General features: G+C 44.2%; 1 protein-coding gene and 1 pseudogene across 1 annotated transcript; one reads left to right on the forward strand and one right to left on the reverse strand.

Annotated features, from left to right (window-relative positions):
• The first annotated feature begins 11,438 nt into the window (after window positions 1–11,438).
• Window positions 11,439–13,916, forward strand: LOC102874471 (annotated as a pseudogene).
• Window positions 13,917–26,982: 13,066 nt separating this feature from the next.
• FAM73B (family with sequence similarity 73, member B) lies at window positions 26,983–60,740 on the reverse strand. The gene is made up of 15 exons (XM_006892472.1): window positions 60,501–60,740; window positions 59,495–59,705; window positions 57,599–57,711; window positions 56,573–56,690; window positions 56,099–56,235; window positions 49,968–50,085; window positions 48,685–48,785; window positions 48,001–48,116; window positions 37,750–37,822; window positions 37,361–37,447; window positions 29,878–29,976; window positions 29,482–29,616; window positions 28,536–28,589; window positions 27,536–27,652; window positions 26,983–27,211 (listed from the first exon to the last, which is right to left on the reverse strand). Exons 1-15 carry the CDS (start codon window positions 60,594–60,596, stop codon window positions 27,005–27,007), a joined length of 1,782 nt encoding a protein of 593 aa, XP_006892534.1. The 5' UTR covers window positions 60,597–60,740; the 3' UTR covers window positions 26,983–27,004.
• Window positions 60,741–67,729: the final 6,989 nt, after the last annotated feature.

Raw genomic sequence — 67,729 nt, forward strand, 5'->3', positions numbered from 1 at the left:
TATGTTATGCTTGGTAAAATTCTGGATTAGTGAAAGAGAGGAAAACCGCCTATAAGATGGATTGACATAGTGGTTGCAACAGTGAACTCAAACACAGCAACAATTGTGATGATAAGGCAGGACATGACATGAAGTGTTCTGTTGTTCTGAGGTACCATCGAGTCATGTACAACTCATAGTGAACTATGAACAACAGCTCTGAAACCTGCGCTATCCTGTGCCATCCTCACCATCTCTGATAACCTGAGCCCATTGCTGCAGTTACCATGTCAAGCCATCTTGATGGGGGTCATCTCACTGATCTTCCACCCTTCCAAGCATGCAACTGACTCAACTTCACTTACCAAGACACTATGCCAGAGATGGTTTGTTAGGTCTAGGTCAGTCTCAGAGTCTGTATTTTCTAGGTGCTCTGTAGGTTCTGATATAGGTGGTTTCATCCAGGTACACCTGAAGAGGCCATGGGCTCCAAGAGAACAGAGCCTGTTATAACCCTGAGTCTAGGCCAGCCCAAGTTTAAGACTAGTTAAATGGCTTTCCTAGTCATCATCTTTGACTTTGACACAAGTGGGAATAGGCTGTATATGAAGTAATCATTATGAAAATCATCACTTCTTCCCATACCACCAAGTTAAACTGAGCAGATTTAGCAGCAATGGTGGGACTCTCACTACCAGCAGTCCCACTAGAAGAGGAAGCAGAGAGTGCAGCCTGTGTCCTTTGGGGCCAGAGGTTCCTGCGTCAGCCAGACCAGAATCTATTCGAGAGCAGCAGCAACCCAAGCAGGGAATCAGAGACTGATGTGAGAGGGACATTTACCCAAGCTTTCTGGAGGACTGAGGGGAAACACCATAACTGGCAAACCTAAGGAAACTAACATTGACTTAAGACATGAGGGTGAAGGTCAAAGAGCCTGTGAGCACACTTGAGGAGCTGTCTGGATTGAGGAATGGTATCCTGCTGCCAACTTGAATTGTAACCTGATAACTTTAATAAACCTCATAATTGTTAATACGGTTCTGTGAAATCTGTGTGGTCATAGCAATGAATTCTGGACCCAGTATAGCAACAAAATTGATGTAGACATAGGAACAGGAGCATGGGAAACCATGTCTGACCATACAGGAATTGGATTTCTAATGTGAATGTTGTTGATGGAGGTAGTTCCCCTTTGTGGACTTAGTACAGGTTATTTACAGCCATCTCCATGTTGCCTACACTCTTTTTACAAAAAAACAACCAACCAGCCAAACCCACTGCAGCCAAGCTGATTCCAACTCCTAGCTACCCTGTAGGACAGAGTGGAACTGCCCCATGGAGTGCCCAAGGCGATAACTCTTTCCAGAGTGCCACATATTTCCCCCACAGAACAACTGGTGAGTTCAAACCACTGACCTTTCAGTTAACATCTGAGTGATATAATCACTGAGCCACCAAAGTAAGGGCTTGGAAAAGACAGTGATTATAAAGTAACGAATAAACCAAGGAATTCCACTTACCAGAGTATTCTGCTCTGTGAGTCTGCTGGGCAGCTGGAGCCACAGCTGTAGGGGGAACTGTGAGAATAATGAAGATTCAAAACCTACCACTGAGCTCACCTGTGCTCAGGCCCCCACTTGGCCTAGACTGGACTTGCCTGAGTCGCCTGGTCTCACATCCCTGTCACCTGCCTTCAGCTACCTCAGGCATTGCCATTATTAGCCTTTGAGAAACAGGGTGTGAGGATCAGGCTGTGAACTTCCCAGAATAGTCCCACGGGAGAGGGCAGCCTTCCTAAATCTGGGCTGCATCTTCTCTGATTAGCAGCTGCTTCTCTAATGACCAAATGACCCTAGAAAGACAGAGTTGCACAATAAGGGGTTGCTTAGACATTATCATTGATTATATTAATCATTGGTAATTGATGTTAGGAAACAAAGTGCCTATGATTTTTTTTAAGTATAATTGCCATTTTATTTTCAGATGAGTTTTTTCTTGAGCCTTTAAGGAATCACATCCTTCCATGGGCTTTGGTGGCGGTCATGGGGCAGCACCTGTAGATCTAAATCTGGGTGGAGGTGTTCTGTCCTTCTTACTTCACGAGCACCTTGCCATGAGCAGCCCAGCTCACACAATAGTGCAGTTTCACATAGAGCTTTTTTTTAATTTTTATTTTATTATTTTTGTGTGAGTGTACCGTCAAATCAGATCTGACTGGTACAGGAGGAGATTGTACCTCCTTCCCCGGCAGAGCATCTGGTGGATTCAAACCGTGAGCCTCTGGGATTGTAGCTGCAGCTCCTTGCCACTAGGCCACCAGAGCTCCCCTCACATAGAGCTTTGGGAGCACATATGCATCGAAGACACTTGCTTCAGAAATGCCCATGATGGCAGCTGCCTCTACTATATTTTGAATTACTATCTTCTTAATTGCCTTGTCTTTAGGCATGCAGTGGGCACAGTTCATGCAGCAAATAAGCTGCATGTGGCCATGGTCCTTTTTAGCATGACTGTTGTTTCTCCTTTTCTTCAGCATCTTGGAAACAAGGACTTGAGAAAGGAATGAATGTATTGCTTAAAAAAAGAAAAATTCTGCTTTGTGAGGAAATTTTTCCAAACATATATCAAGCTCATTATTATGGTGAAAAAAAGAAAAAATTCCTAAAACTCAGGTCTGCCCAACTCCAGAGTGTTCTGTGTCCATGGAGGATATTCCTCAGGAAATTATAAGGACAATGAACTATAAAATTAGTGTCTTAGTTTTTGTATTGTTGTTAGGTACCATTGAGTCACATGTGACTTATAGTACAATGTAAGTAGGTGTGTTGGAGTCACACAGGCTCAGGACAGGGCAGGCTTCAGAGGTGTTGTATAGAGGGTCGCTATGACTTGCTATGTGTCTTAGTTATACAGTTATTATAACAGAAATAATAGAAAACATCATGATAGATGAAGAAGAGATTGAAATTACCAATGATTTTACTTGACTTGGATCCATGATAGATGAAGAAGAGATTGAAATTGCCAATGATTTTACTTGACTTGGATCCACAATCAACACCTTTGGTGGCACAAGTCAGAAGATCAGATGTATAGATGTTTAGCATTGGGAAAGTCTGCTGTTAGGGACCTCTCCAAAGGCCTATAGAACAATGCTGTCAGTTTAAAGACTAAGATTCAGTCATGGTCTTTCCAGTCACTTACTGTGCTTCTGAAAGTTGGACAATGAATAAGGATGACAGAGAAGAAGCAATGCCTTTGAGCTGTGGTATTGGACAGGAGCATCCACTTCCCAAACAACATGCCTCCGGAAACTCTATGAACTTTGATAAATGTCAATAGTTGTAAAGGGGTTCAGGCCTTTTGTTCACAGGGTTGCTATAAGTTGTGCTCAACTCAAAGACAATCAACAACAACAGCACTGGACAGGAGGACTGAAGATCCCATGGGCTGCCAAAAGAACGAACGGACATGTCTTGGAGAGGGTACAGTCAGAATGCTCCTTGGAAGCAAATCTGATGAAGCTTTGCTTCACACACAACCTTTGGATATGTTTCTAGGAGAGGGTTGGAGAAGAACATCATTCTTGGAAAGATGGAGGCAGAGCGAAGAAGAGATTCTCAACCAGGGGGACTGACGTAGTGTATCGAGGATGATAAAGATGGCCAGGGTTGGACAGGGTGCATATCTGTTGTTCATAGGGTCACTATGAATCAAACTCAACTTGATGGCACCTAACATACAAAACATATTGGTTATTCATACACATTCTGTTTTAGAACACTAATACAAATGGATGATTTTGAATGAACAGTAATGTATTCTCTCACAGTTTAGGCGGCTGGAAATCGAAATTCAGGGTTTGGTTCTAGGGTAAGGCTCTCTCTGTGTCTCTAAGTTCTAGGAATTTCTAAGTACAGGAACCTAGTTCCAACAGAAATGCTCCACTCCTGCCTGTCTTCCTATGTAGTATGGTGGTCCCGCTTCATTCTCCTTTTCTCTCTTGTAAGACAAAAGGTGATGTAAACCTGTGGGACAATGAGTGATTGTCAAAATGGCTTTCCTAGCCCATTGCTTTGACAGGTAGCTGGGTGGTATGCTAATGTTGTGAATGAGGGGAACAGTACCTTTCTTTTGCATGGAAACATGCAAAGAAGGAGGGTAGACCCTAATCGTGGGAATGGTCATCTTGCCATCCTTCCAACCGTAAACTGAGCAAGTTTGGAGACTTGCTAATATGGAAATCTCACTGGTCCCAGCCTGACAACACACCCAAAGTATGTAAGACAAAGTTTCACCATACTTGCTTCTAAAGAGCACCCTAGTTGCCCTTCGTATTCTTCTCCAACATCACAATTCAAAGGCGTCAATTCTTCTTCTTTTTAAGGCATCAATTCTTCTTCTGTCATCCTTTTTTCATGGTCAACTTTCAGATGCATAGGAAGCAACTGGAAAGACCATGCCTTGGATCAGTTGCACCTGACTCTTTAAACTGACATCCTTGCCCTTTAGAACTCTGGTGAGGTCCTTGACACCAGACTTTGCCAATGCAACATATCTTTCGAGTTGGCACTGTTACCATGGGTGCTCATGGTGGATCCAAGTAAAATGAAATCATTCATTAAGAACTTCAACCTTTTCTCTATCTATTATGATAGTGCTTAAACCCTGTAACCATGACTATGGTTCTGTATGTTCTGTATGGCCATTGCAAAAGATTAGCAGACCCAGCCACAGAACAGCAGGAGCTCTAGGAGAGACAGCTGATGTTGGAATTGGTAGAGGTAGGGTCAAGGAGTACATGTGGCATGTCTAGTCAGGATTGGTTTTGTACACTGAATATATTGTGCATGGGACTCTTTCCTCTTATGGAGTTAATGGAAGATGTGGTCACCTCCACATCACCTGCACTCTTTTCACTATATCATACAGCAGGATCACTCCCTTTATATCAGATTGAGTGACCTGTATAAGAATGCTGTTTCTCACCCTAAACTCACTACAACTGAGTGGCTAATCACTTCTCAAAATACTCTCTGGGGAATTATTACTACACTGCTTCTAATCTTGCTTCATGGGCATTAAAGAGGTTAGGATTTACAAAATAGGATAATGACATGATACTGACACTCATGACCTGGCTAAGTTGAAATAGTTTTTTCATATTAAAAAATATTTTATATGAGTTTGCATACAGAATTTGTATACATTATGTTTAATTCATGTACATTGTGTTTCACACATTTCTTCATTTACATTGTGCTCAGTATGATCATTCATATACTTTGTGTTTTAAAAAATTAATCACCTGGGAGCTCTGATGACCTGGTGGTAAGAAGTTGCACTGCAATCCCAGAGGTACACGGTTCGAATCCACCAGATGCTCTGTTGAAGAAGGAGAGGCAATCTCTTCCTATACCAGTCAGTTCTGGTTTGACGGTACACGCACAAAAAATAATAAAAAAAATTAATCACCGTTGATCTATGCCTATTATTACTCCATCTTTTCAGGTCCCCATTGAATCTTTCCTAATTCCTTTGCCCCTTCCCTTCAACCACCAAAGTCTGTCTATCTTAGTGATTTCTCCCCTCCTCACACTCCTTTCCCCTGTTCCCCTCCCTTTCCGTTTTGGGACTTTTAACTGCATCTTACTAGTAACTCTTCTACCAATAATGGTCTTATGCAGTATTTGTCCTTAAGAGACCAAGTTAGTTCACTCACCATAATTCTCTCTAGCATCTCCCATATTGTATAGTAATTTACAAAATAATTGCTCCTTAGTGCTACATAATATTCCATTGTGTGAATGTATCAAATCTCTCAACCCATTCATTTGTTAATGAACATCTAGGCTGTTTCTGTTTTCTCTCTATTGTGAATAACACTGCTATGAGCATAGGTTAGGTGTCCAAATCTTTATTTGTGTCTGAGTTTATTCCCAGCCATTTAATACATGGGTCATATAGAATCTCTATGTTCAGCTTTTTCAACATATCATACCAACAGTGTATGAGAGTTCCAATTTCTCCACATACTAGTCAACATTTATTGTTTGTTGTCCTGTTTAACTTTGCCTCTGCAATTGAGGTGAGATGGTATGTCATTGTGGTTTTGAATTGCGTCTCTCTCATTGCCAGTAATTTTGAGCATTTCTTCATGTGTCTGTTGGCCATCTGAATGCCTTTCTTTGTGAAAGGTCTTTCCATATCTTTTGCCCGTTTTGTGATTGGATTATCAGTCTTTTCCTTGTGGAGGCCCTGTAGTATTCTGCAAACTTTCATTATGAGACCCTTGTGTGAGCTGTCATTACCAAATGACATATGTTTTCCCCAGTCTGTAGGTTTTCTTTTCCCCTTACTGGAAAAGGTTTTGATATACACAAGGACTTGGCCCCATTTGTTGATGTTATTGAAATACATTTTTTTAAATTTTATTTTATTATTTTTTTGTGCATGTACCGTCAAATCAGATCTGACTGGTACAGGAGGAAATTATCCCTCCTTCTCCGGCAGAGCATCTGGTGGATTTAAACTGTGTACCTTTGGGATTGCAGTACAGCTTCTTGCCACTAGGCCACCAGAGCTTCCCTGAAATACATTTTTTAACAATACAATTCAAGGAGCTTTCCAGGTAGAGGGAACAATATAAGCAAATGCCCCACAAGAAAGTGTAACTGACGAAACATGTGAGGAGAAGAGAGGAAGGATGAGGTGCTAGGTGGAGGGTAAGGTTGACAGGAGGCCTGGGTATGCAAAACATTCTGAGCCACTGTTGGTGGTAAGGACCAAGGAAAGAGCTGAAGAATGGGTTGTTTATTTGCTTTTGCTTTGTTTTTAATAAAACAGAAAATTCTGGAAATCACACACGTGCAGGTTGATTAATTTTCACAAATACCACACACTCGTATAAGCAGCTCCCAGGTCAAGAAGCAAATCATTGCATCCCAGGACCCTCTCACATCCCATCATTACCCCAGGGTACCTGCCACCTTGATTTTTAACTCCATAGATTGAAATTGTCTAATTTTGTACTTGCAAGTTTTTTAAAAGCAAAGATGGCATTTTGATGACTGAAGCACACGTGACACAAGCCTTAGTTTTCTCACATGCATCACATATCTGTGAAAGTGGGACAATGAAGAAGGAAAAGCTGCATCAGTGCATTCAAATTGTGATATTGGCAAAGAATGCCAAATATACTGAGGACTGCCAGAACCAGCAAATCAATCTCAGAAGAAGAAATACAACCCAAATGCTTTTTAGAAGCACAGATGGCAGACTTCAGCTCCTTACTGTTGAGCCATTATTAAGATCAATTACTTGAAAGAACATGTTTGGCAAAGTAGAGGGTTAGAAAAAAAAATATCCTCAACAAGATGAATTGACCCAACAGCCACAACAGTGGGCTCAAAACATACCAGTAGTCATGAAGATGGTGCAGACCGGGCAACGTTTTGCTTTGTGGTTAAATGTAAGGTTGCCATGCTAGTCAGAGCTGACACAGGAGCAATTAACAGCAGAAATGGAATCCACGGGCTTTCGTGCGCATGCTTTCTTTCCCTCAGCATTGCCTTTATCAGTAAGATTTGTCAGCACTGTGACCTCTGGCTATAGTTTGTTCACTCTCACTGCTGTGTGGTAACCCATGATGTGAACACACACCACTTTATTTTCCATCCTGCTGCTTGTGGACATTGGGTTGTTTCCAGGTTTGAAGTTGTGTTAAGCTTGGTTCTCTAAAAAAAACTAACTTAAAGGAGTGTGAGTGTGTGTGTTATTGTGTGTGTGCTATCTATCTATCTATCTATCTATCTATCTATCTATCTATCTATCTATCCAACTATCTACATAGAGAAAAAGATTTCTCACACCATCCTGATTTCTTTCTCCAGAGAGGAAACCTCCAGCAAGCGTTCTGAGGCTATAGATCACACAGGAGGAGGTTGCCCATCTTTCACCTGCAGAGCCACAGGTGGATTTGAACTGCCAGAGAGCCTTTGGGCTAGCGGCACAACTCTCTGTGGACTACACCATCAGAGTTCCGTGTGTGTGTGTGTATGCTGTTTTTGTCATTGCTATTGTATGACATCAAGTCAGAAACAACTCATAGCTGACCCTCCCACAGATTTTCAGGGGCAGTAAATCACATGCAAGGAGGTGGTCCATCTTTCTCCCATGGAGCTGCTGGTGGATTTGAACTGCATGCCTTTGGAATTGCCCCACAGCCTCTTAACCATTAGGCTACCACAGTTATGGCTCATAGCAACCCTGTGAATGACGGATCTGAACTTAGCTCATGTTCATTTTGGTAGTCCCTGGGTCAATCCATCTCACTCTGAGGGTTTTTCTCCCTTTCCTTGGGCCTCTACCTTTCTAACTATTTCTCTAAAGATTGATTTCTCATGAAAATATTCCCAAAGTAAATGAGGTGAAGTCGCACCGTTCTTCCGCCTAAGGAGCACCCTGGTTGCATTACTACAAGACAGCTTTGTTTGTTCTTTTGGACGTCTGGAATTTATTCTGTACTCTTCACCAAGACAATTCAAAGGCATCTACTCATCTTCTGTCATCTTTATTCATTATCCAATTTCAGTTGCAGCTTAAAAGTCCATGGCCAGATAAGTGCGCCTTGACTCTTTAGTACTTCGGAGGGGTCCTTGATAGCAGATTTTCCCAGTGCGACACATCTTCTGATTTCTTGACTGCTGCTACTATGTGTGATGATTGTGGATCCAACTAAGATAAAGTCGTTGACAATTTCAATCTTTTCTCCATCTATCATGATGTTGCCTCTTGGTTCAGTGGTGAGAATTTTTGTTTTCTTGATGTTGTAACTTATATGAAGATTGTAGTATTTGATCTTCTGCAGCAAATGTTTCAAGCCTTCTCCACTTTCATCCAGTAAGGTTGTGTCATCTGCATAACACACACTGTTGATGTATCTTCCTCCAATCCTGATGGGGCATTCTTCTGCATATAGTCCAGCTTCTGGAATGATTTGCTCAAGCTACAGACTGTATAACTGACTGAATAGCAACAGAGAAAGGATACATTTTCTGACTTTAAACCATGCAGTGTTCGATCTAAGGGAGCTCTGGTGGCTTAGTGGTAAGGAGTTGTGATGCTAACCGGAAGGTTGTGGTGTTGTTGTTTAGTGCTGTCCAGTCATAGTCAACTCGTAGTGACCCTGTGAACAAAAGACGTGAACACTTGTATAACTTTCACTGTTTTCTCCATGTTCATAGAGTTTCTAGAGGCAAGCTATTTCAGAAGTGGATGCCTCTCCTGCTTTCCAGCTTATTTAATCGGGAAGTTCCACCAAACACTGTCGACCATGGGTGATCAATATCACATTTGATACATCAGTGTCACAGTGTTTAGCATCACAGCAATCAAGAGGTACCTCTGTACAGAAAATGGGCAGACCGGTGCTATACCACTTGGAAGAATGACCAACCAAAAACAAGTAAAACCAGGCAGGCCTGAGGGCTGCAGATTAAAATCACCCACCTTTGGCTTGGTAGCATAACTTTCTATCCACTAGGCCAAAAGAGCTCTCTCTATGTTGTTGTTAAATGCTGTCAAGTTGTAGGCAACTCATAGTGACCCTATGAATGAAAGACTTGAAATACACAGTTTAAATCCACTAGCTACTCCATGGGAAAAAAATAGGCAGTCTCCTCTGTGAAAAGCCACTGGAGGATTAACATATCTATTTACATCTGTCTATATATATTATTGTCAATTTGTATCATATCAATTCCTGGGGCCTTATTTTTTGTCAATGCCTTCAATGAAGCTTCTACTTCCTCCTTCATTACCATTGGCTCCTGTTCATATGGTACTTCCTGAAATGTTTCAGTGTCAATCAGTTTTCTTTCTGGTATAGTGATTCCACCTTCTTTTGATACTTTCTGGGTCATTCAATATATTTCCCTTAGCACCTTTGAATTTTGTAACATGAGGCTTAAATTTGTTTTTCAGTTCTCTCAGCTTGAGAAATGCAGAGCGAGTTCTTCCCTTTTTATTCTCCCATTCCAGCTCTCTGCACACTCCATTATAATACTTTCCTTTGTCCTCCAGAGCTGCCCTTTGAAATCTGTTCTTCTCTTTTACTTTGGCATGTTTTCCTTTTGTTTTGGTTTCTCGATGCTCCAGTGCAATATTTTTTTCCTTTTTTTTTTTTTACTTTAAAAAATATGGGACACTTCACAAATTAGCTTGTCATCCTTGCTCAGGAGGCCAACCTAATCTTTTCTCTGTTGTTCCAATGTTATATGTGCTACCAAAGCAAGTACGCCAGTGCAATTTTTAGTCTCTTCTGATATTCATTTCAATGTTTTCTTTCTCCTCTGTTTTTGCAGTGACCTTTTGCTCTCTTCATGGATATCTTTGAAACCAACCCACATCCCACAACTCATCTGGTTTTCGATCATTGGTGTTCAATGCCTCAAACCTATTCCTAAGATGATCTTGAAATTCAGACGGAATTGATTCAATATCATGTCTTGGTTCCTGTGGGCTTATTTTAATTTTCTTTGGCTTCAATTTGAACTTGCATATAAGTAATGAGTAATTGATGGTCTGACCCACAATCTGCCCTAGTTTTGACTGCCAATACTTGAGCTTCTCCAGTGATTTCTTGCACAAACGTAGACAATCTTATTCCTGTTAAAGAAGTGCACTGAACATTCCATAGAAGGCCAAAAGAACAGATATGTCTTGGAGAGGGTTCAGTCGGAGTGTTCTTTGGAGGCAGAAATGATGAGGCTTCACCTCACATACTTTGGGCATGTTGCTAGGAGGGGCTATTCCGTGGAAAAGTACATGATGTTGGGAAGTGTGGAGGGTCCATGAAGGAGAGGAAGACCTTCAACCATATGGATTGACACAATGGCTGCCTCAACAGGCTCTTGTGTGACAGAAGTGTGAGGATGGCACAGGCTATAACAGGGTTCAGATCTTTTGTTCACAGGGTTGCTATGAGCTGTGCTTGACTCAACAACATCTTGTGTGCCATCATGTCAGGATCGACAGCTGACCCTCCAGTAGGTTTTCAGAGGCAATTTAATTGCACGAGAGGAGACTGTCCACCCTTTTCCCTTGAACAACTGGTGGATTTGAACCACAAGCCTTTGGGATTGCAGCATAGCATCTGTCCACTAGGCCACAAAGCTTCTAGGCCACCAAAGCTTACACATATGCCTATATATACATATACGTATACCTATACATATACGGAGCACTGATGGCCTAGTGGAGAGAGAGAGAGAGAGAAGTTGCGGAGAGAAGGAGAGAGAGTGAGCATAACTGAAAACACGTGTTATGTTTATCTCATTAGGCTTTAGAGGCTAACCAAATCCATTGGGCTAGATGCTTCCATTGTCTTATGTAGCCTCAGAGGGTTTATACAGCCAGGATTGATGGGTCAAGCAGCAGGCTGCCGGCTTCAAAGGCTGATGGATCTAAAACTGGAGGGCAATGCAGTGGGCTACTGGCTCAAGTCCAAAGAACTGGGGGTTGGACGGTGATGATGAGCCAGACGTAGGATCCTATCAGGCATAATGCAAAGATGTGTCACCTGTTCACACCACCAAGGAAACTGCCCGTCCACTGATGGACTGCTCATAGCTGCTTACATCATGGAGAGCACCTTTATAGTGGATTTTATCAAGGACTCATCTACATCATAACTGCTCAATTGGAGAAAAGGCATTTGACCCATAACCTTAACCATCACCCAAGTGTTATGATTAGCGGTGCTGTGAACATTCATGTCGACATTTTTGAGCATCCATATGGACATTTGTGAGGACTGAGTGCCTAGGAGGGTCTCATGAAGTAGGAGATATGATGTGACCAGGCCCCCTGTATAGGTGAGGGGCTGCGCAGTGCAGATTTAGTCCAAGAAGGCCACCTATCTTCTCCCTTCCGGCTCAAAGTTAGCCGAGTGACATTCCTGATAGACCAGTAACATCCTGAGAGGTACTTCACTTCAGTCTGTTATCTTCACTGATTTTACAGCCTCAAACAGTATGACTGAAGCTTAGAGGGCTGTTGGTGTGGTCACCTGGCTAGTATGTAATGGGGTGAAGATTTCAACCTGGATCTGCCTGATAGGCAGGCTCAAAGTCTGAACTCTGCACATCCCATAGACCCAACTGTGGCTGCCTCCACCCACTGCCCAGGACTGGGAAACCTTCACTTCTGGCCTCTTTGATGGGAAGTTAATAGCTATGCTACTGTGGCTCTCAGATTAGAGGCACAAAGTCCAATTCCATGGACCACACCCTGCCACACTGGTTCATGCTCAAAGTCCTACCAAACTGTTAGGAAACTCTCCCTCTCTGCAACTGTTTCCCTGAAATGTTGCTCTTGTGTTCCATCCAGTTGGAACGGACCCATAGCTGACCCTGCAGCGGGTTTTCAGAGGCAGTAAATTACATGGGAGTTTATTGCCCATCTTTCTCTTAAGAAGCAGTTGGTGGGGGGAGGGGTGGACAGGGAGAAAAATGCAACAATGAATGAATGGAAATCCAAAGTTTCTGTAAATGTTCATTAAAATTAATAATTTTTTTTAAAAAAAACCAAACAATTGGTGGATTTGAACCACGTACTTTTGCATTGGCAGTGCAATGTCTTACCTCTAAGCCACCACCAGCTCATTAATTCATTTCAGGAAATAATTGAGATCCTAAAAGTTCCATCCCCTGGAGAGGATGAAAGACACCCAAGTGTTGAGGACTCTCCTTCATAGGGTCGCTATGAGTCACCTGTGACTCGACGGCATTTAACAACAATAACATCAACAGAGAGAGCAAGAGATCAGCTGGCCCAGTGGACAGAAAGCGATGCTACCAAGCCAAAGGTGGGTGACTTTTAATCTGCGGCCCTTGGGCCTGTCTTTCATTGTTTTTGTTCAGACATTCCTCTAGGTTGTATAGCCCTGGTGTACAAGTTGCCGTACAGCTGTAACTTGTGGTTGCTGTGAAGCTGAACACTGTGACACTGATGTGTCAAATGTGTTAATGGTTGGTTACCCAATGCGGACAGAGAGTGGGGTGGAGGCCCCGATTAAAACAAGCGTGGAAGGAGGTGTGGCATCCACTTCCATAAAGCTTGCCTGTGGACTCACCTGCGACTCAACGGCACTTAACAACAACAACAAAGTTTCCATCCAGGCCATGCACAAGTACCAAAGATAGAGAAGTTGGTCACGTCCGCCTACTGCACCTGGACAGTCAAACTGGAAGCACCTTGCTGTGGCAGACACTCAGTAGTCCAAGCCTGGTGCCACCAAAATGCCGCCACCACTCTTCCCTCATGGATCCCAACACCAAGCTCATTAGGCGCTTCCACCTATCAGAAGTCAGTTCAAAGGCTCTGTGCTGAGAGACAAAAGATACATCAGGGAGTTCTGCTGGTCCAGGGGCAAGAAGCTATATTGCAATCCCAAAGGCACACAGCTCAAATCCACCAGCTGCTTAGTGGGAGAAAGATGGGTAGTTTCTACCCATACAAAAGATACAGACATTGCGGATGAGGTCATCTATTATTTAAAGGTCTGTGTCTTCTTCAAGAACTATGAAATTAAGAATGAAGCAGATAGGACCTTGATATTCTGTATCACTCTCTACATTTCTGAATGCCTAAAGAAACTCCAGAAGTGCAATTGCAAAAGCCAAGGGGAGATAGAAACACCATAGGGATCACTAATTTCTCCATTCCTGGAGAATCCAGCTTCCCACTGAACGCCATGCCCAGGCTGCAAACAGGAAGATGAAGTGATGTGTGCCTACTTACATCACCTAAGACAAGAGACAGGGCTGAGGCTTTGTGACAGTTTGACCCTCAGAATGACAAGCTGAGTAAATGGTAGGCTTGCCTTTGTGAACAGACAGTTCATGAACAAGAGTCCTTCAGGACCTGGCCAGTGAAGAAGACCTGGTTCCCACAGCCACGGTCCTTCACAGCAAGATGTCCACAGTTCACTGCCTTCATCTCATAAAGTTTTATATGAGGGGCAAAGCGAGCATGCCTTTACTGTAAAAATTCCTTATCAGGAATACAGGGAGGTTATGAAAGGGAGATTTGAATTTTTTTTTTAAATTATTGAGCTGGTACTTAATAAGATGTGGTAATACCTGTACCAGCTAGATATGATTTGCCAGTACACACAAAAAAAATAATTTAAAAAAGAAGTGGTAATAAAGACACTTCTAACGTTCTATGTGTCTGGGCAGGGGGGAAGAACGAACTTGACTAGCAGCCACATCAACTCTTATGTTTTGTGGAATGACTAGAACCCAAAAGACAGAATCTCGAGCTAAAAGGTGAATCTTTGTGTAACCCTCTGAGAGGAGTCCTTTGTCAGTGTTCTAAATAGTAGCTTCTGGAAGGCTGGCCTGGTGTTCCACAAAATATGAGGCCAAGTCTTTGGTCAGGCTCATCCCCTGGGCTAAGAGGTCATGGAGGGCTGGAATTGTGTAAACTGGTAAACTGCATTGGTGACTAGCATAGGCCTTGATTTGTAGCATTTGTTGGTTCCTGTGGTATTAACACACTCCTCTTTTGTGGCTCACTGCATAACATTACTAGAGAGGCACTAGAAAGAGATGCACAAAGTCAGCTGACATGAGCCAGTGTGATGTGAGCCGGCCCTGCACATTCCCCTCACTGCCTGAGGAGGCTGAGAGCAGTAGCTGGCACAGAGTAGGTGCATAGGGTGTAGTGAGTGAATGAATGACCTTTCGTTATTGTTATCATCCAGTTATAGTTTCTGCAAACCATCTCTATTCTAATTCAAATCATTGTTTACTGAGTTCTTGGTGTGAGCTGCTTCATACACCAGACTTCACACTGCAGTGTTATCCGAGGCCTCTCTCAGATCTGCATTTAAATCAGTCCACCAGGCATGAACAGAAGCCCCTGTTGCCTGTTATTACAACTCCATAGAAACAACTCCCAGACCAGGAGCACAGGGCAGTGGATGGATGGTGGGTGAAGTCTTGGGAGCCCTGGTGACCAGCCCAACCCACTGGCTTAGTTAACCCTGTTCCTCTTGATTTCTATTTAATCAAAAGAGGTCTGGTAAAAAAAAAAAAAAGAGGTCTGGTATCTGTTGCTGTAGAATGAGCCACCCTGAGAAGGGGAGATATTTGCATATGATAAAAAACCCAAAAAGAGGGAATATTAGACACAATAAACCTATTGTTTTTGTTAGATGCCATCAAATTGACTCCAACTCTGAGAGACCCTAGGAACACCAGGTCTGAACCCTGCGCTCCCAAGCATTATGCCCATGAGCCAGGCCCTGTGTCAGTCTATCTTTCATTGACCCTCTACCTTTCTCAGCATGATGTGTTCCCTCAGGAACTGGTTCCTCCTGAAAATAAACTCAAGGTGAGATGAAGTGTCACCATCTTTGCCTGTAAAAACTCTTCAAGACAGATTTGTTCTTCTGGCAGTCCATGGGATGTTGTTGTTATGTGCTGTCAAGTCGCCAGCCACTCATAGCAACCCTATGTACAACATCCCTAAACCCTACTCTATCCTGTGCCAATCTGTCTCCGACACACCTACTCTCATTACCCCAGTCACTGAAATCAATCCACCTCGTTGAGGGTCTTCCTCTTCTGCACTGTCCCTCTCCAAGGACTGGTCCCTCCTTGCAAGTTGTCCAAAGTATGTCAGGCGAAGCTTCAGAATCCTTGCCTTCAAGGAGCAGTCTGGCTTCACCCTCTCTAGGATGAATCTATTTGTTCTCTTAGCACCACAGCTCAAAGGCATCAATTCTCTCTTGTCATTGTCCAGCTCTCTGATGCATAGCAAGTGATTGCAAAGATGATGGTACACCTTAGTCTCCAGAGTGACATCATTGCTGTCCAGATTTTGGAGAGTTCTCTAACAGCAGACTTTACCATCGCAATACATATTTTCATCTCCTGGCTGCTGGTGCCAAGAGTGTTGATTATGGAGCCAAGCAAACTAAAGCTGTTAACAATCTCAACCTCTTCACCATCTATCATGATGCTTCCAAGTGGTCAGTGGTGAGAATCTTTAATATTGAGCCTCAATCCACACGGGAGGCTGCAGTGCTTGACCTTCTGCAGCAAGTGCTTCAGGATATTCAGCATTTTTCAAAGGCATAGATTTTTCTTCAGCCTTCCTTATTCACTGAATCTACTGTTGCCACGCACCAAGTCAAAATGGACTCATAGCTGATCCTCCAGGATTTTTGCAGGCAGTAAATTGCAAAGGAGATTACCCATATTTTGGCCACAGAGTTGCTGTTATGCGCCATTGAGTCAACCCCTACCCATAGTGAACCTATGTACAACAGCTCTGAGCCCTTCCCTGAGCCAGTCTCACTGACTCTGACACATCAAATCCCATTGCCCCAGTTATTGTGTTAATCCATCTTATCCAGGTTCTTCCTCTCTTGTGCTGTCCCTTGACCCTTTCAAACTTGATATCCTTTACCAAGGACTGGTCCCTCCTGGTCATGTCCCCAAAGTATGTGAGACGGAGCTTCAAAATCTTAGCCTCCAGGGAGCAGTGGCAAGAAGCTGTGCTGCAATCCCGAAGGCATGTGAGTCAAATCCACCACTTTGCTGGAGAAGGAGGGGCAATTTTCTCCTGTAACAGTCGGACATAATTTGACAGTACACACACACACACACACACACACACACACACACAATTTAAAAAAAAATCTTAGCCTCCAAGGAGAAACTTGGTTTAACCCTCTTTAAGACAGACTTATTTGTTCTCCTGGTGATCGATGGTATGTTCAAGACTCTTCTCCAGCATCTCTGATCATTGTTCAGCTCTCTGATGCATAGCACGTAATTGCGAAGACCATGGCCTGGATCAGGTACTCTTTAGTCTCTAGACTGACATTGCTCCTCAGCACTCTGGAGAGGTCCCTGACAGAAGACCTCCCCAATGCAATTAGTCTTTTGATTTCCTGACTGCTGGTGCCAAGAGTGTAGAATGTGGAGTTAAGCAAGCTGAAATTGTCAACAACCTCAATCTCTTCTCTATCATGTTGCTGCCAATTGGCCTACTGGTGAAAACTTTTTTCTTTTTTAAAAAAAAATATTTTTTTTTCATGTACCGTCAAATTAGCTTTGACTGGTACAGGAAGAGATTGCCCCTCCTTCTCAAGCAGAGCATCTGGTGGTTTCGAACCACTCACCTATGGGACTGCAGTGTAGCTTCTTGCCACTAGGCCACCAGAGCTCCTGAAAACCTTTGTCTTCTTGATGTTAAACTTCAATCCATATTGAAGACTCTCACAGTCCTTGACTTTCTGCAGAAATGCTTTAGGTCCTCCTCAGTTTTGGCAAGCAAGATTGTTATTATTTATATAATGTAGGTTGATGAGTCTTTCTCCAATCCTGATGCCATATTCCTCCCCATATTGAATGATCTGTTCTGCATATAGATTGAAAAGGTATGGAAAGAGGTTGCATCCCTGATATACTCATTTCCTGATTTTGAACCATGTAGTGTTTCCTTGCTCTGTTCTGACAACTGCCCCCTGGCCCAAGTATAGGTTTCACATGAGCACAATCAAGTGTTCTAAGATCCCCAAGTATTCTGGGATTTCCACAATTTCACAATTTGTTGTGATCCACAAAGTCAAAGGCGTTTGCATAGCCACAGAGTAGCTGGAGGATTCAAATCATAAGTCTTTCAGTTTGCAGCACAACTTCTTACTTTTTACAAGCCACCAGAACTCTCCAAATGAACTAATTAGTGTACATATAATAAAAAAAAGGTTGAAATAACATTTTTGTTAGATTTATATAGACTCACAATTAAAAAACAAAAAAGGAGGAAATAAGAAGCAATAAAAGAAGTAAGATAAAACAGGGAAATATTATTTTAAATTATTATTCAGCAAAATGGGGGGCTCTGGTATCTTAGCGGTAAGGAGTATTTTATGAAAACTGCAACTGGACCAAAAAGCAGTCAGCTGGACAGAATTAAGTTATACTGCTTGGTTTAAAATTAGGAAAGGTGTATATCAGGGTTGTATCCTTTCAACATACCAACTCAATATGCATGATGAGCAAATAATTAAAAAACTGGACTATGTGAAAAAAGGAATGTGGCATCAGGACTGGAGTCTCTCCAACAGCCTACTTTATGCAGATGACACAATCATCCTTGCTGAAAGTGAAGAACTGAAACACGTGCTACAGAAAATCAAAGACTAATCTTCAACAGGTGTTACACCTCAACATCAAGATTACAAAAATCCTCACCAGTACCTTGTAAGTACTATCATGATGGAGAAAAGACCAAAGTTGTGAATGACTTCATTTTACTTGGATCAACAATCAACACCCATTGTAGCAGTAGTCAAAAACTAAAAAGACCCCTGAAACCTACAGCGTCCCTTTTAAGCAGGAAGTAGCTAAGAGAATATGCCGTCCCCTTTTCCTTATGAACCAGGGTTAAATCTCTCTCAGAGAGGAGTGATAGGGAATGGCAAAGGACACACTGAAAATGGAGATTAATCAGAACTGGTTTTGACAAGCATTGTGGCAATGGGACAATTAAAACAGACTTTCAAGAGGAAAAAAAAAGAGGAACGAAATGGGTGGGTAGAGAAAATAGTGCAACAATGAATGAATGGAAATCCAAAATCTCTGTAAATGTTCATTAAAATTTAATAAAAAAAAGTTGGAAATAGAAAAAAAGAAAAACAATGTATATGAACTTTGTAAATAAACCAATTAAAAAAAAGATGGGGGGAAAAAAAAACCCCAACAAAACTAAAAAGACATGCTTGTACTGGAAAAATCTGCTGTCAATGACCTCTATACAGGGCAAGAATATTAAAGACTCATGTGCCTGACCCAAGTTATGGTCTTTTCAAATGTTTCAAAGAGTAAGATCAAACAGTTAATGCCTTTGAATCATGGTGTTGACAGAAACTCCAAATCAGTGCTGTTGAGTTCAACACTCTGGTGACTTTTCATAGGTTCTAAGTTACACAGGAGGAGACTGCCTATCTTTCTCCCAAGGAGTAGCTGGTAGATTCAAACTGCCTGCCTTTCGGTTGAAAGCACAATTCCTTACCCACTAGGCCTCAGGAGCTCACTTTCTGAATTTACCGTGGACTGCCAAAAGAACAAATTTGTCTTGAAAGAAGGTGCTCCTTCAAGGCAGGGAGTGTGAAACTTCTTCTGAATATTTTGAGCATGTTGTCAGGAGGAAAAAGACATCATGCTGGGAAAAGTGGAGGGTGGGTGAAAAAACAACAGTGACTACTACCACATTGGCCCGGCAGAGATTGTGAGGACAGGGCCAGAGAGGCCAAGATTACAATCTGTCCTTAACAGGTTCCTATGAAATACAGTCAACTCAACAGCACCTAACAACATTCAGCAAAAAAGAAAATACTGACACACCCATATTTTAAGGTTCAACATGGATAAAATGGAAGGGATGGATATTTGTTCCCATTCCAAAGAAAGGTGACCTAATAAGAGTGTGGAAATTATCGAACAATACATTGATACCACATGCAAGCAAGATTCTGCTGAAAATTATCCAAAATCGTTTGGAACAATATGTCAACAGAGCACTGCCAGATGGGCAGGCTGGATTTAGAAGAGATCGTGGTACTAGAGACGTTGTTGTTATGTGCCATCGAGTCGCTTGTGACTCATAGCGACCCTATGTACAACAGCCCTAAACTCCGCTCTGTCCTGTGCCAATTGCACTGTCTCTGACACTCCCATCCCGATTACCCCAGTCACCGAATCAATGCACCTCATAGAAGACCTTCCCCTCCTGTGCTGTCCCTCCACCTCCCAATCATGATGTCCCTCTCCAAGGACCAGTCTCTCCTTACAACATGTCCAAAGTATGTTAGACAGAGCCTCAGAATCCTTGCTTCCAAGGAGCCACCTGGTTAAACCCTCTCCAGGACAAATATGTTCATTTTCCTAGCAGTACACGGTACTCTCAATACTCTTCTCCAGCACCACAGCTCAAAGGCATCAATTTTCCTTCTATCCTCCTCGGTCACTGTCCAACTCTCTATGCATAACAAGTGACTGCAAAGACCATGGCCTGTATCAGACGCACCTTAGTCTCCGGAGAGACACCACTGCTCTTCAATACTTTGGAGAGGTCCCTAAGAGCAGACTTTCCCATGGCAATATGCCTTTTAATTTCCTGGCTACTGGTGCCAAGAGTGTTGACTGTGGAGCCAAGCAAACTAAAGCTATGAACGATCTCAATCTCTTCACCATCCCTTCTGATGCTGCCAATTGGTCCAGTGGTGAGAATCTTTGTCTTCTTGACATTGAGCCTCAATCCATATTAGAGGCTGTACTCCTTGACCCTCTGCAGCAAGTGCTTCAGGTCCTTCTCAGTTTCAGCAAGCAGGGTTGTGTCATCTGCATAACGCAGATTGTTGATAGATCATCTACCAATATTGACCCCACATTTCTCCTCATAGAGCCCAGCCTCCTGGATAATCTGTTCTGCATATAGGTTGAAAAGGTTTGGAGATAGAACGCATCCCTGGCATACCAAATCCCAGGGACCAAAATATGACTTTGAGTCTATCCCACCTGAATTTGAGAACCATCTCAGGAACAGGTTTGAGGCCTTGAACAATAATGAGCGAAGACCAGATGAGTTGTGGGAGGGTATCAAGGGTATCATCCAGGAAGAGTGAAAACGGTCACTGTAAAGACAGAAGAGGAAGAAAAGACCAAAATGGATGTCAGAAGAGACTCTGAAAATTGCAGTGGAGCGCAGAAAATCCAAAGCAGAAGAAAGAATTCAAGATATTAAAGAGCTGAGCAGAAGATTTCAAAAGGCAACATGGGATTACAAAGTAAAATATTACAATGAAATGTGAAAGGAGTTGGAGTCAGAAAATCAAAAGGCCAAACTCGCTCAGCATTTCTTAAGCTCTAGGAACTGAAGAACAAATTCAAACCTCGAGTTGCTATAAGCAAGGATGCTTTCAGCAGAATATTAAATGATCCAGGAAGTATTAAAAGAAGATGGAAAGAATATACCGAGTCACTGTATCTAAAGGAATTGGCAGACACAGAAGAATTTCATGAAACAACATATGAGCAAGAGCCTATGGTGATGAAAGTAGTTCAGGCTGCTTTGAAGGAAATGGCACAAAGTAAGGCCCCAGGAATAGATGGTATCCCAATTGACATATTTCAGTTAACAGATGCTGCCCTGGATGTGCTCACCAAGTTGTGTCAAGAAATCTTGAGACCAACCACTTGGCCAACTGACTGGAAGAGATCTATATTTGTTCCCATCCCAAAGAAAGGTGACCCAACAGAGTGTGGAAACTATAGAACAATCTCATTGATTTCACATGAAAGCAAGATTCTACTGAAGATTATCCAAAAACGAACAGCACATCAGAAGAGAACTGCCAGAAGTCCAGGCTGGATTTAGAAGGGTTTGTGGTATTAGGGATATTGTAGCTAATGTTAGATGGATGTTAACTGAAAGCAGGGAATACCAGAGGAATGTGTATCTGTGTTTCATTGACTATGCAAAGGCATTTGACTGTGTGGATCATAACAAACTGTGGCTGACTCTGAGAAGAATGGGAATCCCAGAACACTTGATCGTTCTAATGTGAAACCTATACTTGGACCAGGAGGCAGTCGTCAGAACAGAGCAAGGGAACACTGCACGATTCAAAGTTGGGAAGTGTACTAGGGATAGTATAGCTAATGTTAGATGGATCTTGGCAGAAAGCAGAGAATACCAGAAGAATGTCTATCTGTGCTTCATTGACTATGCAAAGGCTTTTGACTGTGAGGATCACAACAAGCTATGGCTGACTCTGGGAAGAATGGGAATTCCAGAACATTTGATTGTGCTAATGTGAAACCTATACTTGGACCAAGAGGAAGTCTTAGAACAGAGCAGGGAGATGCTGGATGGTTCAAAATCAATAAAGGGGTCTGTCAGGGATGTATTTTGTCTCCATAGTTTTTCAATCTGTATACAGAATAGAACATCTGAGATGCTGGGTTGTACAAGGAGGAATGTGGCATCAAGATTGGTGGAAGAATCATCAACAAACTGCATTATGTGGATGACACAACCCTGCTTGCTGAAACTGAGGAGGACCTGAAGCACTTGCTCCAGAAAGTCAAGGACTGCAGTCACCACTGGGCCAACTGGCAGCATCAGTATGGATGGTGAAGAGATTGAGATAGTAAACAGTTTTAACTTACTTGGTTCCACAGTCAACACTCTCGGTAACAGCAGCCAGGAAATCAGGAGACGAATTGCATTGGGAAAGTCAGCTGTGAGGGACCTCTCAAGAGTACTGAAGAGCAATGATGTCAGGCTGGAGACTAAAGTGCACCTGATCCAGGCTATAGACTTTGCAATTAATTATATGCTATGCATTGGAGAGTTGGACAATGAATAGGGATGGTAGAGAGAGAATTGATGCCTTTGAGCTGTGGTGCTGGAGAAGAGTATTAATTTAGGTTTTCCCTAGAGTGTTGAATATACCATGGACTGCTAGGAGAACAAACAGGTTTGTCCTGGAGAGGGTGAAGTCAGAATGTTCCCTGGAGTCAAGGATTCTGAAGCTTCATCCGACATACTTTGGGCATGTTGCAAGGAGGGACTGGTCCTTGGAGAGAGACATCATGTTTGGGAGAGTGGAGGGACAGTGCAGGAGAGAAGACCCTCAATGACATGGATAGTTTCTGTGAGTGGAGTGGTGGGAATGCGTGTGTTTGAGAGGGTGAGGCTGGCACAGGATAGAATGATGCTTAGGGCTCTTGCACACAGGGTCACTAAGAGTTGCAAGCAACTCGATGGCACATAACAACAACATGGATAAAATGGAAAACCATTATTCCAAATGAGAAAAGTCAAACACACAAACTTACATGTTCTGGATTGAACTGGATCCCCCATAACATCAAGTTGGTTGTTTCATAGCTTTAGCCGTTAAGTAATGATCCCCAATGAAATGATAAACTGATCAACTGTAAGAGGATTAGGGGTGAGATGCAGCATCTTTTCTCTTAAAAGAGAAAAGGACATGTTGTACAACCAGGAGCAGACAAAATCAATGAATGGGACTTTCTAAATATTAAGTCCCTGTGTGCATCAAAAACTTCTCCTAATAGAGTGAAAAGAAAACCAGCAGACTGAGCAAAAACTTTTAGTAATGACAGCTCAGACAAGGGTCTTATAACTAAAGTTTATAGACTGTTAAAGGGCCTCAAGACTGATAACCCAATCACAAAATGGGAAAAAGACATGAAAAAACTTTCTTCACAAAGGAAGACATTCAGGTGGCCAACAGAAGCACGAAGAAATGCTCAAAGCAACTGACATCAGATAAATGCATGTTAAAATAATGAGATACCATCTCACTCTAGTAGCAGTAGTAAAGTGTAACAAGAGAGCAACCAATACATATTGGCAAGGATGTGGAGAAACTGGAACACACTCCTGGTGGAATTATGACATAACCACTGCTCAGCCTGGCGTACCATTCATGGAAGGCAGTTTGATGTTTCCTCAAAAAGCTGAACACAGAAATCCCAAACGATCCAGCTATCCCACTGTTAGGAATATACTCCAAGGAAATTAGAACTGAGACACAAAGGGAGATATGTACACCTTTGTTCACAGCAGTGTTATTTACAAAAGAAAAATGGAAACAGCTCAGATGGCCATCAATAAATTAATGGATTGAGAAATTGTGGTACTTCCATATAATGGACTATTATGTAGCACTATGGAATAAGCATTTTGTAAAGTACTATATAACATGGGAGAATCTAGAGAGCATTATACTGAATGATCTCAGTCTCATAAGTACTGCTTAAGGCCATTATTGTAAAAACAGCAGGATAATTTAATGTGTAGAAATGTCCAAAAGGGGAAGGAGAGATGGGGAAGAGGATGGAAAAATGGGAAGGGTGGAAATCAGTAAGATAGCAGAGTTTAATAGGCAGACTGGGGTATGTGTATGAAGAAATAGTAAAGAGTCAATGGGGACCTATGTGGGGTAATAACCATATATAAAATAACACTGCATACAAATGATTGTATGAAATAAAACGTAATTACTGCACAAAACCCAATTTTTAAAAAAATTACATAACCAATTTTCTTACTGGTTTGCTTACAAAGTTTGCATATATTTTATTTCATACACTCATTCTCATGCAAAAAATATTTTTTTTAAACAAAGGAGTTAAAAGGACAGAAGCTAACAGGTGGTAATGGGCAGAGAGTACAGAAAAAAGAGTCGGGAGTGGAGTGAGTCCACCCAACACAGGCCCCTTGCTGAATGAAGCCCCCAAACTCATGAAGATGTCCATGAAAAGCCAGGCCCCAATGATTGAAGGAGACAAGGAGCTTCCTTCAGGGACAACAGAGAAAGCCCAGTGGAATCACCACTATATCCTATTGATGCTCATGTCTCTGAAAATGGAACTTTGCATGCAGAACTGAAGTTCACTTCCAGTTAACTGGAAAAGCTTTTCTTGTCCAACCCTAGTAGATATTAGAGAATTGCTGATAATCCCTTAAATGTGATTATGTTTTGTTGTTAGGTGCCATTGAGTTGGAACTGAGTCATAGGTGACCTTCCTGTAGGTTTTCAGAGGCAGTAAATGGCACAGGAGGAGACTGCCCATTTTCTCCTGCAGAGCAGCTGGTGGATTAGAACCATGTGCCTGTGAGTTGGGAGCGCAGCTCCTTACCACTAGACCACCCGAACTCCCCTTAAATAAATACAGCAAGTGTTAATTTCTGAATTTAGGTGTTATTTTTCTCAGTGTTGTTTATATTGCTTTCTCAACATTCTCTGTGCATGGGAGACTTTTCAAGTTTTCATTAAAAAACAAAACAAAACAAACAAACAAACAAAAAAACCACACAACTGCAACTTCCAATGCCCGTGAAAGAAAAATCTGAAAATCTGCTAAGTTTGGAACTGCTGCATCCCCACATTCCAGCTGGGATTCTGCAACACCTGGCTTGGTCAGTCCTACACCTGTGTCTTAAAGCTGCGGAAACTGAGGCCCACAGACAGACCACCCTGGACTGCTGCCTGGGCTGGATCTAAGCACCGCTGCCCACTCTGCTCTCCCCATGAACCTGTGGCTCTCCCTGATAAGAAAGTGACGGAGCCTGTTCAGATACTAAGTGGTCCAAGTGGGATCCCAGCCTCCAAGAAGCTTCCCAGACTTTTATCCTCACAGAACCGCTGTTGACAGCACCACAAAGGGTGTGTCTCCAATTCTTGTCCAAGACGCAAATGGCCACACACATGTGCCCAGCCATACGGCCACGTGGAAGGAAATCATTTATTTGACTCACATTCGGTGCACACTACCGTACAAAAGTTGGAAGCTGCAACAAATCGAGTGCTAGAGGCAGTGCGTGGACGTGTAAACAAAGACAAAACAAAAATGTCACTTCTGTGTGATTAGGGAGCAAATCAGAGTGGGCTGGAGCTTGGGCCCAAGAATACATTCACAACGCAGGGTAAGTGCAAATGAGTGGAATGTAGGGAATGGAGGAGGGGCGCTGCGGTCCAGGGGAGGCTGTTCCTCCAGGGCACCAGCTGCAAGGGGTGGGGGTTTGGGGCCAAAACCTCACAAGTGCTGTCAGTTGGGGAGCATGGGGGATGTGGTCTGAGAGATATGGGCTGTATCCACTCCCTCTCCTTGCTCCCCTCTTCCTCGCAAAGATCACCTGACTCCTGGGACACCTTTGACATCCAGGGGAGAGGGACCCAGGTTTGAGGGGCCTCAGTCCAGAATACTGGAATTCCAGAGTATGAAAAAAGCAACAGTTCATTTGTTTCCTACAAGTCTCTCGACCTTCAAAGGGCCAAGTCTCAAAATAAAGTGTTAAGGCAATAAATAAAACATCCCACCTCAGGTGAAAAGACTGTAGAGAAGTGAGTCTGCAGTGAGGGGACAAAGCTGTGGGATAAATGCTAACAGGGCCAGCGGGTGGCGCCATGCCCCAGGAGGGCTCTGGGCTGGTTAAGAGTTCTGAGAGCAAGTTAATGGCAAGTGCCAGGACATCCACACCTTCAAAGCTTCTTGTCTGAGTGAGGGCAAGGATCTGACCTCCAGGGCGTGATCCCAGGGCCCTTCACTCCTGGATGCTAAGCAGTCCAAACAGGTAGTTCCAAGGCTCTGACATCTAAGGACCAACTCACAGGAACCCCATCCAGAGCCAGGCATCCCCCAGGGGTCCCAGCCTCAGAGAGAGATAGGGAGACTCGGGGCACCCAGCCTCACCACCTCCTGTCTTTGGTGGTGGAGGAAAAGACAATCTTTGGCAGGGTAAGGGAATGTCTGAGTGGATGCTTTGGTGCTTGGGGTTGCCAAGGGTCCAGCCCCTGCCCAGACTCGAGGACAAGAGGGATGCCGGCTCTCCTTGTACCTCTCCAGATGGTCCATGCTTGTCCCTCACCAATATACCTTTGTCCTGCTGCTCCTCCCTCTATGGCCGCCCCCATCATCACCACAACCACCTTGCAAGCTGCAAACTCGCCAGGAAGCAGGTGGTGGTGCCGTCCTCATTGCCAGCAGAGGCTTGGCTTTGGGCCATCTGCGTTCAGGATGCTAACACAGCGCCCCATGCCTATGATCTCTGTCAGAGCCTCAATTCAAGCCTGCACCAAAACACTTTCCCATCTTTTCTCTTTCCCATTCTCTCTCTCCACCCTCCTTTCTCTCTCAGGGTCCACCAGCCCCTTGTCCCAGCCTTTGCATCCTCTCAGGCCTTGAGCAGGTGAAACCCCACTCCAGCCCTCGCATTCATTTGCCCCTGGGCCTTGAAGTTGCCCAATGATGAACCGGGCCCCCGGTCAGCCAGGGACAGCCATGAAGGCCGCCTCTGAGGGATTCAGACTTTTAACAGTGCCAACCCAGATGGGAGGAGGAAAACTCTCTCTGTCAATCAACTATGGCGAGGAGGCCCAGGCAGCCCCCCTCCCCATCAGCCTGCTCTACTGCAGCCCCTCCAGGGGCCCATTCTCTTGGGGCAGTGCCCCGTTCAGGCCAAGGGTGCTGGCCACTGGCGCCCCTAGGTAGCCAAGTAGGATCTCGCTTCGGCGCCTCGACAGCTGAAGGATGTCTTCTGCCAGCGCGGGCACCGACGTGTAGCGCATGTTGTCCAGGTCGAACATGTCCCTCAGGTACTGCACAATCTGGTGCTATTACACAAGGACGGCATGGGGATGACGTTAAGGTCCCCACCCCCCACAATATCCTCCAGACCAGCCAGAGCCAATGCCACCTCCACCAGCACCCAGCCCTAGGTCTCGCACTCAGGGGCTCCACCCTCATGGTGCTTCCACGAGGTGCACCTGGACCAGGCTCTCAGAGGAGGGCACCACATCCCCTCCCTGGGCACCCATCAGCCACCCTCTGGGGTGCAGGTCCAGGCCCTCACTTCATTCTTGATATCTCCCAGGGTCCTGTCTCAGGGCCTGGGTGCCAGGTGGGAAGCAGCAGACACCAACACACCCTCAGTTTACCTTGAAGAAAGCACAGACTTCAGAAAGCTGGAGCTTGGGTCCGAGGAAGCCAAAGGCTAGGACAGGGCTAACATGCTCCGATACGGAGTAGAAGTGGGAGATGAAGCCGTCGGGCACCTGTTGTGGGGTGTGCGAGGCCGAGGGATGAGTAAGGGCCCAGGGATGTGGCAGGTGGCCAGCTCCTGCCTGGGTCATAGAGACCCTGCCTGGGTGTCACCTCATGCATGTGCTCACAGAACAGATGCAGCCAGGGGTGGAACAGGGGTCACAGGACTGTCGTGGGAAGTGCCTGAGGTGGGCCCCAGGGAGGTGAGCACATGAAAGGCTCAGAGCACAGGGCAATGGAGGCAGCTGGCATGTGGGACAGTGGTCCCCACTGACAGAGCCCAGGGCTGTGGCTCAGACAGTGTGGCCAGCTGACACCTGGGAGCACAGATAAGCGGCAGTGCAGTTGGTGGAGGGAGGCGGTTCGCCTATTCCTCTGTGACATCTGCCCCATGTCCACCTGCCACCCCAAGAGAGCTTTTTCTACCTCTTCTCGACCTCTCTGTAACTGCTGGAGTCTGTGCTGACGGAGCGCTGGCTGCGTTGCTAACACAAAGGTGGTGCCTCTCTCTCTAGCAGTTCAAACCCGCCAGCCGCTCCTGGGGAGAAAGACGGACAATCTCCTCCTGTGGGATTAACAGCTTCTAAAAACCCTCTGGAGGGTCAGCTATGAGTCAGTTCTGACTCAGTGCCAATGAGCAAGGGTTTTTTTTTAATTCTGTGTTGAGTTAGAGGTAAATAAAATCTCCATGTGCCTTTGGGGAGCTGTTGGTCAAGGGAGAGGTAACAAGAAGGTGGGGTGACTTGTGCTGGACTGGGCAGCTCAGCATCCTTCCACCCATCCCATCCTGCCCCCATCCCATCCAGCCCAATGGAGCAGCTGCTGGGCTGGAGGCCTGGCTAAGGACGCTCTGGACATGCCCAGGGACCCCAGTGGCCTGTCAGGGTCACTCACCATCAGCAGCCTCCTCTTGGCTTTCAGGACCGACCAGCAGGCGGTGGCCAGGGCCTAAATCAGAGACGGCCACACCCTAAGTGTCAAAGCATGGGCCCCCCAACTTGCTCACCTCCCAGGCAGGGTACTAGCCTTGTTCCCACCTATCCCAACCCAGCAGGAAGGTGGCTCATGCCTGTCACAGACAGGGCTGTTTCCTTCCTTCCAATCTGGAATCAGAAACACTTTAATTTGAACCCAGACTCCAACCTCATTACTGCAGGTTCCTAGACTTGCCAATGAATTTCCTTGTATTTTGGCTTCCTCCTCTGTGAAATGGCTATGACACAGCACCCCTACCTCCTTCAGTGGTTGTGGATATCAGTGGTTTCCACCTTCAAGCCTCCTAACACCTAGTACAACAGCACCCAGCCCTTCTCCAAGGTGACACCTACACAGTGAGGGCATGGCAGCTGGGATGTCCCCTCCTGTCCTGACAGAGGACCCCCACACTAGCCTCTTGCTCTCTTTGTTCCTTGTTTGTATGTTTTTCAGTTTTGTTTTGTAGTTTCTTTCATATTTTACTTTAATAAGACAAGTGAAATATGAATTGATTACTTCCTCCCATGAACGAACTGTCTCTGAAAACCCACAGGATCGAATGCAACTTGACGGTACAGAACAACAACAATTTTATGTGCCGAATGAGGAGAATTAACCACATGAATCCACAGCACAGACAGAAATGGCAGCCATGACAACTCCAAATGGGTGCAGAAGGACAACAGTGGCATCCTGTGAAGCCGTTCCAGGGCATATGCCAAGTCAGCCCAGCCTGGGTGGCTCTAAATTTCAGGGGCAGGGAGCCCAGGCTGTGACCAACTGTGCGGAGAGCTCCATTTTTGTATCCAGAAGGAAAGGACAAACATGTGGGGATGTGGGAGTGTAGGTGTGGCTGGTGACGCACCGTCTCCTTGAAGCTGTCGGACAGCCAGCGGTTCCTCAGGATGGCGAGCACCGAGGATGGGGGGTTCTCCAGGTCCTCGAAGGCGTCCATGAGGATGAAGTCGAGCACAATGTCAAAGAAGCTCATGCACACCACCTGCGGGAGGGCAGGCTGCACTACCTCCTGGGTGCCCAAGTTGCAGGGCCACTGTCCAAGGGAGGCCCCTGAGGGTGGAGGGTGCAGGTGCTACCACAGGGTGCAGGGTGAATCAGGGTAAAGAGGGCTGGGTATGTGGGTATCCCGTACTGCAGGGCAGGAGGAGGGGCACTTTCAACATTTATGGAGCACAGGCACCCTTCTGCTCAAACACTTCAGGTACATGGGGCCTCGGGCTCAGGTCCAGCAAGGCCAACTTACCCCTCGGCCCTCCAGCTCCAGCCGTGTGGTGGTCCAGGTCTCTGGCCGCAGGGCATAGCTCAGCATCTCTTCATAACTCTCCAGAAAGCCTTTAGGACTCTGTGGGAAAAGGCATAGCCTATCCTGGTGTGGCAGAGACCTCCAGACCCAGAGGGACTACATATACGAGGGCTAGGCTGGCTGGTGATGGAGGCTGTTCAAGGCAGCGGTCACAGTGAAACTGAGGCCAGAAGAGCTTCCCACATACATCAACGTGCTTCTCCAGAAAGTCAGGGCGGGTATCCACACCAGTGGAGTCTCCCCCAGCAACCTGTCCATCTGACTCACTTACTGAATACCTACTGCTCAGGAGATAGGCACTGCCAGGCAGCGTGACCTCACTTAGAGGGATGGGTGAGGATGTAAGGACTGCAGCCAGGTGGCCAAAGATTCAAATCTCCTTGACCTTGGCCCTCAATGGTTTTCCTAGCTGGTGAAATGGGAAGAACTGTAGCCCTTCACTGGGGACTTAGTATCAAGAAATGGGCCCCGTGCCTGGTCTGGTCTCCAGTGGCCGCTTCATAAGGATGGTGCAGCTAAGTGCTAGGGCAAGAAGCAACCAGGTGCGCTAGTATAGTCTCTACTCCCTGGGGCTCTGCAGTTCAGCTGGAGCTGAAGACACAATTTGCAGATGTAAATCTACGTTTATGGATATGGAACCATTATGTGCCTACCGGGCTCTATTCTGAGCAAGAATTAGCTCATTTCATTTTTACAGTCCTATGAGGTAGGGTATTATTATGTCCATTCTACAGAAAGAAAACTGAGGCATCAGTTCACTGATGTGCTAGGTCTCAGGCAGGGTGGAGCTGGTGCTCAAGAGCATGCGATGCCATTTATAAAGACGACGGGTGAAGAAGAAAGCAAACAAATATGGATCAAATGTCAATAAGGCAATCTAGGAACAATTCTTCCTTTTGGTTTTGCTGCTTTATATTAATTTTTTTACAAGACATATCTATCATCTGTAAAATCCTTTTAAAAAGTAAAAATGATTTCCATTAAATTTTAAAGAGAATTTGCTAGCATGGTCTTAGGCCATCTAGTCTAACTTTCCCCGTTTCAATTCTTGTATCTGTAAAATGATGTTGAGACAAGGGTTAAGGACTGTCCTTTGTTGAGTACGACTGGTATCATCCCACAACATCCCGGGGCACATTGGTTTACACACACGGGGACAAGGAGGAGTCCAATCTTTGGAGAGGTTTCCTGAGTAGCCCAGAGACATAGGGAGATGGTGGCCTGATGCTACAGAGCATGGTTGTGGCATTTCCCGAGATCAGAGGCCTGGTTCCTGCCCCAGCCAACTAATAAGACCCAACAGAGACACTACAGTCACTGTTATAGGCCCCGGGTCCAATGTAGAGGCTCCGGTGCTGCTTCACAGCCTTTGAGCCTCTTCTGTTTATATAAAAATAAAATCCAAGTCTTGTGCTCAGGTGGAGGCTGGGGAGATGACAGCAGCATCTTCAGGCCTCTCTGGGAGAACTCACAGACAGCAACGCCCACGTCAGTATCTCGTGTTCACACAAGTCCTACTTACCCTCCCTTCAATGATTCAAGAAACAGACTAAGGGCACAGGCTGGTGTCAGGGAGACCTTGGTTCAAAACCAGGTTCCACGTGTCTAACATGGACACATCTAGAGGACATCATGCTTTGCACCTCAAAGCCTGGCTTCTTCATCTACCAGTTGAGTACTATGTGGAGGGTTTTAATGGGCTGCTGAAAGTAAAGAAACACAGTCAAAGCACCAACCTCACCAGCTGGTAAATGACCGCTGCTAGCAGAGTTGACAACCCTTGTTGAGTACCTGCCTTGTGCCAAGTTCTGGGGCGGGCACCCCTTGGTCATAGCGACTGCAATGTGGCACGGACAGAGGAACCCATGAACAAGATGCAGAAGTGATGAGGCGATACTGGTAAACCCATGACGCTCTGGGGCCTCAGGAACAGTGTCGGAATAACTTGCAGGGGAAGACTTCCAGGAAGTCTTCTGAGTCAGCTGTGACTCAGAAGGCAAATGACCAAGGAAATTAAGTCACGAGGGAGACTCACTGAATGGGCTTCCAGATTCTAACTGGTCTACTCCTTAGCCTGAGTGCCAGGTACAAAAGAGTCCATCTTTTCTTTTCTTAAACTCTATTGGAACATTTCTACACTCCCTAGTATGTGTATTTCATGATAGAATTGGGGTTTTTTTTAAAGAAATTAAAGAACAGTGTTAAAGGTAGTTGGATCAGTATATGCAAAAGCCCGGGTCAGAATTATGAGCCCATCAGACCAGATGAAGTCATCTATTCAAAGCTGTGCGCCATGTAACCAAGGCAGCATGAGCCATTAAAGTGTGTAAAGCATGATCCTTTTCTGTTTTATAGGCATGATGATTGGGACTTCAGACATGTGCACCCTTTAAACCTTGTTAGGCCATAGGCACACCACCCATCTGACATTAAAAAAAAAAGAGTTAAGCAGACCTGTTAAGCAGACAGATCGTGAACTCAGTTGTGTATCTGAGAACCTTACTGCACATGTGAAGAGAACAGATGCAGAAGGATAAGGCATGTTCCACAGCTTTGGTCAGCCCCTCAAGGAAAAGAAACACAGTAGCCAATAAACATGAAAAATTATGCAACCTCACTAACAACAAAAGAAATAAAAGAATGACTCAAGAGTAAAAGACAGATTATTAATATTCACTAGTGGCCAAAATGTGAAGAAACAGACACTTGAATACCGCCAGTGGAGACGCAGACAGCCTTAGGAGGGCACAATGGGAAGCTCTATCAGCCTTCCATATGTTCTTATTTCCACCCCCAGAGCTTCATCCCAGCGAAAACCACAGTGGAACCTAAGAAGAGCTGTAAGAGAATGAGTAAGCAGTCGTGTCTGTAAACAACTCAAATGTTTATCCACAGAGGCCTGGGGTAAACTACAGCCTGACCACAAACCGAAATGCTGTGCAGTCACTGAAGGGACAATGTGCTGACTTGAGAAGATGAACAAGATATAATGTAAAAGAACAAAACACAGGTGTGGAACAGTCCACACAGCACTAAACAGGGTTTCAAAAATGAACCCAGAGTGTTCAAGGGTCACAGGGCTTGGGTCTGGCCTTCTCCCACAGTCCCGGTTCCCCCTTGGCAACTACAAGGCCCCGCCTAGCTCCACACTCAGAGCTCATTAGAACTAGGGCCACACCTCACTGCTCTTCCCACCCCCTTGACTGCTCTGGAGGAGTGGTAATTGTTAGCCTTGGTGGTACAGTGATTAAGCACTCAGCTGCCAAAGGTCTTTCATTGGCCACCTATGGAAGCTTGGAGTCACGTGGCTCCAATAACAACCGCAACAGGGCCCCTGCCCCAGCAGTGACTCTCCAGGCCCGAGGTACTTGGTCTAGATACCCACTCTGCACGCAAACCCTGCAACCTGCTGCCAGTAAAGTAGAAGGCAAAAGACACCTTTAAACCACACACAAGCCATTCTGTTGGAAAAGAACTCTCAAAGCACACAGACACGTATGCAGACATTCATCATCTGTACAAAGACTTGATAACCATGAGGTTGGCTTGGTCCATGGGAGAAATCTTGCTTTGGGTTCACTGTCACTTATCAATACAAGTGGCCTTAACCAAGCATTGAAGTTCTGGGCCATGTTTGACAAAAGTTTCAGACATTATTGACTTTGGTCTTAACCATGGGAGGTGAACACACATTTCTTTCTGTGCAGAAATTGAGGAACAGGACGAGCTGACCAGTCACAGAGCATTGCTGTTGTTGTTATGTGCCATCGAGTCACTTGCACCTCATAGTGACTCTTATGTACAAGAGCCCTAAACCCTGCTCTATCCTGTGCCAACCAACCTCGCTGTCTTGACACACTCCCTCCACCCCAAACACCGAATCAATCCATCGCATCGAGGGTCTTCCTCTCCTGCGCTGTCCCTCCACTCTCCCAAACATGATGTCCCTCTCCAAGAACTGGTCCCTCCTTGCAACATGACCAAAGTATGTCAGACGAAGCTTCAGAATCCTTGCCTCCAAGGAGCAGCCTGGCTTCACCCTCTGCAGGACAAACCTGTTTGTTCTCCTAGCAATTCATGGTATATTCAACACTCTTCTCCAGCACCACAGCTCAAAGGCATCAATTCTCTATCATCCCTAGTCACTGTTCAACTCTCCGATGCATATCACACAATTGCAAAGACTATAGTCTGGATCAGGTGCATCTTAGTCTCCAGCCTGATGTTGTTGCTCTTCAGCACTACGGAGAGATCCCTGACAGCTGACTTTCCCAATGGAATTAGTCTCTTGATTTCCTGGCTGCTTGTACCAAGAAGTGTTGACTGTGGAGCCAAGCAAACAAAAACTGTTAACTATCTTAATCTGTTCATCATTCATACTGATGCCACCAACTGGCCCAGTGGTGAGAATCTTTGTTTCCTTAATGTTGAGCTTCAATCCATATTGAAGGCTGCAGTCCTTGACCCTCTGCAACAGCGCTTCAATCCTCCTCAGTTTCAGCAAGCAGAGTTGTAACTCTAGTTGCTGATGAATCTTCCATTAATCTGATGCCACATACATGAGTGAAATCCAATCTGGCTCTACATAGCTTCAACCTGTCTCTGCAACACCACTTCTAATGCCATTCTAACACTGTGTTTCTTTCTTTTTTTTTTATTTTACTGTGTTTCTTTTTAAAAGCACCATTTCTATATAATAAGCATGTATTAATTATATAAGACTAGTGTTGGCTAGTACTTAGCAAGTGTGTGATCCCATGAAATCCTCATAATGGCTTAAAACTCACTGCCAGAGTCAGAGCAATCCTCATCGGGTTTTCAAGCCTATAAATCCCAATGGAAAGAAACTTCCCATCTTTTTCCCTCCAAACAGCCAGTGGATTCAAACCACCAGAGATGCGGCATCATGACACCCTCCAGACTAGGGTACCTAGTGGGGACAATTATAATCCCCAGGATTCAAATATCTAAATATTTGTGCTGTAAGGAGAGGATAAGGGAGCAATTACCCATCTTTCACCAATGGAGCAGCTGGTGGATTTGAATGGTGAGCCTTTGGGTTGGCAGCACAAGTCTTTATCACTAAGCCACCAGCTGTTAAAATATTTTTATATATCAGCTATACTTAAGAAAGCTTTGGGCAGAATATTCAATGATCCAGCAAGCACGAAAAGAAGATGGAAAGACTATACAGAGTCATTGTACCAAAAGGAATTGGTGGACACAGAAGAATTTCATGAAACAACATATGAGCAAAAGCTTGTGGTGGTGAAGGAAGAAGTTCAAGCAGCTCTGAAAGAATTATCAAAGAACAAGGCCCAAGGATTTGATGACACACCAATTGACTTATTTCAACAAACAGATGCTGCCCCTGGATATTCTCATCAAGTTGTGCCATGAAATCTGGAGGACAACCACTTGGCCAACTGACTGGAAAAGATCTCTATTTGTTCCCATTCCAAAGAAAGGTGATCCAACAGAGTGTGGAAATTATCAAACAGTATCATTGATATCCATGCAAGCAAGATTCTGCTGAAGATTATCTAAAAACAACTGGAACAGCACATCAACAGAGAACTGCCTGAAGTGTAGGCTGGGTTTAGAAGAGGCCGTGGCACTACAGATATTATAGCTAGATGGATCTTGGCTGAAAGCAGAGTGTACCAGAGGAATATCTATCTGTGTTTCATTGACTACGTACAAAGGCATTTGACTGTGTGGATCATAACAAACTGTGGCTGACTCTGAAAAGAATGAGAATTCCAGAACACTTGATTGTGCTTATGTAAAAACTATACTTGGACCAGGAGGCAGTGGTCAGAACAGAGCAAGGAAACACTGCATGGTTCAAAACTGGGAAGACTGTGCGTCAAGGATGTGTCCTAGCTCTGTATCTTCTCAACCTGTATGCGGAACAGATTATACAGGAGGCTAGGCTCAATGAGAAGTGTGGCATCAGGATTGGAGATAGACTCATCAACAATCTGCGTTATGCAGATGATACAACCCTGCTTGCTAAAACTGAGGAGGACCTGAAGTAGTTGCTGCAGAACATTAAGGACTACAATATGAACTGAAGCTCAACATTAAGAAAACAAAGATTTTCACCACTGAACCGATTGGCAGCATCATGATGAAGAGACTGAGATTGTTGACAGCTTCAGTTTGCTTGGCTCTACAATCAACACTCAAAAGATGAATTGCATTGGGAAAGTCTGCTGTCAGACACCTCTTTAAAGTACTGAAAAGCAACGATGTCAGTCTGGAGACTAAGGTGCGCCTGATACAGGCCATGGTCTTTGCTATTACTTGCTATGCATCAGAGAGCTGGACAATGACTAGGGATGATAGAGGGTTGAAACCTTTGAGCTGTGGTGCTGGAGAAGAGTACTGAATATACCATGGACTGCTAGGAGAACAAATTCATCCTGGAGAGGGTGAAGCCAGGCTGCTCTTTGGAGGCAAGGGTTCTGAAGCTTCATCTGACATACTTTAGACATGCTGCAAGGCAAGATCAGTCTCTGGAGAGGGATGTCATGCTTAGGAGGGTGGAGGGGCAGTGCAGGAGAGGAAGACTTGGATTGATTCAGTCACTAAGGTAGTGGGAATGGATTTGTCAGAGACAATAAGGTTGGCAAGAGATAGAGCAAGGTTTAGGGTAGCTGTACATAGGGTTGCTATGAGTCGCAGGCAACTAGACGGTACATAGCAATAATAACAATCAGCTATACAGTGATTACACATTGAACTGATAATGTGGGAAATACGGGTTAAAATGTTCTATTAAAATTAATTTCACCTGTTTCTTTTCACTTTTTCACAGCTACTGTTGTTATTGCTAACCTTAGTGGCACTGTGATTAAGCACTAAGCTGCTAACCCAGACATCAGGCATAGTACAAACCTATTAGCTCTCCTGGAGAGAAAGATGGCAGCCTGCTTCTGTAAAGTTACAACCTAGGAAAGCCTACAGAGCAAATTACACGATCCTTTTCAAAGCTGCTCTGAGTTGCAATTAACTCGACAGCAAGTGGGTTTGGTTTTCTGTTTTACTATTATTTTCAATTGAGTCAATTTCAACTGATAGCTACCCCTTGTATGCAGAGAAGTACACAGGGTTTAAGGCTGTGTATGATCTTTCAGAAAAAAAGACTACCTGATCAATCTTCAGAGGCATCTCAGGTGGGTTCAAACCACCAATCTCGTGTAGCAATCAAGAACTTAATCATGCATGGCACCCAGGGACTCCACGTGGCTACTCGCACATTGAAAATTTCATATGTGGCTCACACTGTCCTTCAATTGGACATCTTCTCCACAACAGTCAGCTACTTATTTTCAGACTGGGTTTTGTTAAATAAAATCAAAGGAAAGGTGAACAAAACAAGCAAGAGAAAGAACTGAACAAAGACACATCCCACTACCTTCTCAGCCTTGGTCATAAGGCCAGTCACCATCTGCCGGCCAACCTCCCCGAAGAAAAGCTGGTTACTGCTATCTTCTAGGAGACCCTAAGGAGTGAGGGAGGAGAGAAAGAGGGTGAGCCATTTCTAGTCCCAACTAAGGAAGCACCAAAATGCTTTTAACAGCAGTTGCATCATTTTACATTCCCACCAGCAGTGAGCCATTGGCAGGGCAATCTTCTAGAGTCTGTGGACAGAGCAGCATGTGGGACTAGATAGGGGCCCGATCCCAAAGGAGCCTGGCATGGGTAAAAATGAAGGCAGCAAAAACCACATGAACAGTGTCTGGCATGAACCCCAACCCTGGCTCTATCCCCCCAATGCATACCCTATACCCAGCCCACACTCACCTCAAAGGCCTGTCGGACACAATGTAACTTGGCCAGAAAGTCCTGATCATTGTAGCAGCCTAGTAACTCTGTCCTGAAGGGAAGAACAGACAGTGTCACACAACCTCCCTTGGGGTCAGACTGGGAGGTGGGAGTGATGCTGGGCCTACTTTTCTCTGGGTACTGGTGTCCCCAAACCACAGGAAGAGGATGTCTGATGCCCTCTGAGGACACATCTGCCTCACGTCACCAGGACTGGGCATGGGTGGCAGACATGGGCTAACCTTGGCCTTCTTCAGGTCAAAGCCAGTTCCTAACCCAAGCAAAAGACCAAGACTGCTACAAAACAAAAGGTCAAGGCACGGAGCTAGCCATCCTGGTCTAGCCACCCACTATCCAAAACCCCAATGTGCCAATCAGGGTTTTCAGTTGTTCCAAGTCGGTAAACTTTAAAATAAGTATCAGCTCAACTCATTGCTGTCCTGTCTGAACCACCTCATAGCTGACCCTCCATCAGGTTTTTGGGAAGCTGTAAATCACACAGGAAGGGACTGCCCACCTTTCTCCCTCAAGAGCTACTGATGGATTTGAACCACCAGAGGCACCATTTTTGGGTTAGAAGCACAACTTCCTATGCATTACGCCACCAGAGCTCCCTTTAAAAATAAAAAAAGTGAGGCTTACACTAAAAAAAAAAAATACACACACACACACACACACACTCTTTAGGTTAGACTCCACCAGATGCTTTGCTGGAGAAGGAGGGGCAATCTTCTCCTGTGCCAGTAGGGTCTAATTCGACAGTACACAACAACATCAAAGATATACTTTAAAAACCCAAGTAGCATTACGCAAGTGAAATATCTCAGTCACAAAAGGACAAATACTGCATAGTGCCACTGTTGTAAAACAGGACTGACATCGGGGTTGGGGGAAGATTGAGAAAGATGGGATAAATTATGTATATTGTATTGAAACAGATGAGGGAGAGAACTGTTTAAAAGGGATATGTGATTAGGTATTATAAAGGGATATCTGATTAGGTATTATTGTCATGACAGGAGTCCAGAACGAAGGCTGCATAGTGGAGTGGACTTGAGGGGAGGGATTGTGTAACAATGAAAGAATTTTTCTTTTACTTTTCAAAGAGAAGAGTGAACTGGGGGGGGGGGCAGGCAGGGAGAAAAGTACAACAATGAATGAACAGAAATTAAAAGTCTGTAAATTTTCATTTAAAATAATAAGAAGAAGAAAGAAAAACAAACAAACAAAAAAGCCAAGTTGTGAGTTTCTGCCTAAGGCAGATGGTTTGCTTTTAGGTGTCAACCAAAAGTGTGCCAAGCCATAAGCCTATTACTGCTGGTGAATTAACAAAGAATGTGCTATAGAAATGAGAACTGAGTTCTACTGGTTAAACAGGACAGAGATTATTTACACAGGGATAATTTTACAAGTTATCTTCAATTTCTCTCCAGCTACAGAATGCCCATGCAGGAGCTGAAGATGTAAGACTTCCCCGTGCTCACTTCAGCAGCACAGATAGTAAAACTAGAATGATACAGAGAAGATTAGCATGGCCCCTGTGTAAGGATGACATGCAAGTTCATGAAGTGTTCTATATTTTTTACAACCGTCCAGAATAAAAGGTATATAAGCAAAGTGGACTGGGGGGCAGTGGGGAGGGAGGAAATTGTGCAACAATGAAAGAATCTTCTTAAAGAGAAAAGCAAAGTAGGAGGTAGGGAGGAAAATGTGCAATAATGAATAAATGGAAATCCAAGTTTTCTGTAAACTTTGTTAAAATATCAACCAAAAAATATAATTAAAAAATATAAAAATAATAATTTAAAAAAAGACTTCCCCAAGACTAAAGACGAGAAAGGGGAGACTGTCCAGTTCATGATCCTCTGTTCCTCCTCCTCCACGAAGCCACCATTTCAGCCCACATGCCCCTCTGTCATCGGTGAGGTATACAAGATCTCAATTACCTATCAGATCTATGAAGATGCACAACCCTGTAATGGCAATGCAGGCAGGAGCGTGCAAACAGGGCCTCGCACACACCAATCCAGGAATGTAAACCACCACCTTTGTGGAGTGCAAGCTGGCGATAGGGTACTGCTTATCAACATTTTATGGTTTTCATTCTAAATATACCTCTGATTGAAAATATTACAGATATGTGAGTTAAGATGTCACCGCATCTATTACTGAACTGTATGTGCAGAAAGAACTGAGGTAATGCTATCAATTGAATTTCCCCCCAAAATGGGTGTCAACCTGACCAGGCCAAAATTCCCAGTACTATGTAATTATCCTCCCCTTTGCACCTAATGTAACCCTGTGTTGGAGGCCAGATGCAATTCTACAAAGATTAGCTTGTATCTTCACTCATTCTTGTTTCTTTTTTGTAACATTATAATTTCATGAGAACATTCATATACATTTTATAATGTTATAAATATTAAGTTCAAAGATTTGTTGTTGCTGTTGCTATGTGCTGTCAGGTCACTTGCGACTCATAGTGACTCTATCTATGTACAACAGCCCTAAACCCTGCTCTATTCCTTGCCAATCTTATTGTCTCTGACACACCTGCCCCATTACCCCAGTGACGGAATCAATCCATCTCATCGAAGGTCTTCCTCTCCTGTGCTGTCCCTCCACCCTCCCAAGCATGACATTCCTCTTCAAGGACTGATCCCACCTTGCAACATGTCCAAAGTATGTCAGACGAAGCTTCAGAATCCTTGCCTAGCTTCACCCTCTCCAGGACGAACTTGTTTGTTCTTGTAGTCCATGGGATATTCAACACTCTTCTCCAACACCACAGCTCAAAGGCATCAACTCTCCTTCTATCATCCCTAGTCATTGTCCAGCAATCTGATGCATGGCAAGTAATGGCAAAGACTATGGCCTGTATCAAAGATTTTTGTTGTTGTTAAGTGCCGTTGAGTTGCAGGTGACTCATTAGATATATATTGATTTAAAAAAACCTGATATTTTAAATTTTAATTATAATTTGGTAATGTAATTACTATCATGTCTGATCAACCCTTTATTGTACATTGTTTTTCACTTCACTCAATTTACTCATTTTTACTTCTCTTTCCCCATATCTAGTAAACTGTCCAAGAATAAGTCTATCTCTGTGTAAATCTTCTCTTCACTTTTTATAACAGTATACTACAATAATACTTTTGTGTTGCATAATGTTCTCTAGGTGTATCAATGATATGCAGTATTTTGTGAATTCTTTAGTATTTTTCAGTGTTGCACAGTACTCCACTGTGTGAATGTACCAGTTTCTCTACCCATTCCTCTGTTGATAAGGACTTGGTTTATTTCCATACCTTCGCCATTATAAACAATGCTGGGGTGCATATTGGTGTACATCTGTCTGTCTGACAGATCTTATTTCTTTAGGATATAAACCTACACGTGGAATTGTTGGATCAAATAGCGTTTCTAGTCCCAACTAAGGAAGCACCAAAATGCTTTTAACAGTGGTTGCATCATTTTACATTCCCATCAGCATTGTTTAAGGGGTCCCATCATTTAACACATTCATCAGCATCTGGTGTTTGCTATCTTATTGAACTTTGCTGGATTTGATTTGAATCTCTAATGACATCAGGATCAGAGGAAGACTCAACAACTTGTGTTATGCAAATGGTATAACTTTACCAAGAGTGAGGAGGATTTGAAGGACTTGTTTCAGGAGATTAAAGACTACAACCTTCAATACAGATTACATCTCAACATCAAGAAAACAAATCTGCCCTAATGGACTAAAAGGCAACATCCTGATAGAGAAAAGATTGAAATTGTCAATGATTTTCTCTTACTTGGATTCACCATCAACATCCTTGGTATTGCAGTCACATCAGGAAATGTACTGCACTGGGAAAATGTCAGTTTGAAAACTAACATGAAAAATCCAAGCCATGGTCTTGTCAATCACTTGTTATGCATCTGAGAGCTAGACAATGAATAAGGATGACAGGAGAATTGATGCCTTTGAGTTTTGGTGTAGGAGACGAGCAATGAATATCCCATGGACTGACAAAAGAACAGATATCTCTTGCACAAAGTACAGCCAGAATGCTCCTTCAAGGGCAAAGAGTACAAGGATTCATTTCACGTAATTTGGGCATACTGCTAAGAGGCACTATTCCTTGGAGAAGGACACCATGCTTGCAAAGGTGAAGGGGCAGGTGGAAGAGAGAAAAATCCTTAATGAGATTGACAGAAAGTGGCTTCAGCCATGGCTCAGGTATGTCATAGATGATAAGGGTGGCACAGGATATGACAGGCTAGGGTTCAGATCTATTGTTCATAGGGTTGCTATGAGTCATACTTGACTCAATGTACCTAACAACAATAGTTAATAATCTTGAGCATTTCTTCATGTGTTTTCTGTTCATCTGAATGTCTTCTTTGGTGAAATGTCTATTCATGTCCTCTGCCTATTTTGTAATTGGATTATCTTTTTCTTGTTGAGGCACTGGAGTTTTCTAAATTTGGGGTGAGTCCTTGTCATACATGTCATTTCCAAATAATTTTTCCCAATCTATAAGTTATCTTTGGGAGAAATTTTTTTTATACACAAAAGGACTGTGTTTTGGTTTTTTGTTTTTAATTTTTTTTTTACTTTATTTTTATTATTTGTGTGTGTGTACCGTCAAATCAGATTTGACTGGTACAGGAGGAGATTGTTCCTCCTTCTCCAGCAAAGCATCTGGTGGATTTGAACCGCTCACCTCTGGGATTGCAGTGCAGCTTCTTGCCATTAGGCCACAAGAGCTCGCTAGAACTGTGTTTTTAAAGGGAGCTCTGGTGGCCTAGTGGCTAGAAACTGCACTGCAATCCCCCAGGTGAATGGTTCAAATCCATCAGATGCTCTGCTGGAGAAGGAGGGACAATCTCCTCAGATTTGATGGTACACACACACACAATAATAATAAAATAAAAATTAAAAAATTTTAAAAAAAAGAGAGAGCCTAACTGTCTAGTTTATCCTCTGCTGTGTCTGTTTTTCATCTGTTTATAGTTTAAAGGATAGGGCCCCAGGCCTCCTCCACCACTTCCTTTCCTTGGAGGATGATCCATTCCTTCTTCAGGATGTTATCTATTAGAATAAATCTTTCTTCACATTTTATCATTAAAAAAAAAGAAAGAATAGGACTCCTCCTAAGTTAGTCAATTTTTTTTTTCTGATGATCTTCAAAAGCTTTAGGTTTAAGGCCTAGGTCCTTGATCCATTTTAAATTATGTTTTTGTATATATTATATGGACCTTGTTCCAATTTTCTACAGACATCTAGCACTATTTGTTAAAGTGACTTTTTTCCATTTAATGGATTTCATCTCTGTGTCAATGATCAGCTATGCACAGGTTGGATGGACTTATTCCTGGATTCTCAATTCTATTGCGCTGGTCTATGTATCTGTTGCTATAGTAGTAGCAAGGTGATTATTGTGGCTGTGTTGAGACCACCTCTTTTACACTATACAAGAGAGAGTAGAGATTGGATCAACACTAGCAACATCAAGAAAGAAGAGCTAGGACTTTTTCACATCCTTGGATTTAAGCTCCTGTACGCAGAAAACTCTTTGGACCAGGAGACGAAGAGAGAAACCATTCCCCTACACCAGCACCCAAGTTTGGACCTGTAGACTCCTAGACTGTAGGAAAATACAATACTGTTTGGTAAAACCACCCCCTTGTGGTATTTCTGTTATAGCAGCACGAGATGACTATGACAGGTGTGGTACATTGACATACTTGTTCCACCTCAAAATAATTTTTGTTGTTGTTATTGTTGTGGTGGTGTACCGTCGAATCAGATCCGACTGGCACAGGAGGAAGTTGCCCTTCCTCCTCCAGCAGAGCATCTGGTGGATTCTAACAGCGTGCCTTTGGTACTGCAGTGCAGCTTCTTGCCACTAGGCCATGAGAGCACCCAAAAATAATTTTTTAAAATGTGTCCATTTTACATTATGATAACCACAACTAATGTTACTAACCTGTATAATGTTTAGTATGCTGAATGTTAAAAAATACAAATAAGGAGCTCTGGTGGCCTAGTGGCAAGAAGCTGCACTGCAATCCCAAAAGGACGCAGTTCGAATCCACCAGAGGCTCTGCTGGAGAAGGAGGGGTAATCTTCTCCTGTACCAGTCAGATCTGATTTGACAGTACACACCAAAAAAATAATAAAATAAAAAAAAATACAAATAAGGTTACATATATATATTTTTAAAAAAATTTTAAAGGGATCATTTTCACAGGGTTTTTTTAATGGAAAAAAATGAAAATACCACTTAGTGGAGCCTGCTAAGTAAATAATGTTCAATGAAATTAATAAATGTAGAAGTGGAAGAGAAACAGCAAGGAGGGACAAGTAATAGAAACACAGCCAGCCAGCGTGTTACATGAAAACAAATGATAGAAAACGGTATGTGGAAAAAAAAATAAATAAAAAGAAAAAAAAAAACCACAACAAAATAAATAAATTCAACTAGTATGTGGTGTGCATAGATTTCAAGTTTGTAAAAACAGAATTTCTATTTTAAATCTGGAAAAAATAGATAATTATAAACAGTAGATAGCATCATGTTGTTGTTAAGTGCCATCGATTCACAGACAACTCAGACCAACACTATGAACAAAAGACCTGAACCTTGTATAACTTTCATAATTTCTCCAAGTTCATAGAGTTTCTGGAGGCAAGCTATTTTGGAAGTGGATGTCACTCCTACTTCTAAGCTTGTTTTAATCGGGGAGATCCACCGAACATTGTCCACCATGGGTAACATTATTGGATTTGACACATCAGTGTCACAGTGTTTAGCATCACAGCAACCACAAGTTACCTCTGTACAGCAAATGGACAGACCAGTGCTATACCTCTTAGAAGAATGTTTGAACAAAAACAATTAAAAATAGCATTATAACATAAGATAGCATTATGGAGGAATGAAATTCTTTTCCCCCAATATTCTTATAATGTTCCAACTTTTTTTCTAATGTGCAGATAGGTTTTTATGATCAGAGGAGAAAAACACAAAGAAAACAATAGTATATATTGACCAAAACTCTTTACTGAAGAGCTGTCACTCATCTTCCAGTTTGCTGTGACTGTGGTGGATTTTGTGCCGCTAGAGGCTAAGCCGCTTCCATTTCAGACACCAGCGTGGTCACCCACGATGGCCAGGTGTCAGCAGAGCTTCTAAGACTAAGACAGACTGAGCAGGAAGCAGGCCTGGCCATCCACTTCTGAAACAGGCCCTTGAGAACTCTATCAATAGCAGTAGAACATTATCTTAGAAGAGCTGGAAGGTAATCAAAACACTACTGGAGCAAACTGCTGCCTCCTCAAACTGGAGTCTACCTTAATGGCATGGATAAAGAGCCTTCATTTCCCGGCATGGCATCACTCAAAATGAAGAGGAAAAGCTGAAAGCATCTGTTAACAACTAGAATGTGGAGGAGCTCTGGTGGCCTAGTGGCAAGAAGCTGCACTGCAATCCCAGAGGTACCATGGTTCGAATCCACCAGATGCTCTGCCGGAGAAGGAGGAGCAATATCCTCCTGTACCTGTCAGATCTGATTTGACGGTACACGCACACAAAATAATAAAAATAAAAATAAAAAATAAAAAACCAAAAAAAAACAACTAGAATGTGGAATGTACAAAGTATGAAATCTAGGAAAACTGAAGCTATAAAACATGGATTGGTATTGACTATTTTGAATCAGACAATACAGGTGGTCCACTACGTTGGCAATTTGAGATAGAATTTTAAAGGCATATTGAAGGCTATATTTTTTGATCTTCTGCAGCAAGTTCTTCAAGGTCAAGAAAAAAAAATTCTCACCATTATACCAATAGGTAACATCAAGAGAGATGGAGAAAGTCTGAAACTGTCAAGGACTTTATCTTCCTTGGATCCACAATCAATATCTTGGTACCAGCAAGCCAAAAGATAAGGTGATGTTACTTCACTGGGAAAGTGTGCGGTTAGGGACCTGTCCAAATTACTGAGGAGCAATACATCAGTTTGAGGACTAAGGTGTGCCTGGTCTTTTCAATTGCTATGCATCTGAGAGCTGAACAATAAATAACAGAAGAATTGATACCTGTAAGTTGTGGTGCTGAAGAAGAGCACTAAATATCCCGTGGACTGACAAAACAACAAACAGAAATGTCTTGGAGAAGGTGCAGCCAGAGTGTTCCTTGCAGGCAAAGATGATGAAGTTTCATTTCACATACTTCGGGCATGTTGCTAGGAGAGGCTATTCCTTGGAGAAGAACATCATGTTTGGAAAGGTGGAGGGAAAGCGAAAGAGAGGAAGACCCTGAACCAGATAGATTTAAACAGTGGCTAGAAAAAAAAACCAAACCAGTGGCTAGAGTAATGGGCTCAAGTATGTTAGAGATTGTGAAAATGTTGCAGAAGAGGACAGAGTTTAGATCTGCTGTTCACAGGGTTGCTATAAAGCCATACTTGACTTGATGGCACCCAACAACATGCTGACAAAGACAAACTGAAAAATGGTGCTGTTTCATCATCAAAAAAGGAACAGTTAGAGATCCGTCCTGAAAGTCAATGCTAATGGGATAATAACCACATGCGTACAAGCAAAAACTGCTAAGTTAATACCACTATTATTCAAATTTATGCACCAACCACTAGAGGTAAAGAAACTGAGGATTTCTACCCTTCTGCTGTCTGAAATTGATCAAACATGAAATCAACATGAATTAATAGTAACAATTGTTGATTATAAAAATAACTGATTACATAATAAGCTGGTGAATGCAAAAGTAAGAAACAAAGACTAGTAGCTGGAAAATGTGGCCTTGGTGATATAAAAAAGAGACTGAAAATTGCATGACATCCTTATGGTAATCAAGTATATGGATACCTACTTTTCATAATGTCTTTAAATGCTATTATCTCTAAGCTCTAAAATTAAATTTTGTAATACTAAACGTATTTAAAAAAAAATTCCTTGCTATAAAGCTACAGTAATCAAAACAGGAAATTAAAAAGACATTTTGTGATGGGAAAGTCGGCTGTTAGAGACCTCTCCAAAGTACTGAAGAGCAACGACGGCAGTCTGGAGACTAAGGTGCACCTGATACAGGCCATGGTGTTTGCAATCACTTGCTATGCATCAGAGACCTGGAGAATGACTAGGAATGACAGAAGGAGAATTGATGCCTTTGAGCTATGGTATTGGAGAAGAGTATTGAATATACCATGAACTGCTAAGAGAACGAGCAGGTTCATCCTGGAAAGTGTTAAACCAGGCTGTTCCGTGGAGGCAAGGATTCTGAAGCTTCGTCTGACATACTTTGGACATGTTGAAAGGAGTGATCAGTCCTTGGAGATGGACTTGTTCATGCTTGGGAGGGTGGAGGGACAGCACAGGAGAGGAAGACCCTCTATGAGATGTAGTGACTCAGTGACTGCGGTAATGGGGGTAGGTGTGTTGGAGACAGTGAGATTGGCACAGGATAGAGCAGGGTTAGAGCTGTTGTACATAGGGTCACACTATAAGTCGCAGGTGACTTGACAGCACATAACAACAACCACCAAAATAGGATGGTACTGAGTCAAGAATACACAAACACAGTTAAACAGAACAGGGTTCAAAATTCATCACTTGACTTTCAACAAACACATCAATATACATAGACAGGGAAAGGAAAATCTTAACAAACAGTATTGGAATAGCTGAATATCCATATGGAAAAAATGAACCTTGACCTCTATTATTTTTTTTTTACCTCTACTTTTTACCACATAGAAATACTAATTTAAAATTGGTAAATGTAAAAAAAAAAAATCGGTAAACGTAATTACAGATTAGAAAACTAAAGAAACTTGTCCAGTGGAACCTCTTATAATATAGCAGAACCTGAGCAGAATACAGGTTCCCAAAGACTAAATTCTTAATCTCTGCTAAAAAAGAGATTGGAGCGTTGGATTTAAAAAGCACCCACTGTGTTTGAGGTTGTATTATTTAAAATGAGTATTAACTATAATTGCCTATTAATTTGATACTTAATAAATAACAATTTGCTATTGTTTTCTTCAATACCAAGGCTTATCTGGGTGCTTAGGACCAGTTTTCCTTGGCTGAACACTGAAGCTGTTGCCTGGCCAAACTGCGTCCTTACTCAGCCTCCTCCAAGGGGGACAGGACAGGAGTTACCCCATTGGCCTTCTGCTCCCTTGTTCCTTCCTCTGAGCTCACCTGAGGGTCCGGCACAGCACTTTCCCCTCCTTCACCAGCTTCAGGGCCTCCTCGTAGGCTGCTGAAGGCCTGGAGAGCGGGACTGGGTAATCTCCGATCTGCAGGGACTCAAAGAGCTGGGGAAAGAATGCAGAGGATGAAGACAGAAGTCAGTCAGAACCACCCGAGGAGCTTCCCTGCCAGGTCAGCTTTTCTGAGGGTATGTGAGAGGGACCACTGACCCAACAAAAGGGGGTGTCTGAGAAACCTGAAGCAGGTTACTGTCCCCTCCCCGGGATCTCCATCTCTGAGGACTTTTCCCAAAAGGACTATTTACTGTCCTCCCGCAGCCATTGGCCAGGCTGACATACATGGTGGCCACAGAAGGAGTCTGAAGTCAAACAATGGGCCCGGCTCTCTGGAGAAGCGTGACGTCAGTGTAACTGGCAGCAGTGAAGGGGAGGGTGCCCCTGCTCGCCACAGCACCCAAGGCCCCTGCTTCCTGGCTCTTCCTGAGAACTGCGCTCAGTCCCCAGGGAGCAGCACTAGCTCACTGCCAAATTCCATCCCCACCAGAAGAAAGGTCTGTGCTTTCCCATGACCCACTGCTCACCCTGCTGGCCTCCAGGGCAGCCTCTGCCTTCACCCCATCCCCGGTTCAGGGAGACGTGAGGTGGGACCACCCTTCCCTCAGCCCTGCGTCACCTCAGTGGCAGAGAAGAAGGAATCCTCCGAGGTCAGGCTATCCTCATCATTGGCCCGAAGCCGCAGCGAGCCCTCTGTCAGGGGCAGCATGAGGGTCCTCTCTGGAAAGAAAAGGGCCTGGTGAGATTTCCACACCCAGTTTCCTAGGATTCATGAATGCAAAGTCTACCAACAGGTGTGTAGAAGCTCTCTGATTTATTGAGCACTTCTTCATGAAGACACTGTATTACCCCCTCAAATGAAGTCTCTCCTTCAAGTCTCACAGCCTTTTGAGGTGGGCACATGATTATCCTCACTTCACACAGGCCTGTCCCCTGGTGAGAGACTGAACCTGAGGCCTGATAGCGCTTGGGCTCTACAAGGGGTGGAGACACTGGTGTGCAGGCACCGGACAAATCGTCCTCCCTTCTTGACAAGCTGAAATGCAACCACTGATCCTGTGTTCAAGGGATGCATGGGCTACTCACTTAGCATCTCTGGCCTCTCCTGTTCAGGGACTGCGGGATTTGCACCTCTGCAGGGGCTTAGGAAATATTCATCCAGAAAAGGGTATAGATCAGCAGGAAAACCCCATGAGACTGAGGAAGAGCCCTTCTCTGCCGCATGGGGCACCCAGAGGACAGAGGAGTTTCCCAACAGGCAAAGCTTCACTGAGGCCACGTGGGGAGAAACCACAGGGGCATGTGTGCTCTTGGCCAGCTTGTATCCCTCTTTGGGTATATGTTCACCAGGACCAGGGAGCCTAAAACTAAAGGGAACCCAAAGGCAGGGACACCCAGCACAGTCATGGCACAGGGCCTGGTACACAGTGGGCACCAGGAAGGCACAGGCTGGCTGAATGACTTCATTCACGCTTGATGATGTCACACCACTCTACCTCAACAAGGCTAACAGGACCTCTGTTCTTGACCCGATGGCCTGTTGGGGACTAATCTCCGTGTGAATCACCCCTCTGCCTGCCCAGTGAGGTCCAGAAGCCTGCAGCACTCAAGCCAAAGGCCTCAAAACACCATCAAGGGGATGTTGACACACAAGTTCCAAAGCCTACCCCTCGCAGGATGGGGAGAGGCACATTGTTCAGGGACTCCCAGACCTCATCCCAGCTCTGCCTGCCCCGTGCAATGGCACACCTCTGTTTTTCAATGGGCCTCAGTTTGCCCACCTGGACATAAGGCAGTGAAACAGAGGAGTCGGAGGGCTCTGAGAGTTTTACTGTGCCTGAGTCCAGCCCCCCTGGTTCTCTCACGGCCCCTCTGCTAGCCCAGGCCCTGGGCCCAGCTCACCAAGGTCCAGTAGCATGTTGTCTGATGGGAAGGTAGAGTCGAACTCGTCCTGTAGGTGGTAGGCACGGTGCAGCAGTGACTCCAGCTTCTCAGCAAACTCCCTTCGCTGCGACTCCGGCTTTGTGAAAAGCTGCGGCTGTTAAACCAGACCCACGCTCCCCGTGGGACAGCCCAATCCCTCACCCTGTTGCAGCCTGAGCCCCGACTCCTGGGCAAGAGGGAGAAGGCTCTGTGGCAAAGGAACCAAGCCTGCACCAATTAGTTCAGCAGCCACCAGCCACAGAATGTGAACAAGCCCTTGAAGTGAGGCCAGTCCAAAACTGTTAATGTGCCACAGACGCAAATGACATGGTCTGGCCAGTGGATTTCCAAGACTTAGCACAAATTAAAAAAGAATGTGGAATATCACATTAGTAATTTTTTTATACGCTCCATGTTGGAATGATAATATTTTATATAATACTACCTTATGTATAAAGCACATTATTAAAATGAATTTCAATTCTTTTTTCCTCATTTTAGTGTGCCCTCTAAGAATCTTTAAATTACAAATGTGTCTCATAAGCATACATGGGTTCAAATATTGGCACCAACAGTTCCAAACTGACCTTGACAAATAATACCCCCATTCTGAGCCTGTCTATCAAGGAGACCGGACATAAAAAGCATTTCACACAAGACTGGCCCAGGGAAAGGATCATGAAGTGATTAATATAATTATTGCTAGAGGGGGGAGGGCTGGGCGGGGAGAGAAGTGCAGCAATGAATGAATGGAAATCCAAAATCTCTGTAAATGTTCATTAAAATTATTAAAAAATATCTATATAATTATTGCTATTGTAAGAGGGGTATGATTAGGAGCTCAGAAAGAACTGGGTTTCTATCCCACTGTCCTGTATTAACTACGTGCACTGGGGAATTGTTTCACTTGTGAGCATCAGGTGTCTCCTCTCTAGAAGGAGAGAGCATGCACCTTGTGAAGCATAGTGTTTGGTGCACAGGGAGCAGCAATAACGGTTAACGGTTGTTACTGTGTTGTTAGGGTGCCAAGGGAATTGCAGCATCGTGCAGCTCTGGGGCCACGGGCAACAACAGCCCACAGGCAGGACAGTGAAGGGACAGTTGCTTGGAGAGGGCATGGATGGCAGGAAAAGGCTTGGCAGAGAGGCCTGGGTGGGTCCTTGCTGGAGGTGGGAGTGGCTTGAGGTGTGAAGTTCACCTGAAATTTCCTCCACGGAGCACAAAGCATTCTGCAGCCTCCTAGGGCCACCAAGGCCACAGCATTGGAAAAAGAGGGACTACTTAGTCAAGCTGAAGAGCTCCTGAGCTGAGTGGTTCAGGCAGGTTCAGGTAGGCTCGACTGGGCTTAGGCAGGCCCAATCCTACTTTCCAGAGGCTACCAGATCCTGCACCTGCAGGGAACTGAACCCCAAGGAGGAGCCAAGGGCTGGTTCTGGTCTGAGACCACTTCAAAGGAGCCAGAATTTGGAGAGACAGTAATAGAAATGGCTTCCACTTGTGGAGTGCACATCCTGACCAGGGACCATGTCACTGCACCTCATCACTCAGCGAGGGCCTGAAGAGCTGGGATTTGTCCACTGGCCACTATGGACAGCTCTGTTAGGAACAGACTATCCGTGCAGCTGGTGGGGCCTAGGTAGGTTTAACAGAGCTCAGCACTGTCCTGAAGACAGAGTCAAGCCATAGACGTTTATGACGAAACAGTCTGGGTTCATGTAAAATAGAAAAGGAAAGCTAAAGTGAAAGCAAGTAAAATATAAATGCTTCTGAGCTCTGTGATCCCACCTTTATGTAAAGACACTATTCATAGAACACACACTTCAACACAGCTCAAGAGCAAAGTCTGGCAGGCTCACTCCCACAGGCGCCATCTCTGGGTGGTGAGATGATCCAGATGATTCTCTTCTCCTGTCTGACTTTCATTTGGGGAGGTGGTTACATGTGGGCCTACATGCCACTCACCAGTGACATCCTGAACCATTTCCACCTTGTGTGTCTCAGTTTACCCATGCAAAATAGTGACGTGAAAAATGATTAAGCTGTACTGTCATCCATCCTAGATGGCCCTCCACATGACCCCTGGAGCTTTTGATCTCATGAATTTGGAGCACTGATCCGGTTGACGCTGAATCCTGACCTGGGGACTCTGCCACCAGCACACTCCTCCTGGGAACTGCAGGGCCATGCAGAACAAGTACCAGGCCTGGCTCAGGCCCAACCTCATCCCCACGTTGAACAGAGGACTCTGCTGAGTTGCCAGGACATGTGCACCTCTTTCCTGACTAATGAGGATAATTCACTTAAAAGAAATTAAGACCTAAGATCCTAAATTGGAACGGTGGACCATGAAAAGAAAAAAAATGTCAGAAAAAACCCATTTTTTTAAAAAAATCCACATTATTTCACCACCCACAGTCAACACTTTCAAGTCTCCCAGACTTCATGCATAGACTGTTCAAGTACATAAACAGTGTTTTATATAAACATGGGACCCCAATGTGCACACTCTTGCCCATTAACAGGATATGTAAATGTATTGTTAAATGAAAACAGGAGCAGAAGAGGCCTCATTTTTTTAAAAAAGATGTGTTATTCTAGTTATTTTAAAAGTTTGAATTATAAATGGCAGGCAAAGCCTTTATAAGAAAAAGAATGTAGACCAGTTTATGAGATTTATGGTTTTTGGTAATAACTTATAATTAATTGAAAGTGAGATCTAAAAAAAACCAGAAAGTGAGATCTAATGTATTTGGGGTTGTTTAATAGGGTAATAAGAGAAGAAAACGCTAACAATTCAATACAGACATCTTAAGTTGACTGATGAAATAGCCGATGGGCAGTCTTCTGATATAATCCAGTAAAGCAGTTTTAAATGACATGAATACATACATATACACAAACACAACTACAAGTATAAAGGGAGGAAGTGGAAAGAAGATTGGTGGATGAAAGAATTGGAGGAGAGATAGGTAAAAGGCATATGGATTATTTCATAATTTCCATAAATCTACCATGAGCCCACTAAAAATTTCCATCAGAAAAAACTAACAAACCATGAAAAGATGGTTAAGACCTGTTGTTTAGTAAAAAGAAATAAGGTAATAAAACCTTATACAAGACAGACTAGATATAAGACTGGGCTTTTATTAATGTTAAAAAAAAACCCAGCCCACATTATAGCCTCTATTACACATTAAGGAGCCTTGGTAGTCTAGTGATAAGGAATTGTGCTGCCAAGAAAAAAGCAAATAGTTTGAATCCACCAGCTAGCTATTCAGAGGGTGAATGGCAGCTTCCTCCTGTGTAATATGTGGCCTCTGAAAACCCAACAGAGGGTCAGATATGAGTCAGTTTTGACTAGACAGCATTTAACTTCACATAACATACAAAATTCAACTCAAAATGGATCACAGACCTAAATATAAGAGCTAATACTATAAAATTCTTAGCGCGAAAAAGCCCGCAAGAGTAATGTTCATGATCTTAGCTAGGCAATTGTTTCTTAGATATTATACCAAAAACATAAATGGCATTTAAAAAAATACAGAAGTAACTATTCATTAAAATGTAAAACTTTTGTTTTTCAAAGGATACCATCAAGAAAAGTGAAAAGACAACTCATATTTTCTAACCATCCACCTGATATAAGAATATACAGAGAATTGTTATAAATAAGTAATGAAAATTTTTAAATGGACAAAAGATCTGAATAGACATTTCTTCAAAGAAGCTATACAAGTGACCAGTAAGCTCATGAAAGGATGCTTACTATTATGGTAACTGACATTAAACTTTTTAAAGAATTGTCAAAAGACAGCCCTGACTCCTGGACTCGGAGTACACCCCCCGTACCCATGTCCCTCCAGTCCTGGGATAGGGGAGGAAAATAGTTCATGCTGTTATCCCACTGGACTTCTGGGCTCCTCTCTCACATAGGTAACCAATTCCCCTAGGTTAACTCCCTGCTTTTAATACTTCTAGTTGTTCCCATTATTTTTAGATATTGACTATCCCATGAACTGCCAAAAACACAAATAAGTCTGTCTTGGAGGAAGTGCAACCAGTGCTCCTTAGAGGCAAGGATGGTGATATTCTGTCTCACTTATTTTGGGCATGATGTCAGGAGAGGTCAATCTCTGGGTAGACATCATGTTAGGAAAGATACAGGGTCAGCAAAAGAGAGGAGGACCCTCAACAAGATGGACTTACACAGTGACCACAATGGGCTTGAGCTATCAGAGGTCATGGGGACAGTGCGAGGTCTCCATCTGCTGACGACAGTGTTCCTGTGAGACGTGGTTGACTTGATGGCACCTAACAACAACAGGCCCTGACTGATTCTCCAGCTTCTGTCTACCTCGTCCCCAAAGAGGTGACCCCAGCTGACTTTGCTTCATTCACATTCTGGGAATTTTAAAGGTAGACCAGCACGAATAAAACAAAAATAGCTCCTAACATCACCACTTTCAAGGACTAAAAACTGTGTTCCCCTAAAATGTGTCAACTTAGCTGAGCCTTGATTCTCATTGGTTCAGTAGTTATGTAACCTGGCAGGGATGTACTGATGTGGTCACTCCCCATGCTGTGATCAGATCTGATCAGTCAATCAATTAGACGGGGGTTAGAGTGGGATGTAACACCTTTAATCAGGTCACAGCTCTGATCTGATGTAAAGGGAGCTTCCCTGAGGGGGAGCCTCTAACATCTTTCCTAAGAGATGAGGGAGAAGGAACAGAGAGAGGTGGAAACTCAGAATCAAAAAAGAAGAGACGGGAACGAAGCATGTCCTTCAGACTCAGGGTTCTACACGGGAGCAGCTCCAAGACCCAAGGAGAGACTGATGCCAGCACAGATGCAGATCCCTAAGGGATGCTCGGCCCACAGACGCTAAACAGAGACACAGACTTTCCCCTGGAGTCAAGAGAAACAAACCCTCCGCTAGAGCTGGTGTCCACACTGCAGACTTCCAGACTCTGAAACTATGACAGAATAAACTTTTTGTTTGTTAAAGTCATTCACTTCTGTTACAGTCATTCATTTCTGTTACAGCAGTGAACTAAAACAATCACTCCTAAGAGTTCTACCCCATAAACATGAGCTAGAATAAGAAAAGTCCAACAGGACAGAAAGGAATAGAAAACAGAAAAGCCTTTTCCCACTTTAACCTCTAGATTCTCTCATATACCTAACTGTTAACAAGTTCATGTGCATCTTTCTAGAGGGAAATAAAGATGCACAAACACACCAGCACTGGCACGTAAGTGTACAGATGCACAACTTTGTAAAAATTTACACATATGGGTCACACTATATACATGGCTCTTCATTTTGAGTTTTCTCTTAAGGCCTCATCTCTGAAATGATAAGACATCAGCTTACACAGCTTCCCTCTCACCTTTTTAAGGTCTGCTCAGTAAGACCAGCCCCTTCAATGATGTGTAGTTATAGTTTATGGGGCTTTGCACTTTTTAAAAAAAAACTAAAAATAGTATTTCAATCAATATCCTAGAACAAATATTTTGGCCTACTTCTTTGAAAATATTTTGCCTTTTTTATTTTCTTTTCCTTTGCAAATAAGTAATATGATATAAAATGGTATTTTAAAAAATTAGTAAAAGGGGGAAAGCAAAGCCATAAAATCCTATCAACTGTGAATATAACCATATTTTTTTTCCTATAATTATATTTTATTAATTTTCATAAACATTTACAGAGATTTTGGGTTTCCATTCATTCATTGTTGCGAATATAACCATATTTCCTTCTAATCTTTCAGGAATACAGCTGATTTTGCTGAGATCAGGGTATGAATAGCACTATAATTTGTTACATTGGCTCATTTTGCCTTCTAAAAGGTCTACGCCAACTAATATTATTATTAATTATGAATAATCATTAATAGGGGCAACCTATTTTTATTCAGTAATTTCCAAGCACGAGGCATTGTGCCAAGCACAATTTATGAATTATTTTAGTTCAACATTCTTACAAAGAAGGAGTGTTTTATCTAAGGGCAAACAGCTAGTGGAGCGTCCAAAGTCAGGCTGCCTCCTACTCCATGCTACCAAGCTTTTCCCATGTAAGAGGGGATGCAGAGGAAGACCACTTACCTCAGACAGCACCTCTGACGCTGTCTCTTGGTTCTGGAGGCTGTCCCCTGGTGTGGGGGTGCTAGTGCTCTGCCCCCTCTGTTCCACACTCAGGGCCTGCTCCCACTTCTGCAGAGCTTCATCAAACAGCTCCATGCCTGAACATGGACGGGAGAGGAGGGAGGGTCAGGACCCCAGCAGAGACCACCAGTGGATACCACCCCAACACAGTGGTCCCACACAGCTCCGCTCAAGAGGGGGCTCTGGAAGGACGATGGGCCAGGTCCTGATGTCTTTGTCAGGTTACAGGCCTTCATTCAGACCACACTGGTTCCAGGAGAGTGCTCCACGCCCAGAAATGGCTGGCAAGTACTAACTGGGGTATTGAGGTGGATGTATCACTATCCACAATATTCTGAGCCTGGTCTGGGCACCTGATGGAGGTCATTTCGCCCCTGCCCAGTAAAGCCAGACGCCCAGCATCGGGGCCTGTACCTTGTATGTAGAGGCTCTCAGCGTTGGCATCACTGGCAGTCACAGACTTCTCCATCGTTCTAGCATCCCATGGTCCTGAGCAGGCAGCTGTGGGGCTCGATGAGTTCACCACCACCATCTATACACACGCAGCACAGAGATCCGAGGGCATGAAGTAAGGCCTTCCTGGACCCTCTGCAGGATCCCTCTGAGCCTTCCCCATGACCTCTGCAAATACTGTCATTGCACTAGTCCCTAGCCATTGTATCCAAGTCCCTCACGTAGCTGGTTCTACAAACTCCAAATGTCTGGTGATCCCTAAGAAACTGTCTAAAAAGAAAGAAATTCTGGGGCCAATAGCAGTCTGGTAAATCTCACCCTGAGCCCAGCTCCAACCTACTCCCTGCTCTTAGGCTCCTGCCAGTCTGACAAGGGCTGAAAAAACAGGTATTAAAGGCTGGATCAGGCACCAAGGCCAAAGTGTCACCACACACCCTCCCAAGCTGGGGGCTCCTCCAGGACTGTCCCTGTGTCCTGAGGGTAATGCCTGGCTCAGAGCTGGTGAGTGAATTAATACCTACAAACTAAATGCCGTTCTCCAAAAGAAAAAAACTTCTTTGTCTTTTTTACTTCCACATCTCCAGTGCTCATCAGAGTCCCTGACACAAAAGAGATGCTTATTTATCATCGATAAAGGCATAAATGAATGAATAAATAAACTTTCAGAGATAAGCATCTTTCTCAAAAAGACTATAAACTTCTCTTGTGCATCTTATTCAATTCACCTTTTCTTATCAATGCTAGGAACGTGAAAGTGAATAATAAAAATCTTTGAAAGCTTGCACGGATGGATGAATAAATGGGAAGCATGGATAGAAGAACTGACTGACTCAACTTTTCTCTCTCCTCCTACCAACCAATAAGGTCCCAGAGACTGGCAGAGTCTCTGGCAGAGACAGGGGCCCACTTGAGCCACTGAGTCTGGAGGCAGTGACAGGCATCCCAGTTGCCCATGCCCAGCCTGGAAACCCAAGCCCAGGTTCTCACCGAGGCCAAGCTGTGGGAAGAGCCTGAGTGCTTGCTGGGCTCGATGGAGGAAATGCCGCTCAGAGTGTCGTTGCTCTTGCTACTGGGGCTCTGTACCCTCCGGCTGGAGTAGCCTGTGAGGAACAGGAGGGCAGAGGTCATGGCAAGCTCTCACCTGGGCTGTGCATGTGCTGGAACCATCCTCCCACTGACCCATGCCTAAGTGCCAATCCTGATCTACAAGCCACGGCACAGTAAGAACACTTGTTGTCATGAACACACTGGGCCCCTACTTGTTCTCCTGCTCCTTCTCAGATCCCCACCACCCAGCACAGAGCATGCACCAGAGAAGAGCCAGCTCTGCCAGGGGGAGCCTGAGAAAGAGCTCCGCTACTACTTCCCACCTCTTTCTTAGTTTATTTCTTTTGTGCTGCTGACCACCTGACTGATTCAGAATATTCCCTGGTTCCAAGAAGAGATTTGAAGCCACAACTTTAAAAGAAATTTTAATGTATTAATGACGCTTTAAGGAGCTCTGGTGGCATAGTGGTAAGAAGCTATACTGCAATGCCAAAGGCATGCACTTCAAGGCCACAGGCTTCTCCGTGGGAGAAGGATGGGCAATGTCCTCCCATGCAATTAACTGACTCTGTAAACCTGCTGGAGGGTCAGCTCTAGGTCAGTTCCAACTTGACAGTACTCAAAAGCAATAATGACACTTTTTAAAAAAGAAAAAAACCCTTTTCTCAAAGAAAAGTGTTACTCACTACTCACTGCCATCGAGTTGGATCTGACTCACAGCTGACCCACCTATGGGTTTAAAAGGGCTGTAAACTGCACAGGAGGAGACTGTCCACGTTTCCCCCAAGAAGGAGCGAGTGTACTTGAACTGCCCACCTCTGGGTTGGCAGCACAACTCCCCACTGACTAGACTAGCAGAACTCCAAAGGAAAGTAGGAAACAGAAATGGGGTGGAACCAGAGGGTATTAGCACAGTCACTTAAGATCAAGGTCAGGGCCCCAGTACCTGTCAGCCAGCTGACATTTTAAGGTTCTGCCTGGTCTAGCCTAAAACTCATCTTTCCAATTGTAAAGATAAAATTCCCATTTTGCAATGACAATTTTTTTTATTTTAAACAGATTTTCACCTAGAGAACCCCTGGTCAATGCAAGAGAACCTTGTAGTATTTCTGCATGGCAAACAGTGAATCTTTGGGGTACAACCAATAGGGGACTACAAAGATTTACTGTTTTTTTAGAAAGATGAGTATATAAATTAATTTCTTTCTAAATATATATTATCTTAAAATCAATTTTTAAAAGAGGAAAAAAGCACAAATGTGCTATTCCTTGGTTCTTTCAAGTATTCAAGAATAAGTTCTGAGGGGGAAAAAATGTAAGTCTAAATCCATCCATTTCTAGTTATAATTTTAATATGATTGTTTTTTTAAAAAAAGGAGGGGAAATGATATCAGCAGCCACAAAACAGGTCAGTAGGTAGCAGCCAAGGGCAGGAGTAGGGACATGGGGAAATCTACAGGGTGATGGAAAAGCTCTTAATTAATGGTGTGTACATGTTGAAACTCCTACAACTGTGTGCTGAAAAGGGCAAATATTACTGCACATAAATTAAATGGCAATTGAAATAAAATGGCACAGCTCAGTAATGGTTTAGCCTTTGTTGCCCCTAACCCTGGAGAGTCCTTCCCTAGTCTGAAGATGCATGCTCCATCAGCCCCCTCTGTGCCCAAGTACTCCCAAAGGGGTCCTCACCCAATGAGAAGGACCAGAACCACTTATAAGGCCTATGCACATCACCCCTCAAATCCTCAAAATGACTCGAGGAAGGAAATGCCATTGTAATCTCCACTTCACAGGCGAGGGCACTCAAACTCGGGTGAGTTCCTTTCCACCCACCTTTTTTCACTGATGGGACCTTCCTGGCCATCAGGACGGGGAGGGGCACCGTGCCCAGCTGCTCGCCTCCCATCTTAGGGCTGACCTGCTTCTTCCTCCGACGTCGCCTCTTCAGCTGATGGGCAGCCAGCGTCAAGGCCACAGTCCCCAGGGCTGTGGCAAAGAGGACCTTCCGTAGGCCAGGTGTCAACCGCAGCTGGGAGAAAGCTGACTGCAGGAAGAGAGGGGAGGTGGCAAGGTTAGTCTCCCCAGGAAATTCCTGAGGCAGGTGGAGCTGCCCAGTAAAGGATAGAGAGTACCTTGGGTGCCCAGTGAACAAAATGCTGACCAGCTGAATGGCTGAGAGGCAGCCACCTCCACAAGAGGGCACGGCCAGCCTCTCTGAAGCACAGACTACAGAGATTTAAAGAAGGAACAAGCAGGACGGTAAAAGAGCCGTGCCAAGCAGATCACAGATGTCCATAACACCATCAGCACCTGACTGAATACCCTCTATGCCAGGTACCACACAAGGACTTTACCTGTGTTAACCTACTAGAATCTCTATCATATTCCTGATGAGGAAACGGACTCTTATACCTATTAAGGCACATGTCCAAGGTGACACTAGTGAAAAAAACACTGAACCCAGATCTGAGAGTTCAACTTCTCAATGGACCCTATGAAGATGACAGTATTCACTCCATCACGTGTACACATTCTACCAATCCATCCTCAGCACTGAGTCGGCTGAGAGCCACTCAAGAGGGGCTGTATCCCTCATTCCCTTTCCGTAGTGTCTGGGGAGGCCTGGAAAGCTACAGGCACTTATGGTTGGTGAGTAAGGCATTAGTGACCCCTCTGATAGATTAAGAAACTAAGGTAGAAAGTTCATTCAGTCTGGGTCCCCAGACTACTAACCCAGTCCTTCCACCAGATACCAGGGGCAGTAACAAGGAACCAGCTGTTCCAGATGCTGAGAGGCCCCTGAACTGAGGGGCTCAGGGTTTCATAGATTGACCCTTACCTGGCCAAACGTTGTATACAGAAACACAGGAATTTCAGCCACTGTCATGGCCAGGGCCTGGATCATGGACATGCCCTCTGTCCGCCGGAACGCCATGGCAGGACCAGCACCCTAGGCAAGGGCCCACGAAGCCAAGGACTTCCAGAGAGGACGTCTTCAACTAGCTGCTGACTCGTTCCTAGGCACTGTCCACAACCCAGAAGCACTGGAACACACAGACCACACGGTCCCACCACAGAGCTGAGGGGACAGACAGTCAGGTCAGATAGAAGGGCATGCACAAGGGTTAACACAGAGAATCCTGGGAGATCAGGTGCGAACGGAGTCCTGCCTGAAGCTCAGGGCTGGAATCAGCTTTCCATCAACCACCAGCAAGGAGGCAGCCAAACACCCACAGGCCTGCACCCATCCTGAGCTCTGGGCCAAAATGACAGCTCTCTAAGGGGCTAGCCCAAGAATGAGCATAGAGCTGAAGACAGGTCACTCTCATACTGGGGCTTGATGCCAGACTTTCTCAACTTTTTATAACCCATTTCTCTTTTACTAAACCAAAGTCTTAGGCCTCTAAAGGTGGAGGAGGCCCCTGACCAAGAATCATTACTTCATCTTTTTACCTCCCATAAAGTCAAGAAAGTTTTACTTCCTGTAGGCTGTACTGCACACGTTATTTTATTGAATCATTATAACTTTGTGGCATAGATGCTGACCACAGTCTACTTTCCAGTGAGAAAACTGAGGTTCAGAAAAGGCAAGTTAAGAGTCTAAGGTCACAAAAAAAAAAAAAAAAAAAAAAAGTCTAAGGTCACATGGATGGTATATATACACTACAATCAGGGTTGAACAATGGTCTATCAGATCCCAAACTCTGAAGTCAACTCAAGCCTTTTCCTAAATTTGACATGGAGCAGAACCCCAAAATACAAAGGCCAATTTCCCCTGGGGCCTTCTGAAACCCTCAGGATACAAGTAATGTCCCCATACCAAGGGATAAATAGCTTGATTACCTATGGTCCAGTTTCCAAAATTCTGTATGATACCTCTCAGCTACTACTACCCAGCTCAAGGATACTTTCAAAGTCTCCTGGGACCTCAAGCAGAAGGAACATACAGGCCAGGGCAGACCCTGTCCAGTTGGGATAGTGGCCAAAGTCACTGGATCAGCACGGGAAATGGCTTATCCCCAGTGAGTAGGAAGGAGGACAATGCTCTCAGTGTAGCTCTAGCACAAGAGGGGAGAGTAAGGGGTAGGGTAAGATTCTAGGACCAAGGAAACTGTCATGTTGTCAAAGGTAGGAGACATTCAACCAGGTGGCTGAGGATTGAGCTCCAGGACTTTCAGTGGTCAGAATTCAGGCTAATATTTTAAATCATTCCCCCTCTTCTCCAGACCTGGCCCAGGCTTCACAGAGGAGTGAAGACAACATTACCAGAGAATCAGCAGCTACTGACTATGGTACTAAAGGCCAGGTCAGGAGCAGACTCTCCACCAGGGCTTACCATAATTACTGTTTGTCTCAACAAGGGGGAAACTAAGGCTGAAGAGTAAATAACCTGACCAAGGTCACTAAGTAAAAGGTCAAGATGGGGTATGATCTCAACTTTTTAGGAACCCAAGGCTGTAGCCTTTCTGTGTTCTTCAGTACTTTCTGTGTCCTGCACTCAACCATGTCGCATGTCCCCAGTTGAGGAGCCCATGGAAAGCGACAAAGCCCAAGCATGTTCCAAGCAACTGAAGGCTAAAAGGGAAGGGCAGAGGCCTGACAAGAGCAGCCTCTGCTGGCCCCACAGAAGAGTGGAAGGTGCAGGGTAGCAGTAGCAGCAGCCCATTTCTGGGCAGGAATGAATCCAGCCCCAGACTATCTCCTTCCCAGACGGGCAAACCTACAGCATTGACTCTGCCCCCTTTCTACACTTCAGTGCTATACAGTCTGGCCGCCTCTGCTGACCTAGAACCCTGGGCGGGCAACTTCTCATTCCACAGGCTCTGTGGCACCTACACCACCTTTAGCCTAACCATCATGCTCATCCCGGGTAACGCCCTCCTCTGCCCTGGATTCCGATAAGGACTGGCCTGAATACCTCTTCTTCTAGCCTGATCACAGCAACAGACCCATCACCCCTTGTGCCCAATCTCTCATTCATTCCATCCAGAGCATCGCCCTTAACCCACCCTGCCGGGGATCCCAGCCTTGGACCTCCTCGGTAACATGCCCTTCCGTAGAACCTGCTCGTTCTGTCCTTGCGCAGTCCTGCTCAGGCTGTCTCTTCTTTTACCCGGTTCCCTGGAACATCCCTGGGAACTGTCCATTGCTCCTTACATCCTGAGTACTTCCCAGTCCTGGGGCAGGTGAGTGCGCTCCTGTTCCCGACCCACTCAACATTCCAGACCAAGTATCATCTCTCTGATCCAAATACCTACTCCTTCCACCGCCAAAACAGAACACCCTCTCGCGCCGCCCTCGGACCCGGGACGGACTCACTCCGAGCAAGACACCTTCTCAATCGGGCTGAGCTCGGCCACCTGCACCCCTGCCCATGGCCAACCCTCACAAACCACAATCCTCTCCAGCGCCGCCCGACAAACACAGCTCCGGACCGCGACTCACCCGGGATCCCATCGCTGCGGAAGGGCACCGTCTCCTTTCCCAGCAGCTGCGCAACCAAGCACGCGGCCACTGGAGGGCGTGCCCTCGCGCGGGTGCCTCTGGCCAATGAGATCAGACCCGAGTCCAGAGATGTGTGTCACGTGACCAAAGTGGGCCGCTCTCTCTTTCCTCGCTCTCTACCCCGCCTTCCAAGTGCGGTTGAGGCGAGGACGTGATCTCTTCTCTCCGACGATTGGCCGTAAGAATCAGATTGACAGGGGCAGATGAGTTAGGCGGAGCCACTCTTAAAGGGAAAGTCTGTAAGATCTGAGGAGCAATGATGTTAATTTGAGGACTAAGGTGCGCCTAATTCAGAACACGATTTTTTCAATGACTTTCTATTAATCTGAAAGCTATGAATATGATAATGAATAAAAATGATAGAAGAATTGACGCCTTTGAATTGTAGTGCTGGAGGAGAATATTGAATATCCCATGGACTGTCAAAAGAACAAACAGATGTATCTTGGAGAAGGTGAAGTCAGATTGCTCCTTGGAGGCAAGGATGGCGAAGTTCTGTGTCGTGTACTTTGGGTATGTTGTTAGGAGAGGTTATTCCTTGGAGAGGAGCATCATGCTCGGAAACGTGGAGGAAATGTAAGGGAGAGGAAGATCCTCGAAAGGTGGATTAACACAGTGACTGCAGCAATGAGCCCGAGTATGTCAGAGATTGTGAGGAGGGCACTGGATAGGACAGGGTTCAGATCTGTTGTTGAGAGGGTCGCTTTGAGTACTAGACATCAAGGCACCTAACAACAAAACTTTTAAAGGGGCTAAGGCAGACCATTCAGATTTAACATATGCCTGTGAAGCATCAATATTCAAATTTCTCTGGTAACGATCTTTCTACATTGTCCTGAAGTTATTTGCAAAAATGCCTTATCATCTCTCCAACATAGTATCTCCTTGAAAGTTAGGAACATAATTCAGTTATTGTTGTTGTTGTTGTTGTTGTTATGTGCCATCAAGTCGCTCGCAACCCTATGTGCAACAGCTCTGAAACCTGTCCTGTCCTGAGCCAGTCTCATGGACTCCGACACATCTACCCCCATTGCCGTAGTTATTATATCAATCCATCTTATCCGGGATCTTCCTCTTTTGTGCTGTCACTCCACCCTTCTGAGCATGATGTCCTTCTCCAAGGACCAGTCTCTCCTGGCCACATACCCAAAGTATGTGAGCTGTAGCTTCCAAACCCTAGACCCCAAGGAGAAAGTTGGTTTTACCCTTTCTTTTTTTTTAAAAAAAACAACAACAACTCTTTTTTATATATATTATTATTAAATTTTATTAGTTTCAATGAACATTCACAGGGATTCTGGGCTTTCACTCCTTCATTGCCGCACCATTCTCTCCACCCTCCTCCCCAGTTTGTTCTTCTTCCCCGCCATCCGAATGTCTGTTTTAATTGTCCAATTGCCACAGTGCTTGTCAAAGTCAGTTCTGATTAATCTCCTTTGTCGGTGTGTCCTTTGCCATTCCCTATCACTCCTCCCTGAGAGAGACTTCACCCTGATTCATAAGGAAAAGGGGATGGCGTATTCTCTTAGCTACTTCCTGCTGAAAAGGGACGCTGTGGGTTTCAGGGTGAAGATCTTCTCTCACTACTCTAAAGGGCCCCTTTGGCAGTAGGAAACACATAGACTATTATGGAGATTGATTTTGGAATTTAGATGCACTCTTATTGATTGTGCTTGGCCGTACATGTTCATATCCTTGAGGATGTATCATGGGGGTGTTGCAACCTAGAAGACACAAATTTGACTAGCAAGTTATAAGTACATGAGTCCAAAAATTATGGAAAAGTAAAAGAAAGGATTCTTTCATCGTTTTACAAACCCTCCCCCAGGTCCCCTCCACCATGTAGCCCTCGCTCTAGACTTCTGTGATGACAGAAGTACCTAGTCATATATCTCTTTTAAACAGTTTTCTCCCTCCTCTGTTTCAGTGCAGTATACATTATTGAACCCATCTTACTCAGTCTCTCCCCAACCCCAAGGACAGTCCCATTCTACAACAGTGGCATCATGTAATATTTGTCCTTTTGTGACCGGGATATTTCACTCAGCATAATGTTCTCCAGAGTCAACCATTTTGAATAATATTGCATGAGTTCCTTGTTTTTTAATGCAGCATAGTATTCCATTGTGCGAATATACCACAGCTTCTCTAGCCATTCGTTTGTTGATGGGCACTTAGGTTGTTTCCAACTCCTTGCTATTGTGAACAAAGCTGCAATAAACATGGGTGTGCATATATCTGCTTAGATGTCAGCTATGGTCTCTTCAGGGTATATTCCCAGTAGTGGAATTGCTGGGTCAAATGGTATCTCTATTTGCAACTTTTTGAGAAAGCGCCATACTGCTTTCCACAGGGGTTGTACCATTTTACACTCCCACCAACAGTGAATCAGGTTTCCAGTTTCTCCACAACCTCGCCAGCATTTGTTGCTTGATGGTTTTACCCTTTCTAAGGCAGACCTATTTGTTTTCTTGGCAGTCCATTGTATGTTCAAGACTTCTCCAGCACCACAACTGGAAGGCATCAATTCTTCTTCTGTCATCCTTAGTCATTGTTGAGCTATCTGACACATATCAAGTAATCACAAAGACCATGGCCTTAGTCCCTAAACTAACATCATTGCTTTTCAGCACACTGGAGAGGTTCCTGATAGCATATTTTCCCAGTGCAATTCCTCTTTTGATTTCCTGACTGCTGGTGTTAAGAGTGTTGATTGTGGGGAGTTGTGGTGGCCTAGTGGCAAGAAGCTGCACTGTAATCCCAGAGGTGTGGGGTTGAAATCTCCCAGATCCTCTGCTGGTAGATCTTCTCCTGTACCAGTCAGATCAGATGTGATGGTACACACACAAAAATAATAAAATAATTTTTTTTTAAAAAAAAAAAGGAGTGTTGATTGTGGAGCTGAGTAATCTCTTCCCCATCCATCATGGTCTTCCAATTAGCCCAGTGGCAGGATTCTATTCAGTTTAGACTATCTAAATGTGCCTTGCAGTAAGGAGCACTGTTTAGAATCAAGCAGACCTGAGCTGGACTCATTCTGCCGCTTGAGTTCTAGAGTTTTCCAGTTTTTCTTGATAAGAATGGAATTCTTGCCTTTCCAGAATGAAAAGTCTCTCATGGGAATTAAAAAAAAGAACGCTGTGACAGCCCATTCCAAATTGAAGAGCTAGCCATGTTTCAATTTTTAATTATGATGTTGTTGTTGTAAGGTGCTGTCAAGTATGACTTTGAGATACTCAGTAGTCTTCACCAACACCACAATTCGAAGGCATCAGTTCTCCTCTGCCCAGCTCTCAGAGGCACAACAAATGATTGAAAAGACTATGGCCCGAATCAGGCACAGTTTAGTCTTAAAACTAACATCATTGCTCCTCAGTTTTAAATTATAGTTACAGCAAATCATTCATATCTATGCATTCATGCAACAACCACATTAGAGTCTAAATTCTGAACTACTTGGTTCAGAATAGGATGTGAGAGGCTAAAGTCCACAGTAGAAGCCCTAACTCCATTTTAATTCTTGACATAAATTTAGATGTTGTTGAAGTTTCTTTCTAATTATTAAATCAAACCTTGCCTATGCTTAGCAAACCCAAGCAAGTCTAGGAAACAACACTGCCCTTAGGAAGAGTACAGTTGAAAGTAGTAGATTACTACTGCCTGGCAAACCCAAGAAGGATCAGTTCACCCTGAGGGCCTTGCATGGAGAACCAAAGAATTTTTCCTTAATGATTTACAAAATTAACCTCATGTTACTGAATTTAAATTAAAAATTAGAGCTCAACTGTTACAACCACTGTGCCAATGCATCCCAATAAGGGTCATACTCTCTTTCTCTGACCTGTTACCTCTTCCAGAATGATGCCTTTTTCCCCAAGGACTAGTCTCTCCTAACAACACGTCCGAAGTGTGGGAGATGAAGTTTCACCATCTTTGACTCTAAGGAGCTCCCTGATTGCACTTCCTCCAAGACAGACTTGCCTGTTCTTTTAACAGTGCATGGGATATCTCCTGCCTCCCCACCTTACCTCACTACAAAACAAAGGTTCAGATTCCAGGAAGGCCTAAAAAAAAAAAGAAAAAGAAACCCCACCAAAACCAAAGGGAGCTCTGGTAGCCTAGTGGTAAAAGAACTATGCTGCAACTTCCAAAGGCAAGTGGTTTGAATCCACCAACTGCTCCACAGGGGAAAGATGGCCACTCTGCTCCTAGGCAATTTACTGCCTCTTGACACCAGCTGGAGGGCCAGCTACAGATCGGTTCTGACTCGATGGTACATAACAACAGATACAAAGCAAACATCTTTTCTGTGTGTGTGTTAAGTTTGAGCTTAAATTATTAAGCACTTGTTTCTAGAAAGCTGAATTGCTCAGGGGATTCCCCACAACTGGATCAATTGGCAGCATCCTGAAAGATGAGATTGTTAACAATTTCAGCTTGCTTGGTTCCACAATCAACACTTGTGGCACTCTTTTTGTTGTTGTTATGTGCCATCGAGTCATTTGCGACTCATAGCAACCCTATGTACAACAGCCCTAAACCCTGCTCTATCCTGTGCCAATC

The sequence above is a fragment of the Elephantulus edwardii genome, unplaced genomic scaffold (assembly GCF_000299155.1).
Source record: "Elephantulus edwardii isolate Elephantulus edwardi_28Jun2011 unplaced genomic scaffold, EleEdw1.0 scaffold00116, whole genome shotgun sequence".
Taxonomy (NCBI): domain Eukaryota; kingdom Metazoa; phylum Chordata; class Mammalia; order Macroscelidea; family Macroscelididae; genus Elephantulus; species Elephantulus edwardii.

Excerpts from the sequence above, each read along its gene's own strand:
- FAM73B (XM_006892472.1), bottom strand. The coding sequence starts at position 60,596 with ATGGCGTTCCGGCGGACAGAGGGCATGTCCATGATCCAGGCCCTGGCC. Across the intron at positions 48,117-48,684 it reads CCTTCTTCTCTGCCACTGAG|CTCTTTGAGTCCCTGCAGAT; the intron begins GTGACGCAGGGC and ends TTCTTTCCCCAG. Across the intron at positions 27,653-28,535 it reads CCAAGAGGAGGCTGCTGATG|GTGCCCGACGGCTTCATCTC; the intron begins GTGAGTGACCCT and ends ACCCCACAACAG.